Below are 72,089 nucleotides of genomic sequence, written 5' to 3'. Positions count from 1 at the left end.
TCCCAGCAGGCCTCATTGTGTGCAGAAACTGGTGGGGGTTGTGCTGTATCCCCCCCTCCTGCTTCCAGTGAGTGTTGTGAGAGTGTCACTGCTCCTGAGTCTTTTTGACCCAAAGGCTTATGGCAGGTAGACACATAGAGTTGGATCACTTTTTTCTTTCCGGTGAAATAAATGGTTTTTCAACTTTAAAAAAAAAAAAAAAAAAACAGGGAAATGGGTAGGAGAGAGGAAAGAAGAGGTGGTCTGAACTTAACAAGGTAAATTAAAGTCCATGGTTCCTGGGGGACTGAACGCACAGAGCTGAGAACGTCCGGAGATGGGGTACCATGAAGGGTGTATTCTCATGCACAACCACAGCTCGCAGATGGGAATTTCAGTCCCCACACATCCCACCTCAAGCTGCAAAAGGCTGAATACCGCGCCCCAGGTACATGCACTTCGAGGCAAAGGCAGCATGTGCAAATGGAAATAGCCTATAAATTGCTTGAGAGATAGGAAACTAGGACTCATATATAATAAGGTCAGGGCCGGAAAGTTGGATGGAGTGCCACAGTAGTAAACATCGGGCAGTCGTAACTTGCGGTTGTGCATCATTAAGAAACTTTTTGTTAAAACATAATTAAAATATAGTTTAATAGACTATATTAAATCTTTGTTTTTACTCTTTAACATTTCTGGCTATTGTTCATTAGCAATGTAAGGTATAAATAAAGGCTTTATTTACCATAGGTCTAAATATGCTACCATGGAAACAAATGGTTAACATTAGACAAGTCCAATTAGCTTACTGTACTTGAGGAATTTACCTAAAGTAGTGGATCCCCGTTGACATTAATGAAATCCACTAAGATATTTGCTTGGATATTCAATGGCCATTGCAGAGACTTTGGCCCAAGAATTTTTACCATCAGTCATTTGTATTGCTTTCTCATGGGCAAAAATGACACCAATAACTATGGTAATTTTATAATCCACAGAGAAGATATTGTTTTAATTTTTAGATACTCTTGGGGCTCCTGCAAGCTCCATGATTATTCTCATATTCAATAATATAAGAATTAAAGATTTTACAGTGTAAATTTTAATCATAAAGTGAAACTTGGTATGCTAAGAAAAATTTCCATTTTCTAACTGAGACATAATTATTAAAATTAATTTTATTAAAAGTAAAACTCCCACATGATATTTATAAACTGGTATTTCTCATATGTATCTATGTTAATAAATAAAATTATAATCCATAAATATAACTTTTCCTGAGCAAAAACAAAACTCTTCTAGATAATTTCCTATTTCTGATTGTCTATACCAGTATGCCTCTCGGATCCCACAAGGACAAAATCCTCCTTTCAGATTGCACTCTCAATGTGCTAAACATTTTTTTCCCATGTGATTTGTTAACGGGATGTTAACAGTGAATAATAACAAAGGTTTGCATATTCTGATTAGAATAAAGAATATCAGCAGGCTAGAATGAAATATGAATATTAATACTACAATTGACTACTAAAATAGGCTGTAATTTACAGAAATGTGCTTTTAGATAACTTTATGCAGACATTTTGAAATGCTAAATTAAAATATGAAATAAACTTAGTTTTCAGAAGAAACCTCTCACTTATACAACAAAATTTACTGAAAAATGTCAGCATTGTATCTTATGTTTGGCTGAGAGTATCTACTTCAGAGGCATGAGAAACTTGTTTATATAATATGTATTTTAGCTAAATGTATTTTTCCATTACAAATCTTACATAGAGTCATCGGTATTAAACATAGAAATTAAGATTACCTAATGGGAATAGTATCAATTTTTTTCTTCTTATGTTATAGACCCATCAAACTGTACAAACTATTACCAGTAGTTGTGGATGACTGTATATATTATTCACAGAGTAATATGCAATAATACTCTTCTCACTGAGGGATATACATTAATCATTAGCTTCTTATAACCAGAATCATTTTAATGAAGTTTAAGCTTTGCTGAAGATAGGATCAACACTACTAAATAATAGGTAAAATATCATTTTTAGGAACTAAAATATTAATAAATGTTTCCAATGAAAAAATATTCTTGTATTTATCTCTTCACCATACACTTATTAAGTCCATACTATGTGCCAAGAACTTTGGTACCAGTTACAAGGTAGTAAACAAAACACATATGGTCCCTTTCCCACAGATGTTCCTGCTGGTGAGGAAGTCATAGTCTAAAACAGGGATTCAGCAAACTGTGGCCCTTGGACCAAATCTGGCCCAGCACCTGGTTTTGCAATCAGAATTTATTGTAACACAGCCAATCTATAATTCATTTATATTTTATTGAAGGTGCTTTCACTTGAAAAAGCAGAGTTAAATAATTGAGACAGAGAACATATTGTTCACAAGCCTATAATATATACTGTCTGACTCTTTAGTAAAAAAGTTTGCCAGGGTTTCCCTGGTGGCGCAGGGGTTGGGAATCTGCCTGCCAATGCAGGGGACACGGGTTCGAGCCCTCGTCTGGGAGGATCCCACATGCCGCGGGGCAACTAGGCCCGTGAGCCACAATTACTGAGCCTGCGCATCTGGAGCCTGTGCTCCCACAACAAGAGAGGCCGCGATAGTGAGAGGCCCGCGCACCGCGATGAAGAGTGGCCCCCGCTTGCCGCAACTAGAGAAAGCCCTCACACAGAAATGAAGACCCAACGCAGCCAAAAATAATAAATAAATAAATAAATTAATTAATTAATTAATTAATTAATTAATTAAAAAAAAAAAAGTTTGCCAATTCTTGCTCCGGAATATAAAATATACCTGAAAAACAATTCTCAGTCTATATTTTATTAAATTAAAAAAAGAAAACCTTTCCCAACAGAATATTAAAGCAGAAGAAAAAAGTCAAAAACTTGACACCACCCAACTTCGAAACTTACATAAAGCTACAGTAATCAGGACAGTGTGGTATTAGCAAAAGAATAGGAAAATAGATCAATGGATCACAATAGAGAGCCCAGAAATAGACCCACATAAATATAGTTAACTGATCTTTGAAAAAGAAGAAAATATAATACAATGATAAAAAGATAGCCTTTTCAATAAATGGTGCTGGGACAACTGGACATCCACATGCACGAAAGTGAATCTAGACACAGACTCTACATCCTTCACAAAAATTAACTGAAAATGGGTCACAGACCTAAATGTGAAATAGAAAATTATAATACTATTAAAAGATAATATAGGCTAAAATCTAGGTAACTTGCAAATGATGATGACTTTTTAGGTACACACTAAAGGCATAGTCCATGAAAGAAAAAATTAATAAGCTGGACTTCATTAAAATTCAAAATTTTTACTCTGTAAAAGACATTGTCAAAAGAATAAGACAACAAGCTGCAGACTAGAAAAAATATTTGCAAAAGACATATCTGATAAAGGACTGTTAACCAAAACATACGAAGAACTCTTAAAACTAAACAATAAGAAAATGAACAATCCAATCAAAATATGGGCAAAAGACTCAAACAGATACCTTTCCAAAGACGTATACAGATGGCAAATAAGCATATGAAAAGATACTCAAGATCATAAGTCATTAAGGAATTGCATATTAAAACAATAATGAAATAACCCTACACACCTACAAGGATGACAAAAATCCCAAACACTGGGCAGTACCAAATTTTGGCAAGGATATGGAGTAACAAAAACTCTCATTTATTGTTGGTGAGAATACAAAATGGTATAGCCATTTAGGAAGACAGTTTGGCCTTTTCTTACTTAACTAAACGTATTCTTACCATATGATCCATCAATTGTACTTCTTGGTATTTACCCATAAAAGTTGAAAATTTATGTCCATAGAAAAACCTCCACATGTACATTTATCGCAACTTTGTTCATAATTTCCAAAGCTTGGAAGCAAACGAGATGTCCTTAAATGATGAATGAATTAACTTTGGTACATGCTGATAATGGAATATTATTCTGTGCTAAAAATAAATATGATATCAAAGCATGAGAAGACATGGAAGAATCTTAAATGCATATCACGAAGTGAAAGAAGTCAATCTGAAAAGGCTACATATTGTACAATTCCAACTATATGGCAGTCTGGATAAAACAAAACAATGGGGATAGTAAAAAGATCAGATCAGTGATTGCCAGGGTGTGTGGGGGAGGGAGGGATAAATAGGCAGAATACAGAGGATTATATGATACTATAATGGTGGATACACGTCATTATACATTTGTCAAAACCTACAGAATGTACAATACCAAGAGTGAACTCTGATGTAAATCATGGGTTTTGAGTAATAAATTTTTTTTTAATTGGAGAAAGAAAGTAGAATTGGTAAGAAGCTCCATGTAACAATAATTACCTTATAGAAAAAGAATTTCTTTAATTTCAGTTGAATTATTAATAGTATACTACAGATACACTTGTAAAAATAAAAATAGTTTTTTCTGTGCGTTCATTTGACAACTGACAGCTGTCATCTTAAGCAAGATCCACCTATCACAAAGTATATTAGACTTCCCAAAAGCCCCTAACAAAAACAAAACAAAACACAGGAAAAAAAATCATGATGTCAAAGGACACTTTTCAATAGAAACTATTAACATGCTTATCTTCGTTTTGTTAATATGGCATATTTTCTTTTTCTATGTATTTATCTTTTGAGGGGCTGATATTCATGTAGTTTCTAACAGTTCTCGCTTATTGGCAGTTCATACTCGACATCTATTTTGATTTGATCATGCCCAATATCTTACCAGTCACAAAATTTTTAGTTTCACCCTATTTCATGGTGATTCATTAGTTATTAGTTAATTATCATAAAAACTAACTTAATATTGGAAGTAAAAATATCTTCTCCAATTGAAGAAATAACTATAATTGGGTGAAAAGCAAACACCCCTCTGATAAATCTTCATGATTGTGAATTAGAAAGAGATTTCTCTGGACTAGTCAGTTATAATTTCATTAAATCTAGAAAATTATCTCATACAGTCATCATAACAGTTTCACTATATCATTATGATATCATTATCCTACTTTTAGTGATCAAGAAACAAAATAGAGGGGCTAGATTACTTGGAAAAACTTATTTGCTGGTGCTTGATAGGTAGAACTAAAGACATTAGTCCAAGTCTCTGTAGCTCAGAAATCTATGTTCTTAACCATACTGTTAATATTCTTTTACATCAGTTGGAAATTATTTTAACTATCCAATCATTGGAGAGCTATTATTCTTGCTATAATTTTTTTGTAATCCATATAACAAATTTCTAAGAATATACTATTATCTTGTCCTCATTTGGTTATTACCTGAGAATTGCAATATCCGTCTAATAGAGATCTCAAATAAACACATAATTTGCAGATGGATATAATAGTCTGTGATGTGAATATTTCAGAAGGACTATGATTAATTGCTCATTTCATTAAATTTGTTTGAATTTTTGTATTATATCTTAGGATAATAGGAATAAGAGGTAGTTTTATAGGACTATATCTAAAAATCTGACAATTCAGAAAAACATAATCATATAAAATGTGTTCATTGAAACAGTCTTCTTAGTTTAAACGTGACAGATTTCTTTTCTTGGAGTCTTTTGAACTATCATGTAAAGTCCCTAAATCTTCATATCAACTTTTGTCTAAAGTAGCAGAATGAGAATAATAATAATGTGACCTCAGGAGGGTTGTCACCATCACTACATTCTACTGATTACACTTCTAACTGAAAATAGAATAAGTTCAATTTTCCAACTTTCAGAATGACAAAGTTATATTCTCTTTTAAAAAGATGACCAGTTTATGCAATGGAAAGTCATTTTATTGTTTTTCTAAAGGAACTCATTAGAGACCCTTGAATAATATTACTATATGGAAAATGACTCGTCACACTGTTTATATGTCACCACTTTCAGCTTCACATTCCTAGTTCTGATGACATTAGCAGTTACCTCTCCACTTCAGCAGCCTGGGGATTGGGTTTACTATGTTCATCCAACAGAGAAAATCCTGAAACCAGTGTGTAATTGTTCCCTGAAAAGGTGAATCCAAACAAATAAAATGAATAAAAATGACTATCAGAAAGATTTCTACTCTGGAAAATTACTTTGATACACAAACCCAAATAGAATCTATATCCATAATTTCTAAAGAAGTGGAGTATAAAAATATACTACTGTATTAAAAGAAATCTCTTCATGTTCTTTATATTTTCATTGTACAACACCCATGAAAACTATATCCTTCCCCCTGTGTTTGGGTAAAAGTTTTATAATTAATATTATCAGTTTCTCAAATGTTAAGACTATCTTTTTATTACTGTTGTTTCTAAAACATGATAGCAAGTGAACGCATTTGATTGACACAGGAAAGCTATCTAGAAGGATAATTCTACTAAAAGAAAAACACAAAGAATAAATGATTATTTTCAAAATGGTTGAGAAATGAAAACCATCAAATACTTAATTTTTTAAAGTATTTTAAAGAAATACTGCTGCTTAATTTATAAAACACTAACAATTTTGTATTACATATATTTGGAGTCACTCAAAAACAAGGAAGTAGGTACACTTAATTTAGCTACAGGTTTCATTAAATGAGCTAAGAAGGATACTTTAGTGCTTACTATGTCTTAAGTACTTGTATAAACACATTAGATTATCACATCAGCCATATTAGATATGGGCTATTATTGTCTTCCATTTCTAGTTGAAAAATTTTTACACAGAGGTTAGCATCTTTCCCAAGATCATACAGCTTATAAGTGGCAGAGCAGGGATTTGAACCCAGGCAGTCTATCCCCATAATAAACCTATTTCACCACTATAAATTACTGCCTCTTTCCAAATACAGCAAAAACCATTGCCGAAGAGGTATACCATTTATTTCCAAACCAAAAGCTTAAAATACACTTCTCAAAGCCAGCAGGGCAAAAAATATTATTTAGTATCTCATTACCAAACATTTATTAATTACTCTGTGGTAGGAAACATAATAAGTGCCAAGGACATAGCAGTGAACAAGGTGATGCTTCAGTCCTTAGAGATCCTAGGTTTATGAGATGCATTCTCTATCTTTATGTTTATCCACACCACTGTCCAGATTGAACTATTCCAATTCTAATTTTATCTGCCATCACCAGGGCAAGAGAGAAAAAAAGCCTGACACAGTGGTATTTTAAAAAAATCACCATCTTCAGTGACAGGGTCACAGTCATGACAAAATTTACCAACTAATTAATAGGCATGGCTTGAATATAAAAGATAAATAACAATCCAAGGTTACATATAAATTCAAATATTGTTTGGCATTCTTTGTATAGATGGAAATAATTTCTCATTTTGTTTAATTATATTTGACTCTATCAGAATTCTTTGCTGTAGGAAAAAATAACAAGAAGAAACTGAACATCAAGGATAACAAAACTCTGCTTCAACTGAAGGTTTTTTCCCCCTGTGAGGAAATCTTTGAAAATTAAAGAAAAACTTCTTTTATTCATGATATTTTTGTTTAATTTTTAAGTTCCTGAGACCTGCTTCTTTCTTTATAAATACAGGCAGTACAACGGGTACATTAGATGTTTTAAAAAACTATATAGAATAAATACGCATAGAATAAATCTAAAGAATTGATTAAATTGTACTTTACAATGTATAACAAGGCAGTTATAATTATGGTTGGTCAAAAATGATCACCCTCACTCATCTTATTTTTAGCAAACTAGTTGGAGAAATTTGTACTGTTCTGTATTTTAAATAAGTTTATTATTTATTTTTTAGTTTGTTTAATTTACCTTTCAAATGTTAAGTTTTAGGCAACTATTCTATTTTGTGCTTTCTGTTCACAGTTGGGGAAACCTAGAAGCACCATAGTACAGATGGACCACATTCCTCAATTCCCTGGGCCCTAGACACAACCATGTAACTAAAATCTGGCCAATGGAAAGAGAGCAAGTTGGTGTACACCACTCCCAGTCCTAGTCATTAAATCATCTCACACCAGGCCAAAGCAAACCCTAACAGCCTCACATTCAGAGGCTTTGGGTTGTGGTAAATTTATGCATGGCTTGTGCAATGTGATTCTATGTAATAATAATACTGATCATAATATACAAATAAAATGATGTAGAATGATAATCACCAAACCCAACACAAGATAACTGAGATTATGATTGCTCTGTATGTTCTTCTGTTGCATCCGTATTTTCTGATTTTCTTGTAATGAGTTTGCCTTACTTTCTCAATAAGAGGAAGCTATGAAGTTAGAAGCAAAGGAAAGAATAAAACAGTCTATAAGTTTTTGTTATGTGATTTGTTTGATGGGATCTTTAAGGTTTTTGGCAATGATTTCATGATTGTTTTTAACTCTGCAAATTAGTAAAAAGTACATCATCATAGTTATCAATTTTTATAATCTTTGCTTTTAGTATATATACACTGTTTTTTTAACCAATCTTATTTCCTCAACAATTTTCCTATTGTAGGAGGTATAATTGTTTCTAACTGTTAACTATTATGAGTGGATTTTTTAACAGAACTACTGAACTGAAAATAAATTAGACAGAATTTTTAGAATTTCAAAAACTCACAACCAAGAGTGAGAGGGTCAATGTCTGATGAATAGATATAAATGCATTGAAATGCCTAAATTTTTAATGCCATATCATAACCCAATATATGACTGATACAAATGAAATTGAGCTATTTGAGTAAAGCTCTGCATAGGAATGGATCAAAATAAATATAAATCTGATTTTTTAAGTGAAAATTAATGTAGCTTTATATGGAGGATCTCTCAAGAAAGGAAAATGATAACACAAGATACACAGCAAAATCTCTTTAGAAGTCCCCCTGCTGGATGTTGTTCCACATCAAGTTAGCTCTTCCATTCATATCTCATTTATTTATATTTCCCAAACCCCTCTCTCAGCCACTTATTAGGTTGTTTCTTTCCCTTTGCTCTCACTATTTCCTGATTCTTGTCTCTCCCTGTCTTTTCTTCTCACCAAATACTAATCTATGCAAAGTTGCTACCTTTTATTTCTTAATTTCTTCAAATCTGTAGCTCCCTATCCAGTACAACAGCAGACTGTCATCTATAGTAGTACAAAAAAAAGAGGAGAGGAATGGGAGGAAGAATTTTGATAACGTTCATACACATAGACATTAATATTTTTAGTGTCATCCCAGGCAAAATCTCCTGATTGGAGATATTTATTGTTGACCAAATCAAAAGCACAACCAATTTTCTGTGATTGTTTTTGCTCCAGATTTTTTAGCCAAATCACTGTTCTAGGAAGTGTCACATACCACAACATGTGGTAATCCTTGAGACTCCAATAGTTTAAAAAGTCGACAAAAGTAACACAATTAATTTAACCACAGGTCAAAGAATTCTGTCTTAAGTTTATAAAGATTTACTTACATACATAGGATAATCAAAGACCCAAAGTAAAATATTTACCTGAACAAAACGTATTTGTTCTTGCATATGAATAACTACTGGTATAAAGGTTTTTTTCCCCTTGTCTAGAGCTTTACAAAGATGGTAATTATATAGAATGTTTCTATTTTTGCATCTGACTTCTGCTTAGCATAGCGTTTTATGTGAATCAGTAGGTTATTCCATTTTTTTGCTGAAGAATATCTCAATGTAAAAATTTTCTGCAACTCCATATTATAGTGTGCATGTTTGTGTATTGAATATTCTGTATGGAGGTAAATGGTGTGGATTGTGTTAGACATGGGTAAAGATTTCCGTTTTTATCACATGGTATATAGTTTAGTATGCTTCTTTTTTTTTTTTCTTTTGTAAAGAATCTGTCCCTAACTGAGTTACACTGGCACCTTTAGAGAGTATTGAATGATTATGTATGTGAATGTTTTGTGGGTCATCTATTTCTTCTACCTATTCTATTTTTATATCTACCGTTATATTGATGCTACATTCTCTTGATTACTGTGGCTTTACAGTAATTCTTGAAATCAGGTGGATTAGGTCCTCCAACTTTGTTCTTAATTTTCAAAATATCTTTTTTTTATTCTAGGTTCTTTTTTTTTTTAACATCTTTATTGGAGTATAATTGCTTTACAATGCTGTGTTAGTTTCTGCTTTATTACAAAGTGAATCAGCTATACATATACATATATCCCCATATCTCTTCCCTCTCGTGTCTCCCTCCCACCCTCTCTATCCCACCCCTCTAAGTGGTCACAAAGCACCGAGCTGATCTCCCTGTGCTATGCAGCTGCTTCCCACTAGCTATCTATTTTACATTTGGTAGTGTATATAAGTCCATGCCACTCTCTCACTTCGTCCCAGCTTACCCTTCCCCCTCCCCGTGTCCTCAAGTCCATTCTCTACATCTGCATCTTTATTCCTGTCCTGCCCATAGGTTCTTCAGAACCATTTTTGGTTTCTTTTTAGATTCCATATATATGTGTTAGCATATGGTATTTATTTTATTCTTTCTGACTTACTTCACTCTGTATGACAGTCTCTAGGTCCATCCACCTCACTACAAATAACTCAATTTTGTTTCTTCTTATGGCTGAGTAATATTCCATTATATATATGTGCCACATCTTCTTTATCCATTCATCTGTTGATGGACACTTAGGTCACTTCCATGTCCTGGCTATTGTAAATACAGCTGCAGTGAACATTGTGGTGCATGTCTCTTTTTGAATTATGGTTTTCTCAGGGTATATGCCCAGTAGTGGGATTGCTGGGTCATATGATAGTTCTATTTTTAGTTTTTTTAAGGAACCTCCATACTGTTTTCCATAGTGGTTGTATCAATTTACATTCCCACCAACAGTGTAGGAGGGTTCCCTTTTCACCACACCCTTTCCAGCATTTATTGTTTCTAGCTTTTTTGATAATGGGCATTTTGACCTCCATGAGGTGATACCTCATTGTAGTTTTGATTTGCATTTCTCTAATAACTAGTGATGTTGAGCATCTTTTCATGTGCCTCTTGGCCATCTGTATGTCTTCCTTGGTGAAATGTCTATTTAGGTCTTCCACCCATTTTTTTAAACTGGATTGTTTGTTTTTTTGATATTGAGCTCCATTAGATGTTTGTATATTTTGGAGATTAATCCTTTGTCTGTTATTTCATTTGCAAATATTTTCTCCCATTCTGAGGGTTGTCTTTCTGTCTTGTTTATGGTTTCCTTTGCTGTGCAAAAGGTTTTAAGTTTAATTAAGTCCCATTTGTTTATTTCTGTTTTTATTTCTGTTACTCTAGGAGGTGGGTCAAAAAAGATCTTGCTGTGGTTTATGTCAGAGAGTGTTTTTCCTATGTTTTCCTCTAAAATTTTACAGTGTATAGTCTTACATTTAAGTCTTTAATCCATTTGGAGTTTATTTTTGTGTATGGTGTTAGGTAGTGTTCTAATTTCATTCTTTTACATGTAGCTGTCCAGTTTTCCCAGCACCACTTATTGAAGAGGTTGTCTTTCCTCCATTGTATGTTCTTGCCTCCTTTGTTGTAAATTAGGTGCCCGTATGTGCATGGGTTTATCTCTGGGCATTCTATCCTGTACCATTGATCTATATTTCCGTTTTTGTGCCAGTACAATACTGTCTTGATTACTGTAGCTTTGTGGTATAGTTTGAAGTCAGGGAGCCTGATTCCTCCAACTCTGTTTTTCTTTCTCAAGATTGCTTTGGCTAGTCACGGTCTTTTGTGTTTCCATACGAATTGTAAGATTTTTTGTTCTAATTCTGTGAAAAATGCCATGGGTAATTTGATAGGAATTGCATTGAATCTGTAGATTACTTTGGGCAGTATAGCCATTTTCACAATATTGATTCTTCCAATCCAAGAACATGGTATATTTCTCCATCTGTTTTTGTCATCTTTGATTTCTTTCATCAGTGTTTTATAGTTTTGTGAGTACAAGTCTTTCTCCTCCTTAGGCAGGTTTATTCCTAGGTATTTTATTCTTTTTGTTGCAATGGTAAATGGGAGTGTTCCCTTAGTTTCTCTTCCTGATTTTTCATTGTTGGTGTAGAGGAATGCCAGAGATTTCTGGGCATTAATTGTGTATCCTGCAACCTTACCAAATTCATTGATTAGTTCTAGTAGTGTTCTGGTGGCATCTTTAGGATTTTCTATGTATAGTATCATGTCATCGGCAAATAGTGACAGTTTTACTTCTTCTTTTCCAATTTGTATTCCTTTTATTTCTTTGTCTTCTCTGATTGCTGTGGCTAGGGCTGCCAAAACTATGTTGAATAAGAGTGGCGAGAGTGGACATCCTTGTCTTGTTCCTGAACCTAGTGGAAATGCTTTCAATTTTTCACCATTGAGTATGATGCTTGCTGTGGGTTTGTCATATATGGCTTTTATTCTGTTGAGGTAGGTTCTCCCTGTGTGCCCATTTTCTGGAGAGTTATTATCATAAATGGGTGTTGAATTTTGTCAAAAGCTTTTTCTGCATCTATTGAGACAATCATATGTTTTTTATTCCTTAATTTTTTAATGTGGTGTATCACATTGATTGATTTGCGTATACTGAAGAATCCTTGCATCCCTGGGATAAATCCCGCTTGATCATGGTGTATGATCCTTTTAATGTGCTGCTGGATTCTGTTTGCTAGTATTTCATTGAGGATTTTTGTGTCTATGTTCATCAGTGATATTGGTCTATAATTTTCTTTTTTGTGATATCTTTTTCTGGTTTTCGTATCAGGGTGATGGTGGCTTCGTAGAATGAATTTGGGAGTGTCTCTCCCTCTGCAATTTTTTGGAAGAGTTTGAGAAGGATAGGTGTTAGCTCTTCTCTAAATGTTTGATAGAATTCACCTGTGAAGCTATCTGGTCCTGGACTTTTGTTTGTTAGAAGATTTTTAATTACAGTTTCAATTTCATTACTTGTGATAGGTCTGTTTAGATTTTCTAATTCTTCCTGGTTCAATCTTGGAAAATTGTACCTTTCCAAGAATTTATCCATTTCTTCGTGGTTGTCCATTTTATTGGCATACAGTTGTTTGTAGTAATCTCTTACAATCCTTTGTATTTCTGCATTGTCTGTTGTGATTTCTCCTTTTCCTTTTCTAATTTTATTGATTTGCATCCTCTCCCTATTCTTCTTAATGAGTCTGGCTAAGGGTTTATCAATTTTGTTTATCTTCTTAAGGAACCAGCTTTTAGTTTTATTGATCTTTGCTATTTTCTTCATTTCTATTTCATTTATTTATGCTCTGATCTTTATGATTTCTTTCCTTCTACTGACTTTGGGTTTTCTTTATTCTTCTTTCTCTAGTTGTTTTACATGTAGGGTTAGATTTTTTATTTGAGATTTTTCTTGTTTCTTGAGGTGAGATTGAATTGCTATAATCTTCCTTCTTAGAACTGCTTTTGCTGCATCCTGTAGGTTTTATGCCATCATGTTTTCATCATCATTTGTTTCTATGTATTCTTTTATTTCTTCTTTGATTTCTTCAGTGATCTCTTGGTTATTTAGTAGTGCACTGTTTAACCTCCATGTATTTGTGTTTTTTACAGTTTTTTTCCTGTAAGTGATTTCCAATCTCATAGCGTTGTGGTGAGAAAAGATGATTGATACGATTTCAATTTTCTTAGATTTTCCAAAGCTTGATTTGTGACCCAAGATGTGACCTATCCTGGAGAATGTTCCATGTGCACTTGACAAGAAAGTGTATTCTGCAACTTCTGGGTGGAAAGTTTTATAAATATCAATTAGATCTATCTGGTCTATTGTGTCACTTAAAGCTTGTGTTTCCTTTTTTATTTTCTGTTTGGGTGATCTGTCCATTGGTGTAAGTGGGGTGTTAAACTCCCCTACTATTATTGTGTTACTGTCGATTTCTCCTTTCTTGGTTGTTAGCATTTGCCTTATGTATTGAGGTGCTCCTATGTTGGGTGCATAAACATTTATAATTTTTATATCTTCTTCTTGGATTGATCCTTTGATCATTATGTAGTGTTCCTCCTTATCTCTTGTAAGAGTCTTTATTTTAAAGTCTATTTTATCTGATATGAGTATTGCTACTCCAGCTTTCTTTTGATTTCCATTTGAATGGAATATCTTTTTCCATCCCTTCACTTTCAGTCTGTATGTGTCCCTAGGTCTGAAGTGGGTCTCTTGTAGACAGCATATATATGGGTCTTATTTTTATATCCTTCAACCAGTCTGTGTCTTTTGGTTGAGGCATTTAATCCATTTGCATTCAAGGTTATTATCAATATGTATGTTCCTAGTACCATTTTCTTGATTGTTTTGAGTTTGTTTTTGTGGGTCGTTTTCTTTTCTTGTGTTTCCCGCTTAGAAAAGTTTCTTTAGCATTTGTTGTAAAGCTGGTTTGATGGTGTTGAATTCTCTTCACTTTTGTTTGTCTGAAAAATTTTTGACTTTTCCATTGACTCTGAAAGAGATCCTTGCTGGCTAGAGTAATCTTGGTTGTAGGTTTTTCTCTTTCATCACTTTAAGTATATCCTGCCATTCCCTTCTGGCCTGCAGAGTTTCCACTGAAAAATCAACTGATAACCTTATGGGGATTCCTTTGTATGTTATTTTTTGTTTTTCCCTTGCTGCTTTTAATATTTTTTCTTTGAATTTAATTTTTGTTAGTTTGATTATTATGTGTCTTGGTGTGTTATTCCTAGGGTTTATCCTGTATGGGACTCTCTGTGTTTCCTGGACTTCGGTGACTATTTCCTTTCCCATGTTAGGGAAGTTTTACACTATAATCTCTTCAAAGATTTTCTCAGACCCTTTCTTTTTCTCTTCTTCTTCTGGGACACCTGTAATTCGAATGTTGGTGCATTTAATGTTGGCCCAGAGGTCTCTGAGATTGTCTTCAATTCTCTTCATTCTTTTTTCTTTATTCTGCTCCTCAGCAGTTATTTCCACCATTTTGTCTTTCAGCTCACTTATTCATTCTTCTGCCTCCTTTATTCTGTGATTGATTCCTTCTAGTATATTTTTCATTTCAGTTGTTGTGTTGTTCATCTCTGTTTGTTTGTCCTTTAGTTCTTCTAGATCTTTGTTAAACAGTTCTTGTATTTTCTCAATCCGTGCTTCCATTCTATTTCCGAGATTCTGAATCATCTTTACTATCATTACTCTGAATTCTTTTTCAGGTAGATTGCCTATTTCCTCTTCATTTATTTGGTCTTGTAGGTTTTTACCTTGCACCCTCATCTGTGACATTTTTTTTTTTTTGCCGTCTTTTTTTTTTTTTTTTTAAGAGTGGGATTGTGTTCCTGTTTTACTGGTTGTTTGGACTGAGGCTTCCAAAACTGGAGTTTGTAGGCTACTGGGTATAGCTGGCTCTTGGTGTTGAGATGAGGAACTCCGTGAGACCTCACTCTTATGAATATTTCCTGGGTCTGAGGTTCTCTGTAGTCCAGTGGTTTGGACTCGGAGCTCCCACTCCCGGAGCTTGTGTCCGACCCTGGGCTTGCAAATCAAGATCCCACAAGCTGCGTGGGGCAGCAAAAATAAAAAGAGAGAACAATATAACAAAGTAAAAAATAAAAGTAGACTGGGAAACTAACAGATATGTTAGAAGGAATGTAAAAATAAAAATATAGATGAATCAAGAACTAGAAGGTAACGTCAGTACCACAGTAGTAAGAAGGAGGAGGAGGAAAAAGCAAAAGCAAAAAAAAAAAAGGGTGGTTGTGGGGGAAGGCCTTGGCTGTGGAGAGCAGGGCCTAAGCAAGTGTGAGGTTTGGGTGTTGAGCAGGGTCAATGCTCAGGGCCCACAGGGCTGGAAAAGGTCCTGGGGGCTGTGGGGGTTGGGGCTTGGGCTCAAGGAACAGAAGGGGCCCAGGCATGCTCCCCACCCCTGGTCTCAAAGGGCAGGGGACCTCACCTGGGAGCCCAGCAGGCTTCCTGGGCTCAAGTGGGTGGGGTAAACACCCTCCTCTCCTCTCCTGCTCCTCCGGTCTGGGGTCTGGGAGGGCCCCTCCTGCCTGCCTCTCCTGACCTCCTGGGCCTCCCTTCTATGCCCCCGGGACCAATGCTGCTGGGGCGTGGGAGCCTTGGAGGGGAGGGGGCCGGCCTGGGAACTTAGCAGACTCCCTGTGCCCAATTGGGCAGGGCAATCGCCCTCTGGCTCCTCTCCTGCTCCTCCTGCAGGGCCCCTCTCGCCTGCCTCTCCTGATCTCCCCGGCCTCCCTCCTATGCCCACAAGGACCCACGCAGCCTGCAGGGGGCTTTGGAGGGCAGGGGACTGGCCTGGGAGCTCAGCAAGCTCCCCATGTCTGAGTGGGCAGGACAGTCACCCTCCGCTTCTCTCCTGCTCTTCCTGGATGGCCCCTCTCACCTGCCACTCCTGATCTCCCCAGTCCCCCTCCTATGTCCCCAGGATCCACGTAGGCTGGGTGGGGCTTTGGAGTGGGGAAACTGGCTTGGGGTCTCAGCAAGCTCCCCAGCCCAAGTGGGCCAGGCGATCCCCCTCCGCTCCTCTCTCGCTTTTCCCAGAGAGTCCCTCCCACCTGCCTCTCCTGATCTCCCCAGCCTCAGGGGCACCAATCTTGTCTGGTTTCCACTTCTCCTCCCCCCCTCAGTCCCCCCTACATCCTACTGGTTCACTCTGAGGTTCCTCCCATCTTCTTGGGGGTCAGAGTGCCCTACCAATGGCCGGCAGGCACCCTAGATGTGGGGAGACACTAACTCCGTGTCTTCCCACACTGCCATCTTGACTCCTCCCTTGACCTCTGACTTTTAATTGTATCATAGGGTAGCAAATATAGATGTGTTATGGGTAGGAAATAAACCTGAAGGAAAGATATTTCTGTTAAACATACAAAATTCCCTGTCCTTTACATGTTTGTGTATTCAAGATGAACTATATGGCCTTTTATTTTCAACCAAGTGGTAAATTTAATATTTCAAGTGAAAATGCTTATAAAATGTACTAAGTTCATAAAATAATTGAGGTACAATATCAGTTTAAGAATTTTTTCAGTCCAGAATTCTGTTTCTCATTTAGTATAAAAATACAAGTTGCAGAGTAATTTGAAGGTATTCAAAATGTCAACCTCAAATAATTCAGCTTTATAAAATCAACATTTCTTACTTCCCATAATTAAATGTTCTTATTATTTACTAAAACTCTACTAAAACTCATTCCTAAAATATAAATATAGTTTTGGCTATACAGTATAATATTTTATAATTTATTAATTACTTATAAAATATTCTTTCCAATTGTCATAAACTGGTATTTGAGCATTGCAAGTAGAAAAGTTAATGGAAATATAAGTATAGTTTTGTGTCTAGTTACAGAAAAAAGATAAATTACTTTTTAGTGTGGTAGTTTTTGAACTCAATGCACCTTTAAAAAGAGCTTAGTAATGTTGCCTTTGAATAATTTGTATAAGCTAATTATTGAACCACATTTCACAATTGCTATTGTTTTCTGACTTATAAAATCTGTCTAACAATAATTCATAAATAACTGAAACATATGAAGAGTCTTAATGTGTGTAATGATAATGAACAATTATCATTAGTAAAAGGGGAATGCCTATGTTTTCCTTAGCAACTAGAGGCCTGATGAAATAAGTTTATTTGAGCAAAAATGTATCGCTTGTAGACTTTTACCCACATTCAGTATGTAGATAGCCAGCACTTTATATTTGTAATAAGGAAATCCATGTATTCTTTCTAATTATAAGTCTTTCTTATGAACATCTAATTATGTCTCTCTTACTAACAATATATGCTCTTATTCTAAATTTTCTTTTTAAATTTGAGGTACAAGTATAGCTATTTAAATGGCTTTATTATATCCCTTAATCCTGATAAACAAACATGCTATTCTTATGTGGAAAGTCCTTCATATATTTTTTTAATTAAATTAATCTTAAATTAATTTAACAAAATAGGTTCATATGTTTTTATTTGCAATATCCTTTAATTTGATATTTTCATGTTAATTACAAGCAGCTAAAAAGTAGTAAGCAAACCACTCAGATAAGAAAACTAGATGTATTTATCAGTGATAGAAAGGACTGTATAAATTTGAGAATTTGGGACAATCTAGAGTATTTTCCCCATTTTGAGTCATATCTTTTTCTTGTAGATCTATCATGGCTTTTGAATAACTATATTTAAGGACCAGTTATATTAGTTTAACTCCCTATGTGCTTAAATACTTTCTTGATGCTAGCAGTATGAGAATAAATAGTGAAGATACATTTACAGTTAAAAGTTTGAGGTGTAAGCTTTGATAAGCACTAACACTTTAGCTATTGAGAAAACAAAGCTATAAACTCCCTCAGAGCATTGCAGAATTAACATGTGATATTCCCAAGACCACCTCTGATTAGAAGTATAGGAAATCATCACATCCTTACTGTGTGCAAGAACTGCTGGCCTCATGGCATGTCATTGGCTGGACTCTGGTGTCCTAAGGGCTGTTTGGCTTTTGCAGGATTTTCTGAGTTGGCAGGAGTTTAATTCTAATGGATAATAGGAGTCAACTTTAGGGTGAGGACTGTTATTTTAATTGCATAAACATCTCCTTTTTTTTATCAAAGACATGATTTCTTACAAATCTCTACTTCAAAGTATAATAACATGATACCTAGTGATATTATCAGTGTCAAATTAACGATAAATTGTCTGGAAACTTGACACCAACTACCAAATTCCCCTGTGGTTAAAACTGTTAGCAGTTACCGGTCTGAATTCCTCACGTTTCTTATATTCATATTCAGAGTCAAATACAGATTATAATATAGAATGAGAAAAAAAGGCAGAGTTAAATAAAACACATTTCTTTTGCATAATACAGAAATACCAATATTTATTTTCAAATAGAAACCTATTCACAAATACCTAGAAATACTATGAAAGACTTAGAGAGGATTGAAGAAAAAATGTGAGTATTCATTACCTAAAGGTAGAATATTATGAAAGACTTAGAGAGGATTGAAGAAAACATGTGAGTATTCATTACCTAAAGGTAGAATATTTTTTATCCTAAGAAGCATTTTACTAAGCATCAGAGAAATTAATCCTAGTTTCATGACATGCATTTTCATCTAACCTAAAAATGTTTCTTTGTTGTATAGGACGCTTCAACAGTAAACTTTATTTTCTTTAAAATATGTAAATTAGTACAAATTCCAGATCCAGAGCTTGAAAAATACTTCTGAATCTGGCCCCCAAAATGTTAGGTAATCAGCAAGTAATTATTTAAAAGAAAAGAAAAACTCCAACTCATTGCCCTTGTATTGAACTCTTCTAAAGACTGCTTTGTGAGTGCATAAAAGGCTTCTGTTAATATTTGTCTTTGATTTTAACTTAATCATCGCTGATGCTCAAAGCACCCTGATGGGGTGGGCCAACCAACTGGTATTATCCACACTTACAGATGAACGGGAGGCCCAGAATGGGTAATGTTTTGTTGAAGGTCATACTGTAAAGGGCAGAATCTGGACAATCTGCTGCACATTACTGAAAATGGCCAAACAAGAATTTCTATGTTTGTGAATGATGGACTTTCTATTCAATAATGGTGAAAATGCAGAAGAGAAGATAACTAAAGGATAGCTAATATAAAGATTTACCAGTGGGGAAAGGGTGTTATAGGGTGAAGTGATGTATGAAAGCTTTTTAGGGCTCATCTTTGTTTCTTGTTAAAGAAACAACAACAAACCTTATAATCAACAGTAATTGCTAACTAGAAAATATGCTTACTTGAAATATTGTATTCTGCAATATTAGAAAAGTTGATCCAATACAAATTAAGCTCCCACTTCTAATGCAGTACCTTGAATGAGCTGAAAGAGCCAAGTTCAGGACCTTGTTTAAGTACAAGAGAAGGAAAAAAGAAATAAAACATGGTCACCATCAAGGACTGTGATATTTGGAATATTTGTCATTTTTTTCTGACAATGTCTTAAGAATTAACTTGGTTCCATAACATTTTCCCAATTCAAGTATTTTTTCTAGGTCTAGCTATTGTTATGAACACAAAGAATCACAAGCAGCCAATCTATTCTCCACATCTGTCTGGTGGGAGAGTATCCTACCTGTGATCAAAACTAGGCATTTAGTCCAGGCAAGTGGTTGATTCTGCTACAAATATTTCCTTCTTGGTTTACTAAAACCCTAACAAATTGTACTCTACCTAATTACCTGTCTACTGATAACAGTATTAGTTACATAAGATCCTGTACCTATACTGAGATTAGAACTAATCTTGATGAGTGACAAACCAATCTTAAGAATTGACACAGTGACATGGTTTCCCTAATACTCTTTTAAAAAGCCTATGTCATAGGCGATGCAATCTCATTGGCCTGTAAGAGATAAGTTAATAAAAAGTAGTGAAGCAGAACAGTATGAAAGTTAAATGGATCCTTAAACTGGAGAATACCCTCCAAATGTAAAGTTTATTCCTGCATCCCGCCCCAAGCATCTATGTGAGGATAAGGCAGAAATTCTGCCTGCTAGATAAATTCTCCCAAATTTTAATTATCATTACCTTTTTAAACATTGAACAGGCCAAACAAAACACTTGTTAGAAATGTGGAACTTCTTTCCTCCCATTTGTACCTGAATTAAGTCTTAGGTACTGTGAGCCAGTTAACTAAAACATCTAGAACAATGAGTCAAGTTGACTCAATTAAGAACAAAATAAAAATAAATTTCCATGGAAATAGAGAGCTGCATTCACACAAATGCCAAAATAGTGTCTTATGAATAACATTATTACAGTGAATACAAATGAAAGCATGATTTGCCATTTACTTAATTTGTGCTATTTAATGCTCGAGAAGAATGTCAGAACTGTTTTTAAAAATGCTGATTAAAATGATTTATTATAATGATGAGGTAGAATTAGTATTAAAGGATTAATATGAATCAGGCATGTAATGGGGAAGAATTACAAGGAAAAATTGTAAGGAAAAAAGAGAAAATATGACCCCAAAATAGAGATCATGAATATACTTTTATGAGAATGTCATAGGGTAACTATACATAATTTAAGAGTATAACGTTATTGATAAAAATAAAGCATATAACATTCTTTCCTATAAATGTGTATCTAACCTAAGGAATAAATACTGATAAATAGTTTCATATCTTCAAGATTTAAACTTTAAATTATAGTACTGTAACTATAGAAAATGTATATTGCTATATAAGCAATTTATATTTTTTTTTGAAACTTTATTATTGGCTGTTTTTTTTAATGCTTTAACAATGTAATGACATTTATCTTTGCAGTATTTTTAAAAAGTATTTTATATTAAAGCCATAATAAACACTCTTTATTTATATACATATTTTTAATTTGTGATATTCAATGTCCATTACCCTTGAATATTATGAGGAAAGTTTTTAGTCTAAATTATTCTAGTCTCTAAAATTGAAGAGTTTTACTTTCAGGAGGCATCTTCACAAGGAAAGTTAAAAAGAGAGAAGTAAAAAATTATCTGCTGAATTTGGCTTCTGTGTTTTGAAAAGCATTTTATGCAAGCCAATTCAAAGTTCTTCTATCATCTGCTGGAATAACAAGCATGTTTTCACACATTGAATGTTTTACTCCTATTTGTCAGGTTGTTAGTTTGTGTTTCCAAATCTCTGATTTAAACTGGCCCACAGAATCTCTGGTTAACTAAAGTCTAGCAAAAGGAAATGAGTCTCTGTCACCAGGCTGTTAAAAGGTCAACAAGAGTGACAGCTTCACCTTCTCAATTGCAGATTTGCAGCTAAAAGCCAACTGATGTCAAGATTAAGTCAAAGCTGAGGCCTCATCATAATAAACAGATTGTCAAAACAACAAACTGCACAGCTTAAAACTGGAAGCATAGGAGCCTGGCTTTGTGTCAATTTGGGGGTATGACAGAGTGTAGGATGGCTGTCAAAAACCCAACCTACTGCTTTGTCATTCTAACACTACTATTTTGATCTTGAAAGTTTGTTGGTCTTCCATACATAATTCCAGAGAGAGACATTGGACAGGAAAGACTATATGTTTATATGTCTTTTGTTTTCAATTACCATATTAATTTTGATATCTCTGTTAATATAGAAGTAGTAGAACCAAGTAGTAGAAATTTGACAATAGGTAATAACAGTATCAACAAATGGAAATTAAACTGATGGTGGACGTGAAAACTGAGAATGAAATCAGTTTATCTGCCATTATTCTTAATTAAAACTATACCTTGGAAGTTAGATCTCCAGGACAGAGACATAAATTTAGAAGAAAATTTTTTAAAGTTTTTAAATGAATGGGAGACATTTTTGGGAATTGGCTTGTGGATCAACTTGGAGAGTTATATAAGTATCTTAAAATCATACAATTACAAATGGAATCTTGAAGTTATATAGTATAAACTTGAGGATACTGTGCAATGAGACATCTTGGGTTGTCCCATATATACACAATAAAGTGCAAATAATATATATTGAGGTCTTATTATGCACCAGACTCTCTTCTAGGCTTTTGAAATAAATTAGATCTTAAAAGACAGAAATTCCCACCTTTATGGTGTTTACATTCTCATAGTTAGCTGGGAAGTGGTAAGGATTATATAAAAATACAGATGTTGTAATAGGAATTTGGATGCCTTGTTGGGGGGAGGTTGGGAAAGTTGAAATTTTAAATAGAACAGAGTGTTCAAGGCAGGATTGATTGAGAAAATATTTCTGCAAAGAGTTGCACAGCTATCATAAAAATCTTGACTAATAATTTTAAAATAATAACATGATTAACTTTAAAATAGATAAAAAAGAAGCATAGATGGAAAAGGGCTGGATAAATGGGCAGATATATGTTAAACATATTAAAATATTAATGTAAAATATTATAGTAAAATATTAATGGTAGGTGATGGGTACTCAATGTAAATTTCTTTCACCTTTACAGAATGTTTGAACATCTTAAATAAAATATTGGAGAAAATATAGAAGAATTTTCTCTGTACATGTGTATTCTGTTTTATACATTTATTCCTTTTCTTTCTTTGTTAGCCCTCAGGCCTATACCTCTAAAAATTACATATGAGAAGTTACTTTAAACTTTATTCTGTGTTCTATTTTGACAACTATTAAGTTCCAGAAGTCGTTTAGTTTTTTTCATGTGACTTTGTTCAGAACTTCACATCTAAACATTCATTAACATTTTATGTAACTTTTTTTGCTAAATTTTAGAACATGGATAAACCAGAGGGGAAGCCTCAGATAAAGTCATACTGGAAGTTACATTAGAATTAAGTTTGTATATCAAAAAGACAAGAACATGGACTCTAGAAATGCACTGTGTCTTTTTGAAAGATGTACAGTAATATCTGCCTAACCACTACCAAATTATTAGCTAATGCCATAAAATAGAGTGACTTCAGTAAGTCAAAGATAGATTTTTCAAATTCTAAACTCGTAATTGCTTCTCATAGCTTATTGAATGATATCCCTTAAGTTACATGCATATATATTGTTATCAATTATCACGTGAGTTTTTTTAAAAGAAAACAACAAAACTCCCTTTTTGTTGAAGCTCCCTTTTTAAAAAAGAAAACAAAAAATTTTTTTCCTATACCAATGCATTTCTTAAAAAGACTCTAATTAAAGAGAGGAATCCCTAATTTCCAAAAGTTGGCTCCCATGAGTGCAAGATACTTTACATGTCTGTCCCTAGTGCATAATAGGTGCTCACTTTTGTTGAACTACTTAACTAAGTAATTACAGCTCAATATATGGGGTATAGAAATCTATCAAGTCAATGCATATTCATGTGTTTCTCTTTTGTTACCATATATATGTTACACTATTATAGTGTGCAATGGCAGTGTCTCATCTTTATGTCTTCTTTTCATGATTTTTTTTTCTCTCCACCCATTCTTCCTGTTAGCACAATGGATTTCACTGATTTTAATGATGGAAGCTTCTCAAGTGTATATGGGGCATGATCATATTTTCATATATTTTGCTAAATGGCAAATTTCTTTATCTTCTTTAAACCTCAGTTTACTTATCTGTAAAAAGTAGATAATTACACTGACCCTGTGAAAGACTGGCAAGAGTATATAAGGAGCCCTTCTAGGAATTCTGAAGGGTGGATGGTTTTACTGAATTCTATTATGTTATCACATTGCTAAACACCAACGTGGCATTTTTATGTAAGTTTATTGGGTGATTTAAATTATAGCTGTTTTTTTATTTTTAAAATTTACCTAGTACATTTTTCATAATTAGATATATTCAGAAATTTCAAATACTATATTTTCTCTAAGACTTTTTAAAATCTTTTTTTCCATATTAATATGTATTTACCTATTGGTTTAACATGTGTTCAAACTTCAACAAAATATTTAGGTGCTTTGTTACCAAAAATTGACTTTGTGATGTTTTTTGACAAATTTCAATACCCGCAAATGTAACAATACACATATTTATAAGACATCAATGTCATTAGCAGCATAGAAAAGTTAATAAATAGCATTTTTATTAATTAAAATGGATGAAAATGTTCTGATCTCTTCCAATATTTAAGGTAATATTATACATTGTTAATTATGAAAACAGTGCTAAATTTTAAATAATAGGCTGAAGTTTTGAACATGCCTAAATTCATGTAAAGTAGTGTCGGTAAATAGAAACTCGGCAGGGTAGTGAAAGCTGAGACCCTCACTGGGAATTGCTCTTAGAGGAAGAAAGTCACCTTGCCCAAGGCTAAGTCTTGTTCTTAGAGCAGCCCATATCCAGTGAGTAATTCTGCTGGGATTTTAAGTCCTGGCCTCCTTGCTTAAATATCCATCCTAGCTCCAAAGCTGACCTTTAGACCAGATGAGTCCTTTGTTGCCACAATGTTCAAGTCCCACTCTCCACCCTGTCCAATCCTACTTCCCCTCAATACAGACCTTTCTGAGAGCAGGTCTCAACAGATTACCTTCCCATTGATCTCAAGTCCTTAGATCCTATTTTCTGGGGAACTCAAGATGAGAGATTCTGAGAAAAAACAAAAATATGATATTTCTAAGGATTTTTAAAATGACCATTATGCTTTATATAACAAATGATAACTACAGTGAATTTCTGTTTTATCCACAATATCCAGGATAGTGCTTTGGTTGTAATTTCAACTCAGCTAGTGCCAGGAGTGTGGCCTTCTGTGTTACCATAATTTCTCTAATTTCCTTATAGGCATAATGTATTATTCATAGAACAAACTCATGATATAATGAACTAAATAATGTAAGAAAGCACACTTAATGGCTTCTCTAACTTAGGTTAAACATTCTGAGTTAGGGCATGTTTTAGTAGATAGACACAGGATACATGCTCATCTTTTAATAGCAGCTAGTATTCACAGATGGAATTCCACAAATTGTTTGCATTTGAAAATCAATCTCAATTTCAAGACCAAGACAAGATGCAGAGAAAAAAAATGAGCTCCATATTTATACTCCTCAAATCAACTGAGCGATCTCTCTAACCAGTAGGTAGCTTAAGAAAAAACAATGCTGTTTACTTGTGACATGCCAGAACTTAAAGTGCATTTATGAATTTCTATTTTTAATACTTGTAAGAATAACTTAGTAAGAAAACCTCATTGTTACGCTGTCAGCACTCACTTGTCAGCTGTAATGTCAAAGACCACATAGTTTTTTACAGTGCTAGGGAATGCAACACAAAACTAATAAGTGATGGGAACATCAAACACATGTAATAAATACTATAATCTGATTGTTTGCAAAACCCAGTTTTTCTCAGAAGAAGAAACAAAAATTACAGGTGAGCTATTACAGTATTAACTCCTTAACAAAAACCTTACTAAATAATAGCTTCTGGAAAACTTCTGATTTTACATTTTTCCTTTCACACTATATGATTCTGTGCTCTATTTCACAGAACAATGCTCCGCTGAATGCTGTCACTCTCGCAAATGGTATGGTAGCTGTCAGTGATTTTCAAAGAAAGCTGAATAATATGTACATATCGTATTTTAATGTGTTCAAAACACATGGGCCTTTTTGGTGTTAGGAAAGAGTAAAGAATGTGACCATAAGGTGAAGCATAGCTCATACTGTGGGGCCAAGCAGCATGAAACCTCATGCTTCATTAATGATTCTCCTCGTAGCAGCTGGCCAATGGATCATGAAAATGAATCAGAAATATTAGGGATTTTTTTCTTATTCTCACTTTCTGCATTCACAAACAATTATGAGCAGTTGGAGTCCATCTTTAAGTGAGCAGTATTTCAAATCTCAGCTTTTAACTCTATAGGTTTCTGTTGTAAAATCATATGCCCTAACTCATGCATTTGTTACAGGTAACAAACCCATTTGAAGATCTTTAAGTTGAGTATCTTCCAGGAAAAAATGGATGTTAAAAAATAGGCTATTCTTTTAAGTGGAAAAAGTCCCTCAGTTGTTTTGAAGTAAGTCAAACCACTCTTACTAAAAAAAAAAAAATGAGCACGGGCACTGTGTGTCTTTCTCAAGAGAACAAAGCAAGACTATAAATTAGAGTAATACTTAACCTCATTTTTGAGAGCTATACTGCAATTGTCTCCCCAGACCCTGTAGGAGCAAAAAAAGCAGGAATTCTAATTAATTAATTTGATGTTCCTAAGAATCTTTTACATCATATCATGCATTGCTGGGAATTCTGGGGTTGGATGTATGTTGTTTCCGAATGAGCATACGTTTAATATGTTATTCTCCTAATATGCAAAACAAGAGTGCCTATTTTGAAAGGGGGAAAAAGCCTCACTGCATCAAAACTATAAATTACTCATTAAAATTAGCACCTACAATTTGTTGTAGTTCCATTTCAAGGTAAGCTTGAATTGTTACCAATTGCCATTTTCTTTTTGTTTGTAGTGGTTTAATATTACCTACCCCAGCCAACAATGTTAACCAAATGAATTAGTTAACACCGTATTTAATTGCGGAATAAAGTTCCAGTCCTATTTATTCTTTGAGGGTACATTTTAGACTCTCTGATTACAGTTGATGCAATTTGTATTCTAAAATCACCATAATGATTTTAACAATTGAAATAAAACTATATTAAAGACAGAAAAAAGAACTAGCCAATCAACTAAATAACTGACTGGTGAAGCTTCTACTGCAGGGAAAGTAACTTATTTAAAGAATATCTGGAATTGTTAAAAAATAATGATTATCCTACAGTCTATTTTACTTCGAGAGTGACTTAATCCTTGGAAATGCCTGTCTAAACATTGATAAATTTCAAGAAGAAAAATAAATTTAAAAAACAATATATTTTTTAAATGGATTGAAAAATAAAATAGAAATGAAGCAAGATTGTTACCTATTATTCTAAAGTACTGCGTAATTTTACATATGTAATCCACTATATGATGTTCTCTCTAACCAGCCGGCTCACTTCATACATCATTTTTTGAGGTAATCATTTTACACAGTGAAGCAGTACTATTTATTTCACTTGAATAGTTATGATTTAACTTTCATTTATGTCAGTGTTAACCTTTTTGCCTAGATGAATTTCTCAGGTTAATTATATAGGGCCAGATTTTCCTCATTGAAAATGCCATTGAAATTTCTCAAATAATGAAAGTTAGTACAAGCCAGATGAAACCTATTATCAATCTTTCTCAAACTTCTTTCCTTCTGATTGTTTCAGTTCTTTCCTTTTTTTTTTACTAGCATCATGTATAATTTCAAATAATGTTCCTCCATTCTTTATTATAAAACTGTTCTTGTCATGGTTGTCAATGACATGCAGTATGACAAATCTGCAGGACATAACACTTTTTTTAAAATCTTACGTGACCTATCCATGGCATTTAATGGAGCTGACCACAGTTTCCCTCTTGAAACACATATACTTCCTGTCTTCTGTGACACCATAGCATTGTATTTTTCTTACTATCTCACAGGACATTTCTTCTCAGTTGCAACTGCTACCTTCCATTCGTTGTGCTAGAGATACCCAGAGCTTGATTTTATACTGTCACTGTTTTTCTTTAGTCTCACTAAAGGGAAACTTCTTAAAGCACATGACTCAAAATAACATCTATATGCAGATGCCTTCACATTTATCCCCTTACCAAGAAGAGTGCCTTGAACTCCAGACTCATATATCCAATGACCTACTTGACATCACTATCTTGTTGTCCCATACATTTCTTAAATGCAACATGTCCAAATTTGAATTCCCAATTCTTACTGTACCACAGCCCTGTTCCTTAAGGATGCCACAGCCCACCCAGTTGCTCAGGCCCAAAACTTGGAATTCACTCAATTAGCCTTATCTCTCACATCTCATGTTGTATTTATGTTGAAGATTTGTTACGTCTAGGCACAAAGTATAAAGGTAGGTATCCAATGATACCCCCTTTTTAATTGCTGGAACTTTAGTCAAAGCAGTTTTTAATATTTTCTGAATTAAAGCAATAGCCTTATAACGGATTTCTCTGATTCCACTATTGCCCCTCTATAAATCAATCTATTCACATCAGCCAAATCTCATAGCTGCTTTGATGAAAATTTGCCAATGTCTTTTTATATCTTGGGTACCTCAAGTTCATTCTGTCTTTTTAAATTTGAGTCTTAAGCCTCTCTGCCTGAAATGCTTAACCAATTTCTTCATGAGGTAGACCCCTTGTTATTCAAGACCCAGCTCAAATATCACCTTATCAGGTGATATTGATACTGACCAGGGTTCTTGGCTTTCCCCAATCAATAGAAATTGACTAGAGGCCAGATAAGAAATTCAGGCAAGGCTTCACTGGGGCCCCTGCTGTAGCAGGGGGGAACAAAAACAAGTAACAGTTCCCTGCTTGCTCCCCAAGGGGAGGCCTAGCTGGTTCCTTATGTGGGGGGAGGGCAGGGGTGTGTCCAGGGGTTGGGCCAAAAGGGTGGCTTAGGTGTTTTGCCCACCCCTTTGGTTGGGTTGAGTGCAGAGTCATGCGCAGTACCCTGCTTTTGCTCCCGACACCATGTTTTTGCTCCCGGCTCTTCAGAAGTGGCAATTGGGTATTTTTTTTTTTGGTCTCTTTGTATCTTGTTGTTCATAATATGCCCCAGCTGCGCATGCATGCAGTTATTTTTTTAGTCCCTTATAGTTTCTTTGTAATTTGTTGCTTGAGGAGACGTTTGTCCAGGTGCAAGCACTGCAGCAAAAGGTCCCAGGTTGCAGGTCCCAGCCTGTCTCATTATCACATTCACTCATTTTATTCTGTGTTATCATTTGATAATAATAATACATTTATTATTTTTCATCCCTTTTTTTATTACCTGTCTCCCCAATTAGAATCTAAACTATATCCTAACAGGGAACATGTCTCGTTCTCAACACTATCCTCAGTCCTTGGAAAATATCTGATTAATACAACGTGTCCAATAAATATTTATTTTTCAACTAGATAAATGAAGTGCTTTATTATTTTTTTCTTTATACAAACTAAAAATCACCAAGCAAGGGCTAGCAGTCCTACATGTTAATCCCTGTTCTAATAATGACTGGCTTTTCTCTCATAAATGTGTGCAAATCACTTCACTTCTCTGTGCCCCAATTTTTCTGAGGGATTTGGTTAAATCATATCTAAGCTCCTTTCCAGGGTTTCTATCTCAATGACTGAAGGAGTCTATAAACTATAATATTATATGTATTTTATATTTTATTTCATTTCTCTCCCTTAGATTTGAGGTACAGCAAGGAATTTCATCACCAGAAAATATGAGGAAGTATACACCTACCACTTGTTGCCATTCCATCCCACTTTCTCATACTTTAGGATATATACTGACCTGAAATGATCTTGTACAATGATATTTTTATTCATTTATTGTATGCTTCCCCTGATTTCATTAAACCCTGTGAGAGAAGCAGCCTGGCTTCTCTTATCTATTGATGAATCCCTGGTGCTTAGAATTCTGCTTGACTAATTGAAGATGCTCAATAAGATTTTATTCAGTTAATGAATTAAATATTGCTGGTGTTCACTATCCACTTTCTGTCTATAGGAACAAAGTTTCTACAAGTTAAGAAGCTTTTTTTATATTGTAAATGTGATAATTCTTTTAATTTTGTTCTTTTTTATCTGACATTTCACAAAGCTTGACATTTTTATATTAGTTATCTTGAATGTATATTCTGTATCTCTTCTTTGCTTCTTACCTGTGGTTTCCATTATTTTTAAAAAAAATATGTGCTTTATTTTGAGAAATATTTCTCAAAGTATCAATTCAATGTCCAGTAATGATGACTCTTTCCTCAGTTTCTCTATTAATATTTTTAAAGTTTGATATAGAAATATGTACCTTTTGTTGGGCCTGAAGCTCATATAATTCGGGACCCTTCTTCAAGAAAAAGAATGTGAATTTATAAAAACAGATTGCTTGGGCCCTTCAGAAATCATATGTTTGCCTCAGAAATACCCTTCAGTTCTATATTTATGTATGCTTACGAGTTCCTAATCTGATTCTATGAATATTTCTTCTTTTTCTCATTAGATGTTTCTCCATAGTTGCCTTCTCTTTCTGCTTTTTCAGCTTATCTGATTTTTTTTTTCTAAGTAGAGACCTCTTCTTGCTAAGGATGGTGTGTTAAAAACACCCTTAACATATTTTCAACTTCTTCCTCAGAGACCTGCTGTAAAGGAGTGACATGTACACTTGGATAGATGTTTTTCTGGTAGAGATCCATGGATTTTATCAAGGTGTTAAGTTCTATGAATTATGGAATTGGCAATGCCCCATGCATGGCAGGAACAACAGTTCTCTCAGGTGATATGGCTTGAAAAAAATGACTCTTTTTTGACTAGAATGTCTCCTGTTCACCTCTGCTCAGTGTGGAATCTTCCAGGACTGGTCACTGAATATTTTTTTAAAATTTTTATTTATTTATTTATTTTGGCTGCATTGGGTCTTCGTTGCTGTGTGTGGGCTTTATCTTGTTGCGGCGAGCGGGGGCTACTCTTCGTTGTGGTGCACGGGCTTCTCATTGCGGTGGCTTCTCTTGTTGCTGAGCATGGGCTCTAGGCACGCGGGCGTCAGTAGTTGCAGCACACGGGCTCTAAAGTGCGTGGGCTTCAGCAGTTGCAGCATGTGGGCTCAGTAGTTGTGGCACGTGCGCCCTAGGGCACGCGGGCTTCAGTAGTTGTGGCGTGCGGGCTGAGTAGTTGTGGCTTGCAGGCTCTAGACTGCAGGCTCAGTAGTTGTGGCACACGGGCTTAGTTACTCTGCAGCATGTGGGATCTTCCTGGACCAGGGATAAAACCCGTGTCCCCTACATTGGTAGGCAGATTCTTAACCACTCTGCCACCAGGGAAGTCCCTGAATATTTTTAATACAATATTTTTTAAAAAATAAATAAATAAAACCGTATAACAATATGTCTGGAATGAAGTGTTACACAAACTTTAATATTCCATTTTTCTAGCTATAGAACCTGTCAGTGATTGTTATACCATAATGGGCTCAGAAAAAAAAATATTATATATCCACATATAGTAACAGAGCCAGTTTTAGAGAAGAAAAGATTTTAACACACAGGGAGCACCTCCTATTATCCACTTGGCATTCAAATGTATATGGAAAGCCTTCCCATTACATTTTCTATTTAAACACTCAGAAATATTGTCTAATTTCCAGTTAATCCTAGAAACAGTGTATAACTATATGATCATGATTTTTCACAGTATGGTAGAATAATAAATGTGCTTTGGAGTTTCAAAGACTTCAGTTGGAATCTCCTGCTTAACACTTAGAATTTTTGTAGAAAGATAAACTATCAAATTCATTTTCTAGTATATTGTGATAGGTATAATGTTAGGCATTTTATATATCTTATCATATAACAGGTTTATAATAAAATTCAGAAGCATATATGTAGTATTATAACCTTCAAGAGATTATCACCTACTTTTAAATAGCTTGGATGTTACCATGGCATTTAGGATATGGATAAGAATATTAATGTTTTAAGATATACATGTTGAAGTAATTAGGGATAAGGTATCATGTCATGCTAAGTGCAACTTATTTTCAAGTGATTCAGAAAAGAAAAAAGAAAAGAATGAGAAAGAAAGAAAGCAAGATGAAACAAGTATGGCAAAATGTCAAAAAATAATGAATTTTAGTGAAGATTATGCTCGTGTTCATTGTATGCTTTCAAAATATATTTAAGGTTAAATCTTTCACAATAATCAGTTGGAAAATAGATGGTATTTCTGGCTTGATGTTTCCACATAATTAGGTAACATTGTAGGATAAAATGGAAACATTAACTTTAGCGTGAAACATGACTTCATTCCTTTAACATATTTATTTATTATATAAATTGTCCTGGGCACTGCACTAGACCCATAGGGCATAACAATGAGAAAAATCAGACATGTTCATTTTCCTCATAAAATATATTTGCACACAAAGTAGGGAAGACATTGAATAATCACATGAGTAAATATTCAATTATAAATGAAAATGTTACAAAACAGAATCTTATTGTTGTACACAGAGTAAATGGAGGTTGTGTTAATCTGAAACTCAGTGAATGCTATTTTAAGGAAATGGTATTTGGACTAAAAGAAGGATTAATAGATGTAGACAAGGGCTAAGTAAGTTTCTGGTGGCAAACACCTTTCTAAGTAGAAAGACAGCAATGCAAAGGCACTGTAGCAGGAGTTAATGGGGTTCATTTGAGAAACTTAAAGAAATCTACAGTGGCTGAACTATCAAAAGGAAGGAAAAAAATGTTATAGAATGAAAGGAATTTGGTATGCCAGGCTTTAAATCATTTGACTGTATTGTGAAGAAATGAATGAAGGGAGAGAAGATGATGTCTGTGGAGAGCTATTGGGAGGTCACTGCAGTATCTGTGTGAGAGAGAGGAGGAAAGAGTTCTGTAGTAATCAATGATGTCAATGGTGACAAACAAGTGTGAATGGATATAAGAAATACCTGTCAATCAAAGATGACAGAACAGAGTAATAGACTGGATGTAGTAAACAAGGAAAGAGTTGTGAAATGTGAAGGCTAGATTCTAGGCTTATGAACTTGGTTGCATGGTGGCATTATTCATTGAAATAAGTAAAAATTGAAGGCTGACTTCTAGCAATTTGGGGTAAAAATGTGTTTACACCATCCAAATGGGTGTGTTGAGAAGCCACATCTGGTAAGTGGGCGTGATCCTTAGGACATAAGTCTGGACTAGAGATAATCCTTTGGGATACATGAGCATTGAAGCTTGGATGCAAATTGTGTTGAATTCCAATTTGAATTCTGATTGTGAGACTTAGTGACTGTGTGAAGTTAGAAGATTCAATTATCCTCTCTGATCCAAAGATGGTTCATCTCTAAAACAGAGAGCTAAACCTGCTCAATTTTAACCATTGCTGCATATAAGACAGAGCATAAATTTATAAGGTAAGCAGAATGACATTTAGGTTTTTGGGGCTTTTTGTTTGGTTTGGTTTGGTTTTCTGGATACAATAGCATTCAATGATCAGAGGAGAGTGAGCGATTTTTAGAGTTAATCTCTTGAAGAAATTATTAGACTCTGATATCTGTGTGGCTGTCAACTCTGTCTAAGGGCAAGGTGCTAGTCTTTCTCCCCAGCCCACACCAATGGAAACAGTGAGACGTACAAAAGCAAACATGAAAGTCAACACTCCGTTTTTCTTTCTAGGCCAAAGAGGAAAAAAACTAAACGAAAAGAGCAAATAAATTTGTTTAAATCTTTGTTTATAGTTCATGAACTTTATCAGTTGTCTTCTTAAATGTTAATTCTTGGTCTATTTATACTTGGTTCAATATAATTCTGACACTTGGTTTTCCTATCTGTTTGCATAAATTAAAAAAAAAGAGTAATTGTTACATTTACAGAAGAAAAGGATATGAAGCACTGGTAAAGCATGTACTATGTGCTGAGTATTTGACAGAAGAAACAGACAGGAAAACATACTCTAGGACATAGTCCCTCTCTATATATATCAGTTTGGAGCCAGCTGGTGAAAGTATAATAGCCATATGTGACTTATTGTGCTTAGAATATCACTCTATAAAATAAGTCCAACACATGGTCCAACCAGTAACACAACATACTCTTATGTGGCGAGTAAAAAAAAAAAAGAGTATTTCCTAGGAAAAAAATTATATTTGATTTCCTGTTTTCATTCTTGTCAAGCACTACATTTCCTTTCACATTTTACACTTAGGCAAACCAGTGTAATTAACATCACATATTTATTCTTACTTCATTAGTGACATTTACACCTGCACTATTAAAAAATGTGCTAATGTTTTATTTATGATTTTTATAGCCTGCCTTATTGCCATTCACGTCATTCACATTTAACAAAGACAGAAACTAATAAAAGCCAGGTATATTATTTATCCTTGTTCCTGGCTTCATAACAGCTTTAATGAAAAAAGGAATAAAAACTTAGATGGTAGTAATTACTCGAATCACATTTACCTCACAATGCAGATGGAGCATAATGCAGTCAGTTTTTATGCTGTGTCCTTCATGTATTCACATCACAGTGAAAAATACACAGAGCTGTCACTAAGCATAAGTCAAGCTGAACAAATGGATTTTTAATTTGCACTAGAAAATACAGTCAACCCACTGTACCTGATCTTACATGGAAGGACATTACAAAGACATATGAGAGGTTAAAGCATTTAAAATAGTGGACTCAAGGAGATTTGGTGGGGGGAAAAATAGGTACTTAAAGTGAAGCAATATAACAACACACCCACACATCAATGAACAAGAATACTTTGCTATGAAAATCCATGTTGAAAAGGGGCATGACAAAGAGGTACAAATTGAATGCAGATCAATAGGCCTAAAAAGAGGTAATAATAAGTCCTAAAAAGATTAATGATTTAGATTAAGGAACAAACCTTAAATAATAGAAGAGTTAAGACCATGCAGTTGAAAATCAGGATGGCTGATTATTAAAATCATTAATCTGTTGAATCTGATTGAGGGCAGTCACAAAAAAATGGCAAGTGCTTTTAACATATGGGTCTATCCTGTTTGTGACAACCGTCTATAAATCAGTGATGCATGAAAAAAGAGAATTATGGAGGACTAAATAGAACTAAAGTATTTAAACTGGACTTGTTTAAAAATGCTATCATAATTTTAGGACACATTTAATACCTAATGCTCAAATATATTCTTCACCAAAAATGTGTTGCTTTTACAAGGCAAAGTGAAGATACATTATTTAAATTTTAGCGTTTTCTATCGTGTTATTTCCTTAATCTCAGGATGTATGAAAACACATGATAGCATTGATACAAAATGCATATTCGATAAATGAATTGCTAATATGAATAAGGCAATATGGCAGGTATTCTCTATATGTTATCATATAACAATTATCTTGAGATGGTTATTATTTCCATATGCAGATGACAAACTGGGGTTCAGAGATTTTGAGTTGCTTATTAAATGTCATAAAACTATTTTAATCTAGATTTGCTGACTTCAACTTTAATGCTCTTTGACTTAATCCAAAATTACCTTTTGAATGTGCTGAATTATGGGCTGAATTGTGCACCTCCAAATTCATAGGTTGAAGGCCTAAACCCCAATACCTCAGAATGTGACTGTATTTCTAGATAGGGCCTTTAAAGAGGTAGTTAAGTTAAAGCGAGGCTGGAGGAGATTGGTTCAAGACGACAGAGTAGAAAGACATGCGTTCACTCCCTCTTGCAAGAGCACCGGAATCACAACTAACTGCTGAACTATCATTGACAGGAAGACACTGGCTCTCACCGAAAAAGATACCCCACAGAAAAAGACAAAGGAGAAGCCACAATGAGACTGTAGGAGGGGTTCAATCACAATAAAATCAAATCCCATAACTGCTTGGTGGGTGACTCACAAAATGGAGAACACTTATACCACAGAAGTCCACCCACTGGAATGAAGGTTCTGAGCCCCACGTCAGGCTTCCAAACCTGGGGGTATGGCAATGAGAGTTGGAATTCCCAGAGAACCAGACTTTGAAGGCTAGCAGGATTTGACTGTAGGACTTCAACAAGACTGGGGGAAACAGAGACTCCACTCTTGGAGGGCACACACAAAGTAATGTGTGCATCAGGACCCAGGGAGAAGGAGCAGTGACCCTATAGGAGACTGAACCAGACCTACCTGACTACCTGCTAGTGTTGGAGGGTCTCCTGCAGAGGCGACAGGTGGCTATGGCTCCCCACGGGGACAAGGATGCTGGCAGCAGAAGTTTTGGGAAGTACTTCTTGGCGGGAGACTTCCCGGAGTCAGCCATTAGCCCCACCAAAGAGACTGAAGGCTCCAGTACTGGGTCGCCTCAGGCCAAACAACCAACAGGGACGGAACTCAGCCCCACCCATCAGCAGACAAGCAGATAAAAGTTTTATTGAGCTCTGCCTACCAGAGCAACACCCAGCTTTACCCATCACCAGTCCTTCCCATCAGGAAGCTTGCACAAGCCTCTTAGATAGCCTCATCCACAAGAGGGAAGACAGCAGAAGCAAGAAGAACTACAATCCTGCAGCCTGTGGAACAAAAACCACGTTCAAAGAAAGACAGACAAAATGAAAAGGCACAGGACTATGACCAGATGAAGGAATAAGATAAAACCCCAGAAAAACAACTAAATGAAGTGGAAATAGGCAACATTCAAGACAAAGAATTTAGAACAATGATAGTGAAGATGATCCAGAACCTCAGAAAAAGAATGGAGGCACAGATTGGGAAGACACAAGAAATGTTTAACAAAGACCTAGAAGAATTAAAGAACAAACAAACAGATGAACCATACAATAACTGAAATGAAAAATACACTAGAAGGAATCAATAGCAGAATAACGGAAGCAGAAGAATGGATAAGTGACCTGGAAGATAGAAAGATAGAATTCACTGCCATGAAACAGAATAAAGAGAAAAGAATGAAAAGAAATGAATACAGCCTAAGAGACTTCTGGGACAACATTAAATGCACCAACATTCACATTATAGGGGACCCAGAAGGAGAAGAGAGAGAGAAAGGACCCAAGAAAATATTTGAAGAGATTATAGTTGAAAACTTCCCTATATGGGAAAGGAAATAGCCACCCAAGTCCAGGAAGTGCAGAGAGTCCCAGGAAGGATAAAGCCAAGGAGAAACATGCCAAGAAACATAATAATCAAATTGACAAAAATTAAAGACAGAGGAATTATTAAAAACAATAAGGGGAAAATGACAAATAATATACAAGGGAACTCCCATAAGGTTAACAGCTGATTTCTCAGCAGAAACTCTACAAGCCAGAAGGGAGTGAAATGATATGCTTAAAGTAATGAAAGGGAAGAATCTACAAGCAGGATTACTGTAACCAGCAAGGATCTCATTCAGATTCAACAGAGAAATCAAAAGCTTTACAGACAAGGAAAAGCTAAGAGAATTCAGCACCAGCAAACCAGCTGTACAAAAAATGCTAAAAGAACTTCTCTAACTGGGAAACACAAGAGAAGAAAAGGACCTACAAAAACAAACCAAAATTAAGAAAAATAGGGACATACATATCGATAATTTCCTTAAATGTGAATGTATTGAATGTTCCAACCAAAAGACAAAGACTCACTGAATGGATACAGAAACAAGATGCATATATATTCTGTCTCCAATAGACCCACTTCAGACCTAGGGACACATACAGACTGAAAGTGAGCAGATGGAAAAAGATATTCCATGCAAATGGAAATCAAAATAAAGCTGGAGTAACAATACTCATATCAGATAAAGTAGACTTTAAAATAAAGCATGTTACAAGAGACAAGGAAGGACACTACATAATGATCAAAGGATCAATCCAAGAAGAAGATATAACAATTATAAATATATATGCACCCAACATAGGAGCACCTCAATACATAAGGCAAAAGCTAACAGCTATAAAAAAGGAAATTAACAGTAACACAATATTAGTGGGGGACTTTAATACCTCACTTACATCAAAGGACAGATGATCAAGACAGAAAATTAATAAGGAAACACAAGCTTTAAATGACACAATAGACCAGATAGATCTAATTGATATTTATAAGACATTCCATCTGAAAACAGCAGATTACACTTTGTTCTCAAGTGCACACAGAACATTCTCCAAGACAGATCACATCTTTGGTCACAGATCAAGCCTCAGTAAATTTAAGAAAATTGAAATCATATCAAGCATCTTTTCTCAACACAATGCTATGAGATTAGAAATCAATTACAGGGGAAAAAAATGTAAAAAACACAAACACATTGGGGCTAAACAATACATTACTAAATAACCAAGAGTTCACTGGAGAAATCAAAGAGGAAATCAAAAAATACCTAGAGACAAATGACAACGAAAACACAATGATCCAAAACCTATGTGATGCAGAAAAAGCAGTCTTAGAGGGAAGTTTATAGCAATACAATCCTACCTCAAGAAACAAGAAAAATCTCAAATAAACAATCTAACCTTACACCTAAAGGAACTAGATAAAGAAGAACAAACAAAACCCAAAGTTAGTAGAAGGAAAGAAATCATAAAGATCAGAGCAGAAATAAATGAAACAGAAACAAAGAAAACAATAGCAAAGATCAATAAAACTAAAAGCTGGTTCTTTGAGAAGATAAACAAGACTGATAAAACTTTAGCCAGAATCCTCAGGAGAAAGAGGGAGAGGACTCAAATAAATAAAATTAGAAATGAAATAGGAGAAGTTACAATGGACACCGCAGAAATACAAAGCATCCTAAGAGACTACTACAAGCAACGCTATGCAAATAAATGGACAACTTGGAAGAAATGGACAAGTTCTTAGAAAGGTATAACCTTCCAAGACTGAACCAGGAAGAAATAGAAAATATGAACAGACCAATCACAAGAAATGAAATTGAAACTGTGATTAAAAATCTTCCTGCAAACAAAAGTCCAGGACCAGATGGCTTCACAGGTGAATTCTATCAAACATTTAGAGAGGAGCTAACACCCATCCTTCTTAAACTCTTCCAAAAAATTGCAAGGGAAGGAACACTCTCAAACTCATTCTATGAGGCCACCATCACCCTGATACCAAAACCAGACAAAGATACTACAAAAAAAGAAAATTACAGAACAATATCACTGATGAACATAGATGCAAAAATCCTCAACAAAATACTAGCAAACAGAATCCAACAACACATTAAAAGAATCATACACCATGATCAAGTGGGATTTATCCCAGGGATGCAAGGATTCTTCAATATACGCAAATCAATCCATGTGATACACCATATTAACAAATTGAAGGAGAAAAAACATATGATCATCTCAGTAGATGCAGAAAAAGCTTTTGACAAAATTGAACAGCCATTTATGATAAAAAACTCTCCTGGTAGTGGGCATAGAGGGAGCCCACCTCAACATAATAAAGGCCATATACGACAAACCCACAGCAAACAAACATCATTCTCAATGGTGAAAAACTGAAAGCATTTCCTCTAAGATCAGGAAGAAGACATGATGTCCACTCTTGCCACTATTATTCAACTTAGTTTTGGAAGTCCTAGCCACAGCAATCAAAGAAGAAAAAGAAATAAAAAGGAATACAAATTGGAATAGAAGAAGTAAAACTATTACTGTTTGCAGATGACATGATACTATACATAGAGAATCCTAAAGATGCCACCAGAAAACCACTAGAGCTAATCAATGAATCTGATAAAGTTGCAGGATACAAAATTAGTGCACAGAAATCTCTTGCATTCCTATACACTAACAACGAAAGATGAAAAGAGAAATTAAGGAAACAATCCCATTAACCATTGCAACAAAAAGAATAAAATACCTAAGAATAAACCTAAGGAAGTAAAAGATCTGTACTCAGAAAACTATAATACACTGATGAAAGGAATCAAAGATGACACAAACAGATGAAGAGATATACCATGTTCTTGGATTGGAAGAATGAATATTGTGAAAATGACTATACTACCCAAAGCAATCTACAGATTCAATGAATCACTGTCAAATTACCAATGGCATTTTTTAAAGAACTAGAACAAAAAATCTTAAAATCTGTATGAAGACACAAAAGACCCCGAATAGCCAAAGCAATCTTGAGAGAAAAAAACAGAGCTGGAGGAATCAGGCTCCCTGACTTCAGACTATACTACAAAGCTACAGTAATCAAGACAATATGGTACTGGCACAGAAACAGTTATATAGATCAATGGAACAGGATAGAAAGCCCAGCAATAAACCCACGCACCTATGGTCAACTAATCTATGACAAAGGATGCAAGGATATACAATGGAGAAAAGACAGTCTCTTCAATAAGTGGTGCTGGGAAAACTAGACAGCTACATGTAAAAGAATGAAATTAGAACACGCCCTAACACTATATACAAAAATAAACTCAAAATGGATTAAAGACCTAAATGTAAGACCGGACACTATAAAACTCTTAGCGGAAAACATAGGAAGAACACACTTTGACATAAATCATAGCAGGATCTTTTTTGACCCACTTCCCAGAGTAATGGAAATAAAAACAAAAATAAACAAATGGGACCTAATGACACTTAAAAGCTTTTGCACAGCAAAGGAAATTATAAACAAGATGAAAAGACAACACTCAGAATGGGAGAAAATATTTGCAAATGAATCAACAGACAAAGGATTAATCTCCAAAATATTTAAACAGCTCATGCAGCTCAATATTAAAAAAACAAAAACCCAATGAAAAAATGGGCAGAAGACCTAAATAGACATCTCTCCAAGGAAGACATACAGATGGCCAAGAGGTTCATGAAAAGCTGCTCAACATTACTTATTGTAAGAGAAATGCAAATCAAAACTACAATGGGGTATCACCTCACACCAGTTAGAATGGGCGTCATCAGAAAATCTACAAACAACAAATGCTGGAGAGGGTGTGGAGAAAAGGGAACCCTCTTGCACCATTGGTGGGAATGTAAACTGATACAGCCACTATGGAGAACAGTATGGAAGTTCCTTAAAAAACTAAAAATAGAACTACTGTATGACCCAACAATCCCACTACTGGGCATATACCCTGAGAAAACCATAATTCAAAAAGAGTCATGTACCACAATGTTCATTGCAGCACTGTTTACAATAGCAGGACATGGAAGCAACCTAAGTGTCCACTGACAGATGAATGGATAAAGAAGATGTTGTACATATATACAATGGAATATTACTCAGCCATAAAAAGGAATGAAATTGGGTCATTTGTTGAGACGTGGATGGATCTAGAAACTGTCATACAGAGTGAAGTAACTCAGAAAGAGAAAAACAAATATCATATATTAACGCATATATGTGAAATGTAGAAAAATGGTACAGATAAACCTGTTTGTAAGGCAGAAATAGAGACACAGATGTAGAGAACAAAAGTATGGACACCAAGGTGGAGAAAGTGGGGTTGGGGTGGTGGTGGTGGGATGAACTAGGAGATTGTGATTGGCATATATACAGTAATATGTATAAAATAGATAACTAATAAGAACCTGCTGTATAAAAATAAATAAATTAAATTTTAAAAAAAGTTAAATTGCGGCTGTTAGGGTGGGCCCTAATCCAATCTGACTGGTGTCCTTATAAGAGTAAATTTGTACTCACCAAGAGGCACCAGGGATGCTCACATACTGAGGAAAGACCATGTTAGGACACAGTGAAAAAGGGACCTGTGTTCAAGCCAGGGAGAAAGACCATAGAATGAAACACAACCCACCTGCTGACACATTGATCTTGGACTTGCAGCATCCAGAACTGTGAGAAAAGCAATTTCTGTTGTTTAAACCACACAGTCTTTGGTATTTTGTTACAGCAGCTCTAGCAAACTAATATACCTTCTGATCTAGGAAACAGAAAAGACATTCTTAATTATTATACCTTACTATAGTCAGATAATTTTCATTTTTAGTGGCAGTAGAAAGAAAAGAAAGCTAAATTGAAATCCCACAGATTGGGATTGACTCTCAGCTCTCCAAATTCTTAATATCTTTTTACCCTTGGTTAAAGAATTCACCTTTATAAGGCTTTGCTTTTACCATTAAAAAGAAAAAGTAGGTATTACATATGCAGGGCTGTGGTTTGCGTGTATATACACAGTTGTCCCTTGAAGCATATGGATTTGAGCTGCCCCGATCCACTTACTCATGGGTTTTTTTCAATAAATACTACAGTACTACGTGATTCATGATCAGTTGAATCCACAGATATGGAACTGTGGATGTGTATATCCAGCGGACTACCTAAGTTATATGTGGGTTTTCGACTGTGTGGTGGGTCAGTGTCCCTCACCCTACATTGTTCAAGTCAACTGTGTATACGTGTGTGTATATGTAAGCACAGTTCCAAGAACATAACTGACATAATCCTTGTTCATTGTCTTCTTCCCCTGGGTATGTGATTCTACCAGCAGATCTTCAGTCAGACAATGAAATATGACATCATGATTACAGGAAAGGGATTGGGAATGATTTCAACTCAATTTTCAGGATGAGAAGCTGGAGTATAGACCTTATTCTTATCTTACCCTATTAGGAGGTTATATGCAGATTCCATTTCATATATCTGTATGTCTAGCCCAAGCCACCAGAACAAGTCTTAGAATCCAAAAGTGTGTTGTCTTTTTCTTACTTACTTGTCCCACCTTATGGATTCTGGCTCAGGTGAACTGGATCCTAGCCTCTGGCCCCAAAACAGCATATCAGCAAGTGAAGCTGGCACATTTCCTTTTCCAGAAATTACCCCTGTACCACCCAGGTCCTCACCCTAGTGATGTGGATGTCCTTGCTCTCCTGCATTATTTTACTCTAAGACTATGAAGGAGAGTTTTCTCTGTCATAGTGTAAGAATATTAAATAAGACTCCTGAGATGTTGTTTATTACCAGTTCATCTGCGACAGTCAATTTATTTCTCATGATATTAGGTGTGACTTTTGAGATATAAATAACCTGGAATTCCAATAATTGAAATCCAGTGATTTTTCTCTTCTATAGAAAATTCTGTGGGGAATGTGGGGTGGCGGGGGGAGAGCAACTACAGCAACCAATACAAAAGCTTTCTTTACAAGCAATCTCCTAGTAAAAAAAAAAAAGAAAAGACAAATGAAATAGAATAAGCCCAATAATAAATTCAGAAAAGGAATCATCTGCTTCAGTTTATCTCCCCCTAAAAAAAAAGCACAGAATTAACACAGATGAGCTTCCTGAAAGAACTCAATTATTTGATCCAAGTCAGCCCTGAGATAATGCAGTGTTATAGTTCACAAAACAGAAAGTACACAAAATGACTTATGAACACTGAAATCCATTAAAAAGGTGTTGAAAACCAGAATACAGTTTTAAACACCAGCTACTCAGGATAAGAATAATAGTAGTTTCCATGCAACTTTTGAGATTCTAACATGATCATATTCCTTTAGAAACTTTGAACTTATAAGGTATTTACAGTCTTTGGAACTCAGAGAGGAGGTTGAAGTAGCTATAAGTCAGTTATCTGACTTATAGCTAAAGGTAAGTCAGTTATCTTTTTAATCAAAATTGTACAGATATTTCTGTGGAAATTCAGTTGGCATTTAGTAAAACTAAATGTTATTCAAACAATGTACATTTTAAAAAATAAAGAACTAAATTCAAAGAAAAAAGTGATGATTGTCCTTGTAGTAGTATTCCTGGAGAAGTTTAGGTTTATAAATTCCTGTATATATTCCACAAAAGGGAAGAATTATGTAAAATATTATTGAAGATTCCTTGAATAAAGCTAAAGACTATGGGAGTTAATTTTTACGCACTAAATATTCTAAATATAGAAAAGGCATAAGTACATGTTTGTAAATCATTTTTCAAACAATAAATAAAAAACAAGACTCCTTTAATTATAAGAAAAACAAATACTACAAAGGATGAAATATCTCTAGAATACCTTACAAGGTAGTTAAAGCTAGATAACTGACCAAATGAAGCAAGATTATAGAGATTATAGTGATATCAAGATTATAGAGAACAATTTCACAATTTGATTTTATGATAGGTAAATTAAGATAAAGCTATGCTTTTTATGTAGGCTTTTAAACTCTTGGCTCATTTAAGTGCTGACATAATAAAGTTTTCCAATTAAAGTGTCATCATCTTAATAATAAATTAAAAATACTCTTATAAAACATGCAACATCATCACACTGTTTTTAACGAGGAAAACTGAGGAAAAAATCATTGTTTTAAGATTTAATAATTCTGGAAATTAAAACAAAGTTATAGTATGTAAAATAGAGTTGATATCATGGCACTCTAAAACATAAGAAAGCTCAATGGTGTGGTGAAAGGAAACCTAGAGTGGGAGTTAAGTCCTAGGATCTAGTTCTAGTTCTACCATCAGTTAAGTGACAAGGAAATGTTGTTTGACAGCCACAGTCTTGTCATCAGTAACAGTAACAGATCATTAAGGTCCATTACAACCCAGGCCTGTATAGCCCATTCCCACTTCAGTAGAATGTATTACCTATAAAGTTATCTCCACTTTTAATATACAAACTTCTGGTTCTAAATTGATTATTTTAGCCTTCTGAATTTCAGCAGAATTCAAAATTGTTTTATGTACATGATAAAGCAAAATATACTTCTTATAATATATTCTCCAGTTGAACTGAAAACTAGGCCTCACCAATAAGAGATTGTATTTACACAAGAGGAATATATCTTTATAAGGAATATGTAGCCCTTGTATGTGTTTGTCTACAATAATAAATCTTCTAAGAGGTTTGAAATATACAATATATATAAGGTTATGTTTTATAAATATTAAAAATAAAAATTTTATACTGATTTGTTAGTGAGTATAGCTTTTAAGTAGAAATGTTTTGTTATAATCGTTTCTAGCAGGTTTTTGTTTTTTTGGCAAAATTAAAAAAAACTCTCCTTTATATGTTGGTTGTGTATATAATTAGTTTTCATCCTGTGCCTGAAAAAAATATTATTATAAATTTTAGTTGTCTAAATAGATGCTACAGTATTTACTTGTGGATTGCATGACCAGATTTTACTTTTTGGAATCCAATTTATTTTTCCCTACACATCCTTACTTTGTATATGGAGGGAAGCAGAGTTTCAGGGCACCTTTGCATCTTACTTGAACTCTTGGCAGAAATCGTTTAAATGGTCTCTTTGTGTTTTTTTACAACACCTCATTTCCAAACTCTGTTACATTTTACTGACAGAGCTATTTCCCTTACATTTTGCTGACAAAGATGTTTAATAAACCATGTCATTTTTCTGCTCACAAATCGCCAATGATTTCTTGATGCCTACATCAGAGTCCAAACTCTATCCTATGCCTGTGATCTGACCCCAGCACATCACTCTTAGGCTCTGGTTTTTTCCTTTTTCTACCTCACAAATGGCTTCCTATTCCATCCAAAATAACATAAAAAAATTAATAGAGTGATATTTAAAGCTCTGCTCCACAAGCATGCACACACACACACACACACACGCCAGTGACATGGCAATAGTCAATCTCACCTTCTTTATTTCTCAGGATACTCTTTCTTTCATCTTCTGTTAAGACCACAGTGGACTTCCTGCCAATGCCGGAATGTGCCCTACAGATGTTTTTCTCTGTCTCTACGTATTTGACATTTTTACCCTTGTACCCTTACTCATCCATCTCTGTGGCTCAAAATTCCACACATACTTCAAAACAGAGCCTATGTGCAACCGTTTCAGTGACATTTGCTCTAATTATTCCTGCCAGAGCTGTGCTCCCATGAGACTTTATTTTTTATAAACAACTATGATATCTACCACTCATTATTTTTGATATCTTATTGATAAACTCAATTGTCTCCATAATAGATTATAAACATTGTGAAAGCAGAAATTATTCCATTCATTTTTTTCTCTTCTACCATGTAATAATTCAAATGTTTAATGAATGAAAAGGAAGTACACATATTATTTATCTCAAACAATTACAGAATCCATATGATTTTAATATAATCTATTTCAGGTACCTTTTGGAAATAAATAAAATTGAAAACAATTATGGAAACTATATGTATTTCAAAGGAACTTCTTATATTTTATTTGGAGGTGTAGTCACTTTGACATCAAGATGAATTAAATTCACTAGAAGACTAAAGAATGTAGCAAAACTCTAGTCTTGGTCCTCATTTATTCACATAAATATTATCACCATTAACTTTTAACTGTCTCTCCAGATCTAGAGATACCCAGAAGGCAAATTGTTGAGTACCTCAAAGCCAGATCAAATGTTGTGAAAAACTGCTTTGCACCTCCATCTCCTGAATCAACTGTCATAACTTTCCTCCTCCTAAATCATACAACTCCACTAAAGCCCTGGCCTTCAAATCTCTGATAAGCCAGTATTTATCACTCACTACTTCCCTAAGTGAATTCTTTACTTTAGAAAATTGATTTAATTTTCCCCATAAAATGTGCTGCAAATCCCTGCCTCTGTTCCATTGTTTACTTCATTCCTGCCACCTGGAATGTCCTTGCCTTTTCCCTCCTCTCATTAAAGTCGAACTCTCCATGGAAATTTCACTTAACTGGAGTAATCCACAGTGATGTTTCTCTTCCCTGAACTCTTACAGAATTTATTACCTGAACTATTAATTAGTCAAATAAACTATGAGTACTATATTGAAATTCAACCCTTTTCCCCATGGAAATGCATTATCTGCTCAAATTAATTTTTAGCAATAATTTTTATACTTTTTTATCTACAACTTTTTCAAGATGGTACTTAACATATAGCTTTAAATATATATTTGGAGAATTGTAAATATTTGCTTTAAAACATCTGAGAATATGATTATTTCTTTTTTATTTAGTTTCTGCTATTTTTCATAGGTAGCTACTGAAATGATAAGATATGGACTCTGTAACATAAGAGTTTATTGTCTAACTGTAAGAACAAATAAATAAATTGAAATCAAGTAATGAAAGTCATGTGCATACAAACTGTACTAAGGCTAATTTGAGTAAAGTTCATAAGTTTGGGAAGGAGGAAGTGCTTGTGAAATTTTCGGGTGAGTTTGCAAATAGTTCATCCAGGGGAGAGTATATAGAGAAAAGATGCTCACGATCATCTAGATTTTAGGAGTTCTTGAATAAATTGCTAAGAAGCAGTCAAAGTAATAGGTAGAAAGGCAAGGTAGAGAGGCAATGATTTCATGCAAGAGAAGATGGTGCTTCAAGGCTGAAGTCCTCAACAGAGTAAGTAGTTGTAATTTTATTAGAAGCTGGAATGAAATTTAAAATGGAAAAGTTTTAGAGCGTTTTGGTAACATAATAGTGATTGCAGTGAAGTTGTAGGAACAGAAAACTGAATGCCATGGATGAGCCTAGCTATAGGTAGAATGTTCTTTGAAGTAACTTGCTTGTAAAAATAGAGAGTAAAACAGGAAATTGTCCAGATTGGTAATAGAAAAATAAATAAAGAATGGAAGTATAACCTCATAAGCACCTATCAGGCCATAATGTGTCATCTAAAAAATAATACATGTATAGTAAATCCTGATTGGATGTCTGAGTTTTCAAAAACATGACTGTTTCTTGCTAGTTCATCAACTACTAAACTTTTACGATGGATAAAAGTACTATGTTGACAATATCTTTATATTACTTATTCTATTAATACATTATGTTATTGCAATGAAGTTAATATTCTTTTTGGCTGCTCAAAATCTGAACCTCCTTGCTATGTGTGGAGATTTCTTCATCTTAGTTGAAGGCAGAGTCTCCTTAAAGACTAGGGTACAGACATTAGACCAAGACTCAGTTTATTGCCTGAGCAGGCCATGAAGTTTCAGTCAGGACACAAAAAAGAAGGCACAGCAGAAACACCTATTTGTGGCTAGCAGCTGTGGCAACAAGTTCAAGTTTCCAGGGATAGCACTGGGATGGCTGTGTGTCACAGCATTCAATGTCCGATAGCAACTATGCTGGCAGCAGGAAGAACAGTATTTGTACCTGTGGATGCTGCAATAATTCTGCATTATAATTTCCAGTTTTAAGTTACCTCAAAACCTATTTTTCCTGAACTCTTATTTCTCTGAAATCCCTATTTTATTTCTGTTAAATTAGCGAAACTTGGCTTAACTTACTTGAACCTAAGAAGCTTAACTAATCCATTTTTTTTTCTTTTTCAAGTTAATAAACTATTACTTGAGCAGTTTTAGGTTTATGAAAACATTGAGCAGAAAGTATAGGGTCCTCATATCCTCCTCACCTCCACCATTCCCACCCCAGTCCACTCCTGTAATGAACATGCTGAATTAGTGTTACACCTGTTACAGTTAAGGAGCCAATATTGGTACATTGTTATTAACTAAAGCTCATATTTTAAATCAGGGTTCACTCTTTGTGTGTTGTAAATTCTATGGGTTTTGACATGTATTCAACATTACAGTGTCGTACAGTATAGTTTCAATGCCCTAAAAATCATCTGTGCTCCATGTATTTATTCTTCTCTCCCTTCCCGTGAGCCCCTGCCAACCACCGAACTTTTTACTGTCTCTATAGTTGTATATTTTCCAGAATGTTAGCTAGTTGGAATCATATATAACATGTAGCATGTTCAGATGAAATTATAGCAATACGTACTTAAGATTCCTCCATGTCTTTTTATGGCTTGACAGCTCATTTCTTTATATTGCTGAGGAATACTTCATTGTCTGGATGTGTACCACAGCTTGCTTATCCATTTACTATTGAGGGGCATCTTGGTTGCTTCCAAGCTTTGGCAATTATAAATAAAGCTGCTATAAACATTCATATGCAGGTTTTTGTGTGGATGTAAATTGTCAACTTATTTAAGTCAATACCAAGGAGTGCAATTGATGGAACTTATCCATTTTTTATACCAGGTAATAAATTAATATATTTCTACAAATAAAAAATGACCAAGGTAGGGAAATACAGTTGATTCTCATTAATCACGACAATTATATTCTATACAGTCTCGGAGAATATAGAATTAGAAAATACTGAACAATTGCTTTTAAAGGAAATATATGGTTAGGTCCTCTGGTCGCAACATTTTTGTCAGCCAATAAGTACATAACCTTTTGTTACATATATTTGTGTTTTTGTGTATAGACACTTATATACATAGAATTATATATACATATATAATTTATATATACATATATATTATATAAGTATATATAAGTGTATATATATATATATACACACATACACCAAAATACACACACATACACACATATAGTTGATTCATTAACAATGAACTCATGTTCCAACAGTACTATAACTCATGTCTAAATTAAGACCATCTAATGCACCTAGTTTCTCCAGAAGGCAAATTGTAGTTTACTTGTACTTAGTTACTAGACAGTACCTCAGCACTATGCTTGAGGGGACATTTTAAACAGTGAAATCACTAACAAAAAACACAAAAGTGCTAAAAATGCATTTGTGCCCTAAATGTGGCACTAAACAGACTGTGAAAAGGACACTTGTTTAAAATATGAGAGCTGAAACAAAATAGGCAGAGCATCACCTTGTTCATCCTCAGCTGTGAATGTTAAGCATTGGGCGACTCAAGTTTTTCAGTTCTGTGCATGTCTGCAAATGATCACAAAAGTGCAGCAGGTATTGATTTGGGGGGTACAAACTGGTTTTAATAAGTTAGCAAATTCACAATACAGAATCCATGAACAATGAGGATCAACTTTATGAATGCCTGGAAAAGTTCCCCTATTTATAACCCATATTGTTCATCATACACTTTCAGTGTGGACCTTCTCTAGTAAAAATTTTCCTATCCATATGGCAACTGCAAGGAGAATGCTGCAGTATTTCTTTTAAATTGGGTAGAAAGAGAAATTGAGCTGCTTCATCAATATTAGGAATATTTATTTGTTTTGTTTTGAAGATTTATAGTCAACATTTTTGTAATTGTATATATTACCAATGACTTTGTAATGGTGCAACCCATGAATATAATTTCACTTGTATAAAGTGGTGTGATTTTTATAACTGGAATTTTATAAACAATGAGTCATTAGAAATTGAACGTTTAGTTAGTCAAGAGGTGCTATAGGAAAGTTCCATCATAACATGCTCATACAGGTTTGGTCCACAGGTTACCAAATAATTTCTCCAACATATTTTCCAATGCAACCATATTATTGATTTATTTTTTTCAAAGAACCTTCAAATTTCTCACAAGTATATCAAATATTGAAGTATTTGGTAAAGTCAGAATGATATAAGCTATTTATAGGATTTCTAAATGTTATTATAGATTATATAAATTCATTTACATTACTAAGTTCAATTACATCATTGAATTCTCATAACAAATTTGATGAGGAAATTATGACTCAAATATATTAACTTCCTAAAAATCAGTTGGATAAATAATTGAAAACCAAAAGTTTTACTTTGTTGTTCAAGTTTTTGTATGCTGTATTATGTCTCTAGTACAAGGCCCATATCTTTAGGCCTTTGAAATTGTATTGAATTGGAATTCTTTAACTAGTACCACTTAGAGTTCATGTCTGTCAAAGCCATTTTTGTAAGTCTAGTAGGGAATTGAAGATCAAGACATCACAAATTGTTCATTATTGGAACAATGTCTACAGATTAAATCTGCATTATGTATTCTTAACCTGAATATATATTCTGAATTTTAAAATTAAGGAATCTCAGAATCAACAGGAGTGATCATAGAGCTAAATAAATTTAGATATCAAAAATCTCTAAGAAATTATGCTGCACTTGACATTATTTAGTTACAGTACTTAAATATTTAAAAATTGTGAAATAAGATTTATTTTTAAACAATATATTAATATTTAACCTATTTGATTTAAAATGTGTAAGTGTACTTTAGAAGAATTTGATGAAGGATTAAATGGAAAACCCTAACGTTTTTGAGTATCTATCTAATATTTAAAGATGCTATGGTTATTCTTAAAATGACAACCTCTTCAGTCACATTAGCACTTAAAATGTGATTTTTTCTTTCATTATTTGCTTCAGATCTTGTACTTCCAGAGAGATTAATCCTATAAAGGGTAGAGATATTCTAAACCTTTGACAGTTCTGCTGAACTTGTTGTTTCTCCCCCTAGAGTTTTATAGTAATACACTCAATTAGCTTCTTTGTCCCAGATTTCATGGAATAATTGCTAGAACTTTATCTAGTGCTTATGAGTTAGAAGTGTTTATTCTTCAGAGAATGTTTTCTGAACATTTTAATACTTTCTATGCAAAGTAAAAAAAAAATTTAAATCAAAGCCCAACCAATAGTTCCAATTTTTGAATTACTGCTTCACATTTAAATTGACATATAAAATGCACAAAATTTTCTTATAATAATGTCCCTATTCATATCCTGTTAGCACAATTTCACTAGCAATTTTCTCCATTATCTATGACTAACATATGTTGGTCACAATCACTTGTGATTTTTTTTGTTTATAAACAACAGAAATTTATTTCTTACGGAGCTGGAGACTAGAAGTCTGAGACTAGGGTGCCAGCATGGTTTAGTGAGGGCCTTCTTCCAGATTTTTGCTGTGTCCTTACATGGGAGAAGGGGCTAGGGAGTGCTCTCTCTCTGACCTCTTTTTTTTTTTTTCTTTTTAAAAAATTTTTATTGGGGTATAGTTGATTTACAATGTTGTGTTAGTTTCAGGTGTACAGCAAAGTGAATGTTACACGTATACATATATCCACTCTTTTTCAGAATCTTTTCCCATATAGGTCATTACAGAGTACTGAGTAGAGTTCCCTGTGCTATCCAGTAGGCCGTTATTAGTTACCTATTTTATATATTGTAGTGTGTATATGTCAACCCTAATCTTCCAGCTTATCACTTGTGATTTTTTAAGGCTGATTTTATTATTTTCAGAGACACAGTTTTATTAATAAATATTATTCATGTTCATTTGAAACACCAGGTATTTTATAAATTTCAGTGAAAAAAAAGAGGTCTTGATGAAACACTTCAATGGATATATACAAATATTAACGTCTAATTCTATTTGCATTTGTCATTCTAGAAAAAACAACAGCTAGTTGCTATTTAGTAACCCTCTATAAATAAAGATTGGTTTTCAAAGCCTCAGTAAGCATTCTACTCTTTTAGTAGGCAGCATGCCAATTTTATAAGCCATAAAGTTAATAGAAGTTTTACTTATTAATAAATGAGAAGGGTTGAGGGCCCAAAATATGGCTAAACGAGGATAAAAAAATACCATCCTGTATAAAGGAAGATTTGTCATTTACCAAAATAGTCTTATTAAAACTTTTTTTTTCCATTTCAAGGAGCTAGACAAAAGAGAGAAAAGAATGTAAAAACTCATCTCTTTCATTGGTGGAAAAAATTATACTAACTTGTAAGGAAGGATATTTTAAACTTTTATAATTAACATCCATTTTTAATTAGTATCACTGTTGCTGGTAGGAAAAATGAAGACCTAGAGAGAGTTCAAAAAGAGATGAACCATCCCAGTGTAATTACCACAACTCCCAGCAGGGTCTTCTCTCGTCTGATTAACACCGCAGCAGGAGAGTTATTCCAACACACAGCTAACTGCCATAATCATGAGGAAAATAACGGGTGAGAAGACTCAAAGAATTTCCCTGACATTTAAAATCAAGAATCCAAAATTGTTTATGTTGATATGCATTAACTCATAATTCCGAACATTTCTGGAAAACCCAAACCAACAGTAAAGTCAAACAATATTAAACACATTTAAAAGACCTAAAGGTGACTCTTTCAATAACATAAAACAGGCTGTGTAAAAATGTTTTATTCCTCTCATATCAAGGAACTATTTTAACTACCAGTTCACAATTCTGTTGTGGTTCATTGGCACCTGTAATCAAGATACTGATTGAAATAATTTTTTCAATACTTGATAATCATGGATATTACAAACTACTTTATAGGGGATTTGAGTTTTTCTGCTGGTGTACATTTATGATTTCACAGATATTTAAATGTATATTAAAAAGTACAAGTGGCATTTTCAATAGTTATAGTCACAATGCAGTTAATGTTTTGCTCCAGGTTAGTCTGATGTTACTTGAAAGTCCACTCCAGAAGGTTGTTTCTTTAAGTTACTGGGGTTTTTTTTTGTTTTTGTAAATTCCACCTTTTCTTGAATATTTTGTGGTCATGTAACTAGCATAGTTCTTTAATTTTAAAGGTGACAATTTTAATGATGTGTTCTAGGAGTGCTAGCAGAAATATTTAATGACAAGTGTGAAATAAGCATTAGCCAATTAGAAAAGATGCTCAACAAAACATAATGGGCAGTGCCTAGTCTACTATATTGCTATGTATTAGCTGAGTTTTCAATATTCATGCTTAGGGAAGTAAAGCTATGCATATTATATTACTAGCAAATTTTTATGATATTCCCAAAACAAAAGCAGAAAGCAAAATAGGATAAGCTGCAATACAAATGGGTTTTGAGGGGTCTGTAGCCCCAAAACTCAGAGCAAGATGTGACCCAAACTAGATGAAATGTTATCATTAACTTGTGTTTTCTAGGGCACCTGTAACAAAGTACCACAAACTGTGAAGCTTAAAAAAAAATTCAGGCTCTCACAGTTCTGGAGGCTAAAAGTCCAAAATCAGGTTGTTGGCAAGGCAGTGTTCTCTCTGAAATCTCAAGGGGACAATCTGTCATTTGCTCTTAGTTTCTGATGTGGGACGATCCTTGGCATTGCTTGGCTTGCAGCTATGTAACTCCAATCTCAGCCTCCATCATCACATGGGATCCTCCCTGTGTGTCTTTCTATCTCTGTATCTCTTCTCTTCTCATAAGGACACCAGTCATATTGGATTAAGGGCCCAGCTGAATTCAGAATGACCTCATCTTAGCTAATCACATCTGAAACAACCCTAGTTCCAAATAAGATCACATTCTGAGGTGGGGGTTAGGCATTCATTATATCATTTGAGAGACACAATTTAAGCCATAATAACTGGCTTACTAATAAAACGTTGCAAAATTTATAGCTTTTAGCCATCATAGGCATCTTCAGAAGATTAACAATTCAACATGTGGAATTTCTTTTTTTCTTTTTTAAATTTTTTAATTTAATTTAATTTTTTATACAGCAGGTTCTTATTAGTTACCCATTTTTTACATATTAGCGTATAAATGTCAGTTCCAATCTCCCAATTCATCACACCACCACCACCCTCGCCACTTCCCCCCTTTGGTGTCCATACTTTTGTTCTCTACATCTGTGTCTCTATTTCTGCCCTGCAAACCGGTTCATCTGTACCATTTTTCTAGGTTCCACAAATATGCATTAATATACGATATTTGTTTTTCTCTTTCTGACTTACTTCACTCTGTATGACAGTCTCTAGATCTATCCACGTCTCTACAAATGACCCAATTTCGTTCCTTTTTATGGCTAAGTAATATTCCATTGTATATAAAAACGTGGAATTTTTAATTTAATATATCATTAAGAAGACAACGCATTAGTAATGATATGAAATTGCATGATGGATAGCATAAGACATGAATTACTCTTAAGAATAGTTTCTTTACCATACTGTAAAGTACCCTGTACAGGTATTCAACCTTTCCATGCCAACCCAGCCTTTTCTGAATACTCCTTTTGCACAACATTATAACTAACTTTTTGAATTGCTTGTCAACATAGAAGGCTCATGGTAGGCCTTGTATGTTTCATGTTTATAAATGAATTGAAGAGAAAATCTTTCTTAAAAGAGCAACTAGATCTTATGTGGTATGAGATGGTGGATGAAAAGTAATATTATTCTGAGTCACTATAAGGGAAAACCATCTATAAATGACAATATTATCAATAAGGAGAATTCTCATGAGAAAGAAAATAAGCAATAAGGACAGATTTTAAGATCATAAGCCATAAAAAGTATTGTTCCAGGGGAAAATATATACTTTTTAAAGTTGCAGAAGTTACTGAGGATGCTGAGTCTAAATAAATAAAAATAGAAGAACATAGAAAGAAGAATCATTAAGGGAATAAAAAAAAGCTAAAATGTTACATGAAAATGAACTTGAAGACAGGTGGAAAAGAACATTTTTTTAAGAAAAGGAGATCTTCGTTTTAAAGATGCTAAATTTTACCTAATTACTTTCTAAGAAAGACTAGATGCCATACTTGTTCCAAGCTATGTGACTAAGTTTTGTGATTATATGGTACACATCAACTGCAATCAGCCATGAAAACTTTAATGAGAACCTTAGCTCAGAAACAAGTAGTTTTTCAGAGGATGATGCAAATTCAAATAGAAGAAGTGCAAACTACACAAAGCAATCATCTTAGAAACGAAGAATTTTGCAAAACATCAACAGGTGCAAATCATGCGTGATGATATGGAATCACATTGAAAAAATAAATTATCTTCTGGAGAAGAAAAATAACGATTTCTGTAATGATAAATTTTTCATATATTTTGTTTTGAAACAGATTTTCACTGAAACATTTTCATAATTATGTACAGATTTCATTTCAGTAAAGGAGGTCTTCAGCCATAGCCCTGAACTTGTGAACCTTTTAAAAATAATTTCTAGGCTTTGCCCAGAGGCATTCTGATGTAATAGGCCAGAGTTCATCAATTTTGGAGTTTGATACTTATTTTACAATTTATTGTTTACATATATTATTTCACAAAACATAGCTTGTTTTGTATTTTTTAATAAGAATAATTGTATCAGACAGAATAGGTTCAGTTATGCTGCCACAGGAACCATCAAAATTTCAGTGGTATAGTAAAACAAAGTTTAGTTCTCCTTCAAATTTCAAAATGTGTCCAAACAAATCTCTCTTCAACTCTCCTTCATGTGGTGGCTTGTTATTTTAAGAGGCATTGATATGTTTGCACTTATATCTTAATATGAGGTTTCAGGATCATCAGGGCAGGAGAAAAAGTCATGGAAAATTATAAAAATATTAAGTTATTTGTTCCCAAAGTCTCCCAAAATACTTCCATGCACAGTCCGTTGGTCAGAAGAAGTAGCATGGTGCTACCCAAATATAACAAGACAGACTGTATATATCAAGTCTACCTTTACTTCTGGAAATATTTGTAGATTATAGATTGAAATATTAGTTCTGGTCCATTATTTTGATTTTTTTCTTCAGGGAAACCAATAATACAGATATTCACCCTTGCTTGTCTTCCATCTCAAACACTTTTGCTCTGGTCCTTTATACTTGTTTCTATAAATCTCAGATTTACTATCTTGATTAATTTCCTGCCTTGATTCAATATTCTTTATTATGGGTTCACTCAGATCTATTCTATCTTGAGTACTCTGTAATTTTGTCTTCATTTTTTATATGATTTTGTCTTTTACATATACTTCTTTCCTGATTTGAATCAACTTTCCTTTTATTTTCTTTAATCCATATATATATATATATATATATATATATATATATATATATATATATATATACACATACATATTCTTAGGTTTTGTATTTCTTATTCAAGCCAACATTTCATATTTCTAATATAATCTTTTAGGATATTTAGTTTAACTTTCAATGTCCTGTGAGTTTTCTTCAGCTTCATGGTTCATTTATTGTTGAGCTTTTCTACCAATAGAAAATCTGTATTTTGCAGCATCTGAATTTCTGCATTTTTATATTGAAGTTTTCTATTTTTTCTTCTTATTTAGAAAAAATAAACTAGGAACCAGCAGGGTTCCTAGTTGCTATTCCTTCTTCTGTCAGTTCTGCCCGATTCTGTGAATTTAATTTTATGATTGTGAGGAGAGAAAGGAAAAAAAATTGGTGTTGTCTTTTCTCTTTTATTTATGTAGGATATTTAATTTCCCCCTCTATTTCTTTCATTTTCTTCACTATATCTTCTCCAAGGTATGCCATCTCTTTTCTGATTCTTCCCCAGAAACACAGCATCTCCAAAGTTGGCACTATGATTCCACACATTTTCAATCTCTTAGTCCATAACTAAATAAAATAAACTGACTAAATCATTAGTCTATGAATACTATGAACTAACAATTCCCATTCTGTCTTCAGTATGTTTATATTTATTATTTCACTTTCTCTTTCTGAGAATGATCTTGTGTGTTTCCTCTTCTCCTTCTGTTCTTTGTCGTGCAGTCCTTCCAGCATCCCCTTTCTTGCTCACTGTACCCACAGGCTGAGAACAGACATGGAATGGTGGTTGATGTTCAGATAGGATTTTTTTTCCATTTCCTTCTATGTAAAGATTCCCTAGGGTTGTGGTGTTCTCTGTCTTCTAGTAATGTTGAAAACATGTGTTGCTCTTGTTAATTTTATCATTGTTTTAGAAGGGTAAGAAAGAGATTCTGAATCAGGCTATTGCACTTGCTCTCCAAACCCAGATATCCTTTAATAGGAAAATAGCATTTTAATGGATGATTGAAACTGGAAGAAAATTATAATATTAACATTTAAGCACTAGGGTCACACATGGTTTTTATTTTATTTTTTTTACATCTTTATTGGAGTATAATTGGTTTACACATGGTTGCTAATGTTTAACACCAAATCTGTTCCTGAGGTTCTTGCAATAGAAAATTTAATCAATTAAATGATTTTTATTGCTTATCAGGAAAAATAATACATTTCATACCTCAGGATAAAAAGTGCAGCTTTCCCAGCACCTAAATCTGAAAGAAATTTCTTACAGAATTTTTGTATAGGTTATATTGAATAACAGTGAATAATAATCTCTAGGTCAACTCTTTTTCATATTATCTATGACATAGGACTTATTTACAGGACCCATTGAGTTAATATTTTTTAATTATACAGCAGAAAGTTAATACATTGAAACACTTATAAAGTATTGCTTATAATTATCAATTATTCACTTTTAAAATAATTATATACTTTGCTCTCTCATATCCCCTGCCACCTATAGACTCGTAATGGGTCACGTCCAGACCTTCAGGAATGAGTCGTCTTATAACAGCCCATCAGCATATTTCTAGCTGCATCACCACAGTGATAAATTCCTGATTGAGTAGGTAAACCAAGTGAGCAAGTGATGACCTACACTTTCTTCAAGTTTTAGGTGGGAGGTTTTTGTTTCTTCTAGATTTGGATGGTTTATCTTGTGGCCCTGCAATTTAAACAATCATTGTGCAACCATAAAGATCCAGTTTGGGGCTGAAGGCAAGACAGAAAGAAGTGAAGATAACAAGTCTTTAAAGTTAATGCTACCTCAAAATGACTATGAATTCCTCTCTAAAATACTAACATAACTCAATAAATTCCCATGCTAATTATGCCATTTTGAGCCAGGTTTTGTGTTTACTTGCATGTAAAATCATCCTGAATGAAACAATAAGAACTGTATGTCTCTATTCTAGATATAATTTATGGGCATAACAAAGTATAGCTCATGTAAAACAATTACTTTAAGGGACAAATAAATAAATTTCAAATATTTGGGGTTTTATGATGACACTCAAAATTCAAAGTTATATTCCAAAGAGTATTTCTGAGTATAGTCTTTTCTATAGCATTTACTAATTTTGAATAAACACACACCTGCAAACAAATACATATGATACATGAAACATACAAAAGAAGAAACATACAAAGAAAAAAGAAAACATCTGAAGAAGAAAGTAAAATAATACTCATAAGCCAGAACAAAAATCAAAAGATATAATGTGGTGCACAAGCTCTGGAGATTTAGTCTCTTAAAAAGATGTATACCAATGGAGAATTAGATATATAATTTTACTTGTGTTGTTTTGCCATATACGAACTTCCACCTGTTTCCTAATAAATGGATTCTTTATTAATCTGTAAGAATACATCCAACTGGAATGCATTAAAGATTTTGGATAACTAGAGGCCTAGGGCTATTAATTCTGCTACTCGTGGTGCTAAGACTGGATCTGGCATCAGCCTGGAGCTGGCTGCTACTGTTCAGTTGCTAAGTGAGTAAGGGGTATCAGAAAGAGAAATTATTCTGAAAAATAGATAAAACACATAGCCTGATGCCAAGAAGCCAGAAGAATGAGGATGACACAAAGAACTGAACTTAAGGGCAAGACTGAAATCAAATATCTTTTATCTTCATTTTACAATCAAATGTGACATATGTGATATTTGGATGCATCGTAAACTTTGAAAATTACTGATTTCTTATCCTGGAAAAAATATTTCAATAGAAAAGACATTTTATAATAGCCTTGCTTTTTTACATTGATACACTGATGTCTAGAAAATTATGGTAGTTTTAAATTAAGATCTCTTATTTCACAACACATTTACTGTACAAATTATTTTAATAAATAATTGAAACTATATCTATATATACTTTACATACACAGATTATTTTACTTTAAGTTAAAATTAGTTTAAATAATAGAGTGATTTTAGTAGTTTGAACTTTAGAAGACTATTTTCAAATAGGAATTTATAAGAAGAAAATATATTTGGAGGGTGTTAAAATTAATCATATCATGAATATTTACTATGAGTAGCAACATCTATTTTTTATCTAAATTTTTGAAAATAAGTATTTATAGAACTCTAAATTAAATAGATCTTATTTATATAGCAAACCTTCGCATTTGAGTCACTATATTTATGAGCCAAAAAAAAATTTAGCCAAAATTTTTGGTCTGTTCTCTAAAAATCCTTTAAACCAACTCATTGATACCTATGTTTTTATTTTAGTGTCAATCATATTGCACTAAGGGGAACCATGTTAAAACACTGGTGTGTTTGTGTATTTATTTATATATTTTTTATTTTCTTGTCTATATTTGTTTAGATAGAAGCAGTGAGGATCAAATTATTCCAGATCCCAACTATGCACAAAAGGAGTGTTCTGTGCTGAGAGCAATTATAAAGAACTGCTCTCCTCCTCTGTACTGTCATCCCACACATTGACAAGCCTTTGAAATAAAAGAATAAAACTCCTCACACATAATCAGCCAGTACAAACAGATGAAAGAATTAAACAAAATGTGTTCTGCTTAAAGACATGATCATCAATCTGTAATCCACTCCATCACTACTGATTTGTAAATGTAATGAATTAGTCAAATCATCCCATCCTCCCACACTACTCTTAAGGAGCAAAGATGAGGGTCTCAAACTCATATGAATCTTTTAAAATACAGTTACTTGAGCTTAATTAGTTCAGTCACAAAAGAATGCAAAGAAGAAAAGTGTTTATAAGGCTTCAATGGAATTTATTAAAAATAAGAAACTTTTAAACCAAATTTCATAGCTAGTGACTTTCTGGAACAAAGTTTTAATGTCTGAACAAAGGTCAATAATTTAATAAAACTTCAATAATTTATCATTGATTGAAGTTGAATTTGTAAGAGATGACTTTTAATAATGGAGTGGTTATGACTATTGGTTAGTTGGGGGTAATGCCTACTGTATTCTGAACACAATCTAACCGAAGGAAAAATCCTTCTTTAATTAGAGAGCCAACCAAAGCTGTTAAGTGTGGTAAACATTGTTCTTTTGATGTGACTTTAAGTAACTAGCCATGCTAATATAATGTATTATATATACCCCCATTCTCACTCTCTTTATATATGTAACATATATTCCTATGCATTGATTTTATAAATATATGTGTGTGTATATCCCTATATCTATAGATCTCTACATCTATATCTATCTACTGTATCTATCGTCTATCTTTCTACCTAGTAGAGATTTAACTTATACTATTTTTCATAAGAAATTATATGCAACAAACCACCCAAAAAATAGCTGCTTAAAGAGAGTAAAATTTATTGTTACGAGCCTGTAGGTTGGCTGACTGTTGACTGTTGGACTTAGCTGAGAGGTCTACTGATCTTGAGTAGGCTTGCTCACCTTACTGGCGTGGGGTCAGATTTTGTTTAACATGTCTCTCATCTACTTTTTGGGTCAAGTAGATTAGCTCTGACACTTTATATATAGAAACAACAGCAGCATAAGAGAGAAAATGGTAAAAGATGAGACCAACAGTCAGAACGGCCTGTCACAATTTCTGCCTTATTCTTTGACCAAATTAGGTTACAGGGTTGAACCCGAAGTCAAGAGTAAGGAAAAGTTACTTCATAACTTAGTGTGTGATACCATGAGGTCAAAAGGTAATAGTTTCAAGTGGATAGAGAATTGATATGTAATGCAGTCTGATTGATTTCAAATAACTGGTTCCCAGTGCTCTGATAAATAGACATAAAAATCCAAGTTGCTTTTATCCTCTGCTTCCTCAGTTTTCTTAACATTTACTGTATCAGTCTGTGTTCAATTGTGATTTCCTCAAAATTCATAATAGAGATTAAAATCAATTCTATTTTTTAAGACTGAGAGAGTGAAATGCACTTGCTTGGGAGAAAGTGACTCTGACATCTTAACTTTCACAATAATAATGGTTAATAGTGAACACTCTAGTGCCAAGAAAGCCTACAAGTGCATTATTTTATTTACTTCATGAAATGTAGATATTATTACTCCATTACCCAATTCTCCTACTGGGAACTAAGGCTCAGAGAGGAGGCTAAACAATGTTGACTGGGTTACAGAGTTAAGAATCATAAGGCTTGTTCCAAAACCGAGAACTCTTTGACATGAAAGCACGTGCTTTAACTGCCAGCAGGCACCTGCTCCCATAAACAAAGAAACAGGCACCATCAGATGCACACCTTCAGTGAACTTTAATATATAACACATGGGTTTGGAGTCAGCCCACCTATATTTAAACATCAGGTTGAATTATTAATAACAGGAGTACCTTTGGAAAATACCTGTATTTCCTTATGTGCTAACAGAATAATAATAGTATCTATACCTTAAGGATTCTTTAGGATCCCATGAGAGGCTTGTAAAATGTTTGCAGAGTTCATACACATAGTGAGATAAAATAATTACTATTATTTTTGTAATTAGTATTATCCTAGATTTCAGGAAGCATATTTCAAATCTGTCTAAGCAGTTTGATGAGAAAAACTAATAAAATTTACTGTGGTATGATGGTTATTTATCCTTTTCTCTCCTATTTTCTTTTTAATTTTCCAATAATGCAATGCCTATGTCATGAAACTTCTCTTTACCTCATAACTAAAGTCATATTTTCTGAGTGACCTTCCTCTTGCCGGCATTCAGGATATGACTATCTGAGTCCTTCCTAGGCTTTTTTACACAGATTCTAGGGGAAGAAAACATGCATATCTGGCACTGAAGTTAGGAGGAAAAAATGATCTCAGAACTGGGGGAAAAAAAGATGCAGTGAGACAGTAAGCTAACCAGCAGAGACCAGAGAAAGAGAGAGAGAAAGACAGGGAGAGTAATAATGACTTTGGATTAGGATCTAGTCTCTCATTGTGCCCAGCTGTACTTCTGTCCTTCCCATGTATAAAAAAGTGAGATAATAAATTTATCTTTACCAAAGATAGAACTGAGTTTCAATACCTTGAAGACCACCAGTTCTAACTGAAATATAGGTCATTGCCTATATTGTAGGCAAGGTTATTGTAGAGCCCAAGGAAATCCATACATTAAAAATGTGGGAAGAAAATAATGACCCAGCAAAGGAGACTGAGAAATATCAACCAGAGCATTGGAGGAAAAGCAAAGACGTGACAGAACTAGAAGTTAAGTAAACAAAAAGAAGGGAGTATGATATAAATGAACTAATTTACAAAACAGAAGCAGACTCACAAATTTCAAAAACAAACCTGGGATTACCAAAGGGGAAATGTGGTGGGAGGAGGGATAAATTGGGAGCTTGGGATTGACATACACACACTACTATATATAAAATAGATAACCAACAAGGACCTACTGTATAGTACAGGAAACTGTACTCAATATTCTGTAGTAACCTATATGGGAAAAAGAATGAATACATGTATATGTATAACTGAATCGCTATGCTGTACACCTGAAACTAACACAACATTGTAAATCAACTATACTCCAATAAAATGTTTTTTTAAAAGTAGAAGAAGAAAGGAGTGATAAACCATGTTAACTACAGCTGATAGAGCAGGTAAGAGGTATAATAAGAACCGATCACTAGATTTAATATCATAGCAGTTGTTAGTGACCTGGACAAGTATTATCTTTTTCTGTAAAACAATATTAACCCAGACTTAGCAGCTTAAAACAACACACTTTTTTTTTTTAATCTCACAGATTCTGTGGGTTGGGAATCTATGTATGACTTTTCTAGGTTCTCTGCTACATGTTATTATCTGAAAGACACAATCAGGGTGACAGCTGGGTCCCATCTCAACTGTGAAAGGATCTTTTCCAAGTTCATGTGGTTGTTGTCAGAAGTCAATTCCTCATGGGCTGTTAGACTGAGAGCCTCAGTTTTTTGCTGTTGGCCAGAGGCTACTCTCAGTTTTTTGTTAGTTGGAAGTAGTCCCCCAGTTCCATGACAAGTGAGCCTCTTTAACATGGTCACTTGCTTCATCCCAGCCATCAAGGGAGAGAGAATCACAGCAAAAGGCTTCCCTGAGATTGTTACATATTCACTTGAACATGATCACGTACAACCCATCACCTTTGCCATATTGTAATGGTTAAAAGACAGTCACATTTCCCACCTATAGAAGGGAGAGGGATTACACAAGGACATAAATATTAAAAGGCAGGGATTATGAGGATTTCTTTATGTTCTGTCCACTAGAATGAGTGTAGTTGTAATATAACAGTAGGTAAGAAAGCCTGATCTGAGCAAATTTAAAAGGAAATGGGGTGGAACTGGAAACAATGGGAATTGTCAATAATATCAAGGAGATTTGCTGCAAATGCAAGCAAAGAAATAGCGTTGTATCTGATATGGAAAGTGAGATAAAATATTATTATCTCTTATTGATGAAAGACTGTGATAATGAAAATATTACAGTAGAGAGGGAAGATTTTATTATGTAGAAAGGACTCAGGAGGATTGCTGAAGTGACACCCTTGAAGAGATGAGGGGAATGAAGGGATTTATTTTAAATAGCAGCAAAGATATTCCATCTCTGACATTCAGCAATAATGCAGATATGTTTATGCAGATGTTGTTGGGTGAGTGTATTTTATAGAAAGAAGGCATCTTCTGATATTTTCTGATGACTCTAATATTCTTAGAGTAGTAGGAAGTGAAATCATCATCTCACTGAAGTCATCATCAGGCTGAGAATGGAGTATGTATTACTGGTGGTGAGAAGAAGGGGGTATTGTGAGATGGGAGAATAAGCAGGTGAACATCTTAGAGTCTGTATTAGTTTTCTAGGGATGCCATAACAAAGTATCACAGGCTGGGTGGCCTAAACAACAGAAATGTATTGTCTCACAGTTCTGGATGCTAGAAGTCGAAAATTGAGGCGTCTGCCTAGTTGATTCCTTCTAGGGCTATGAGTGAAGAATCTGTTCCATGCCTCTCTACTTGGTTTGTAGATGGCTGTCTTTTCCCTGTGTTCTTCATATGGCATCTTGCATCTCTGTGTCTCTCTGTCCAAATGTTCCCTCTTTATAAGGACATCAGTCATATTGGATTAAGACCCACTCTAATGACCCCATTTTAACTTAATTATCTATGTAAAAATCCTATCTTCAAATAAGGTCACATTCTTAGGTACTAGGGTTTATGACTTCAACATTATGAATTTGGGGGGATGACAAATTCAACTCATAAGAGAGACCTATTGTTTCATTTCTTGGTATTATTAGTAACCCATTTGATATTTATGGTCACCCATTTGGTGACCAGTTCATGAGTTGGTATATTTTTTCCCTCTCATCATGTCCAGCAGTGTGGGTGCAGATGAGAGTAACCAGAGACAATTGGAATTAGCTAAGGCTACAGTTTTGCCAAGTAAGTTTGACTCTTGAGAAAGGACAAAAGTCTGTTAGACCCCTTCTTGTGGTCCTCATCCTTAGGTATCTTATACTTTCAATCTTGGTCACATTATTATTTGGGCCAATAACATTTTAGTGGAAATGACATATTCAAATTAATGGTAGGATCTTTTAGGGCTGTTGCATTAATGTGCCATATTTCCTTTCTCCACCATGATAGACAAGTTCAAGATATAAACTGATGCTGGTTGGATAGAAGAGAACCTAAGGTAACTCATAATTTACGTAAAATATAGGTAATATTTAAAGCCTTGTTTTGGGGAGTCACTAATATTTGGGAGTCATTTGTTATCACAGCATAATTTAGCTCAAACTGATTGATACACTACGATATATACAAGGGAATGACTATAATTTAAGATTCATGAAGACAGAGGTCTTTTCATCTTTGTTTACTAATATATACAGAGCACTTAAAATTGTGCCTAGCTCGTAGTGGATATCTGTTGAGTTCATTAATGGGCATGGAATTAAACCTGAGAAATGAGAATATAAGACATCAAGTGAAAGAGGTACCATGAAAAGTTGGTATCAATGGAATGGAAGTTTTAATAGATTTGAAGTTTGTTCAGGGAAAGATGGTAGAGTGAATTAGCGAGAAGAGGTGGTGATCAAATAATAGGATACAAGAAACTCAGATCATGGAGATGTTGCATTCATTGGTAATCACAAGATCTAGACTATGTATAAAGCCATGAAAGATTATAGCTAAGATGAAGACAAGAATTTGGAGAAATGAAGTTCAAGGAATTGTGTCAGAGGTTGGTTGAAATGATCATCAGAGAATGAAGGCAGGAGTAGTATTGAAACCAGTGCTAAAATTTTTGAGCTATGAGGGGAAATAAGGGGAAATGAACCAGGAGGTTGTAGATGTTAGTAAGAGTGGGGGTTAGTGGGTCAAAGAATCTGATAATATGCATGAGCATCAAAGCCAGAAGTCTTTAAGGGGGAAGAGAGAAATAAAGGTCTGGAACTAGGAATAAATCCTGAAGAAAATGTTTAGGCTCACACGTATGAGAGCTTCAGGAGCAAAAACAGGTATCAGTTGAGAAGCCAGCAGTGGAAACTATGTCCTCAGAGGAGACCCATGTTTCATCAGAAAAATAATCCGAAGGGATTGGTCAGAGAAGGATTTAATCTCAGAATGTAAAATAATTCCACATGCACAGTGTAAGGTTGTCAGGAACTGAAATAATAGAATAAGGGGAAAAAAGGAATTCCAGAGCTTTAAAGGAGATTGGATTTGGGGAGATGAGGATGACTGAGTCTGAGGTTTCTTATGGTTACTACAAACAAGAATGAAAGGTATAATTAGACTGATCCTAACGGATTTAGGGCAGACTGTGTTGGGGAGGGCCTGGATTTGGGAGTGATTATCTGGGGACCCACCCCCTAACTCACTAGGGTGGGAGCATTAGTGCTAAATTAGCCTGACCTTTTTCTCAGTGACCTCTTTCACTTCAGAACTCTGCTAGCAAGAGGCCGTATTATACTGAGCCACTCTTCATGCTGATGATGAGAGTAGACTGCATTGAGCTTGGAATGCAAGAATGAGTATGCTTTATTCCCTTGTACAGCCCTTTTCCCACCTTTACTTTTTCCTCTTCAAGAAAAATGAAGTTGATAGAAAACAAGGTTGAGGAATTTTTTTTTTTGTGGTTGGTTGGTTTTTTTCATTTGGGAAGAAAGGATTGATATTAAAGCCAGCCTCAGAGGTATATGTAAATGAATGAAGTTTGTGGCAATATGATGTGTTCCCTCATTACTTGTCACTACAGGGATTAAAAAACCTGGCTGAAGATATTTTGTGTCTTTTCCAACTATTTGGCTTCACACGCTGTCATATTGGTTTTCTTCCGCCACCCATAATTGAGCACATTGGAGCAATAAGTAGCCTCCATCCCTAAGCAACAGAATTGTCAAAATTGTTCACTCTTTGGGTAGAACATTCTCTTTTTTATGATTGGGCATGGAGGAAAATTGATATAAAAATAAGGTACATGACCATTAGATATTGAGAAGTTGTCATAAAGAAACGCATTTCCATTTTTGTAACAAGCTTAGAGACTAACATAGGAAGGGATGGAGGGGTATTTTATATATATAATATTACATATGGTTATATGTAATATTATTATAAAATATATTTATATATAAATATATTTTATTTATAAAATATTATTCAATTTATATATACATATTTGTCATATTTCAAATATGGGGTGTGTACTCGTGTTATATTTTGGTTACTGAATCTTTACAGAGGTGAGCTTGTGTGAAAATAGGATACAGGACTTGCATCAACAAATGCCTTTTTCTCAAATGCTGCAGAAGCCTTAAAAGGATTTCACTAGTTTTTCGCAGACTCATCAAAAGGGATGTACATCCATTCATGCTGAGCATAGAAACTTGACCCAGAGGAAGTAGTTTAGCTATTTTATCATGATATCTGTGAATCTAGAACTAAGACTATAATAAATATTTAATCTGTGATTTCATACTGGTTATGGTGTATATTTATATCTTTGTTGCCTTATAGAAACATACACCAATAAAATGCATTCACATGTGAACACATGCACACACGTATAACTACAGTATATCCTCTTAACTAGAAAGTATTTGAACTATCTCTAGACCTGTTCATTTATTAGTCAAGCGCTTTTATTTGCAATGCACAAAGAAGGAAACAAGAGACATGGACAACTTAAATCTCTGCCTCTGAATTTCTTGCTATGAATAAGAAGCTCTCACTTTACCCTGGTTAAATACACATAGTATTATGTGGCCAATCCTTTCTTTGAAACAATCCTTTAAAATTCAGTTTTATTTGTATTTGAATTAATAGGCTTTATTTTTTAAAACAATTTTAGGTTTACAGAAAATTAAGTAGATAATAGAGAGTTCTCATATACCCCTTACCCCATCCCAACACATAGTTTCCCATACTATTAACATCTTGTATTAATGTGATACACTTGTTACAATTAATAAATCAATGTTAAGATATTAACTAAAGTACATAGTTTACATCAAGGCTCACTCTTTGTGTTGTACTTATTGATGAATTTTGACAAATGCATAATGCCATGTATCCAACATTAGGTTATAATACAGAATAGTTTTGCTACCCCCCCAAATCCCTTGTGCTTCACCTATTTATCCTTCTGCCTTCCTTTCCCTACCCTCCTGGCAAACATTGATCATTTTACTCTCTCTACAGTTTTTCCACTAGCAGAGTGTATATAGTTAGCATACAATATACAGATTTTTCAGACTGTTTCTTTCACTTAGCAATATGCATGCACTTCAGTTTCCTCCATATCTTTTTACAGCTTGATAGCTCATTTCTTTTTATCACAGAAAAACGTTCCATTATACAGATATACCACACTTTGGTTCTAGTTCCATTCAGCTATTGCACCTCTTGGTTGCTTCCCATTTTTTATAATTATAAATAAAGATGCTATGAACATTCACGTACAGGTTTTTGTGTGAAACTTAAAGCAAATTTAAGGAATTAAGACTGTCACATATGCACTAACTTCTCCTGATCTTCCTATCTTGCTTCTAACTATGCATACTTTTCTCAATAATGTCCTCTAACAAAAGAATCTTATGTAGCCTTAAGATTATAGGCACTTTTGTCTGCAAACTTATATCCCTAATCCAGCTTATGCATTCACTTGGCTTTTTAAATATTGACTATTTCCTGAAAGCCATGCTCTGAAAGATTCATTGGACTTCACAAGTTGATGAAATTTGATTAATTCCTAGATATAGTTCTCATTCAATCACAGTAAGTGTAAGTAGTTTAAGTTATCATCCTTTCTTTAATATATACTGCTAACAGAATATCCTAAAATAATCATCTCTATGGGCAAATATGTGTATTCAATGAGCTTTACTATTTCATTTTTCCTTAATAAGAGAAATAGGCATAAATACTGGTAATAGGGTCTCAGCTAATATCAAATTATCACTAGATTCAGTTGTCATCTTCAGTGACTTCTACTGGCTGTGTCAAACATTTCTTTTCTGAATGAGTGGTATCAAAAGAAACGAGACGTATTGGTTAATGAATCTTGGACAGAGATGAATTGGTGTAAAAATAGCATATACAAAACTCAACATGCATTTAATACCACAATCCAGAAATCTCCAATGACAATACTCAGTCAGAGAACCCTAGAATAAATGCATTGGATCCATTGGTTAATTTGAAGGAATTACTATAATTATGCATCTATGCTACCACAATAACCTAAAAACTGGTTTCTCTCAAGTGACTTTGTTCCTCCTCAAACTATTATCCTTCTATAGATGGAACGATCTTTCCAAAAATATGTAGTTTTTCATGTTACACCAACTACCACATAAAACTCAAAGTTTTCTTATTGCACTTAAAAAATATAGGACCTTTAACATAGCCTATAAAATTTAAGTATTTGTTTATAGTCAACATTGTTTCCTATTATGCTCCTTTATTTCCTAGGTACAGTGGGCTCCAAGTTGATTCACTAAAAACATTTTAACCAATTTGTTGGATTTGGTTTTTGTCATTGTTATTGTTGTTTTCTGGTCATGCGTATCTTAAAATGTCTTTATTTTGCTTTTATTATTTTTTTATTGAGATATAGTTGATATACAATATTATATGTTACAGGTGTACAACATAGTGATTCACAATTTTTAAAGGTTATACTCCATTTATAGTTATAAAATATTGGCTATATTCCCTGTGTTGTAAAATATATTCTTGTAGTTTATTTATACCGTACATAGTAGTTAGTAACTTTTAATCCCTTACCCCTAACTTGTCACTCCCTCCTCCCCTCTCCCTACTAGTAACCCCTAGTGTGTTTTCTATATCTGTGAGTTTGCTTCTGTTTTGTTATATACATTCATTTGTTTTATTTCTTTGGATTCCATATATAAGAGAGCAGATATGGTTTTATTTAAAATTTTTATGTTAGATAGAGCCAGTCCTCAATTCTTCCTGCTTCTCATTTTCTCTAATTTTTCTCCTCCATCTCTTCTTCCTTCTCCAATTCTTCCCTTTTATTTTTTCAACATTTTATTGGATATGCTTAAATCTTTACTCTTCCACATAAATGTTAGAGCCATCTTAAACATCCCTAATAATGATTTTAATAAAATTTTTCGGGATTCATGGATTTATCAGAGGTGAATTACTATCTTGATATGATTGAACTTTCCCATATATATACAGAATATATTTGGGGGTTTATTATTATTGCATTTTTATTAAAGATTTTACACAGAAAATCTATTAAAAAATACTAATTTTCTACTATATTTCAAGATATTATTACTCTCTATTGTTTTTAATAATTGAAAAAAACCCTGCCATGTGTAAAATGGAAAATTTTAAATTTCAATAGCTAGAGATACAAAATTGTTTGTTATCTCATTTGAGGAATTTTGTCTATAATTTGCTTAAAATACTTTATAAGTACCAGTAATGTTAATTTATATTCCTTACCTTCTAAATTTTAATATGAAAGTGCACCTATGAATTCAGAAATTTTGTGAAGTAACTCTTCTTTCAAGGTACAAAACTTAGGCCCATTAAAAAATATATATTTTCAAGAGCATGCAGAAAATAATTTACTGAAATTTTGTATTAAAAAATTCAGGGGCTTCCCTGGTGGTGCAGTGGTTGAGAATCTGCCTGCTAATGCAGGGGACACGGGTTCGAGCCCTGGTCTGGGAAGATCCCACATGCCACGGAGCAACTGGGCCCGTGAGCCACAACTGCTGAGCCTGCGCGTCTGGAGCCTGTGCCCCGCAACAGGAGGGGCTGCGATGGTGAGAGGCCCACGCACCACAATGAAGAGTAGCCCCCGCTTGCCGCAACTAGAGAAAGCCCTCGCACGAAACGAAGACCCAACACAGCTAATAAATAAATAAATAAATAAAGTAGCTATTAATTAAAAAAAAAAAGTGGTAATTCTTGGGAAGAAACAGAGAAAGATCGCTTTAAAAAAAAAATTCAGAATGCTACTTTGGAGTCTACCTCAAAGACCAGGATTATTAAGTGAAAATTATAATAAAAGAGAAAAATATGAAATCACCCAGTGGGAAGCACAAAAAGAAAACTAACTGGAATGTGTTAAACTAAAATATGGAATAGAAACGATGCTGTTGCAAATTTTCTCATTGCAATAATATCCAGCAGTCCTTATCAATATTAAATGACTTCAAATATCTTAAGTTAAACTTCTGATGTATTTTTATTTAAAATTCGAAATAAAATGGCTTACTAATTTTGTTTATTAAAATATAAATAAAGAAAATTCTCTGTTATTGAGAAATTTCTTATGGTTAGAAATAGTTCCCACCTACAATTTTCCTAATATACCGTATGGTTAAACTGTCTTTTCATAAATTTAAAATGATAATCTCTTCTTTTTCTGATAGAATATATATTTACTAGAAAATAAATCTGGATTATATTATCCAGTACATAAGTTAAATTATTCAAATAAAAATATACAAATTTATTAAGTTATTCAAGTTAATCAATTTGGTAGTTTAACTCATGTGATAACCAAAATAGTGATCCATGCCTTATTCCACAGAATCTATGAACATGATGTTATATAGAAAAAAGAAAAAAAAAAAAAGACTTTGCAGATGGAAGTAAGTTTACAGATCTTTTAAATAAGGAGGATAATTTGTTGGACCAATATGATTATATAGGCCCTTAAAGCTAGAAGAACAAAGAAGGGTAAGAGAAAAAAGATGAAGAAGAGACTGGAGAGATACAAGGGGTAACAAGGAAACCAGTGTTCTGATTTTGAAGATAGGATAGGGGGCTGTCAGTTGACAGATAGCAAGGAAATGAGGGCCTCAGTCCTACAACTACAAACAATTGAATTCTTCAAAAACCTTAAATATAAAGCAAACAGATTTTCTCCATTGTCCAGAAAGATGCAGTCCAGCTGATATCTTTTAATTTTTGCTCTTTTTTTAAATTAAAGTATAGTTGATTTACAGTGTGTTAATTTCTGCTGTACAGCAAGGTGATTCAGTTATATATATGTATATACATTCTTTTTTTATATTCTTTTCCATTATGATTTCTCATAGGATATTGAATATAGTTCCTTTTGCTATGCAGTAGGACCTTGCTGTTTATCCATTCTACATATAATAGCTTACATCTGGTAACTCCAACAAACAAACAACC

The sequence above is a fragment of the Balaenoptera physalus genome, assembly GCF_965194825.1.
Source record: "Balaenoptera physalus genome assembly, chromosome: 3".
Lineage (NCBI taxonomy): Eukaryota > Metazoa > Chordata > Mammalia > Artiodactyla > Balaenopteridae > Balaenoptera > Balaenoptera physalus.
The sequence above is the reverse complement of the archived record's forward strand: the minus strand, read 5'-3'. Positions refer to the sequence as shown.